Genomic DNA, 71714 nt, shown 5'->3' with positions numbered 1-71714 from the left:
CAAGTATGTTTATAACCACTTGTTATAACATAACCATTAATGATCCGTTTCGCACAAATATCATGTAAATCTGGCTCAAAAGAATTAAGTAGTTGAACGGAAAGAAAATTTTCATTTGACCCAAGACTATACTACACTACAAACATTTGTTTCAATTAAGTAAAAAGTTTCCGCCTCTAGCATCAGTTCAAACTGAACTGCATGTATTTAGCAACTTTTCGTCCTTCCTTCCACGAGTTCTGTGTTAAATTCGGCACGTAATTCTGATTTGCACCAGATTTCGTAAAAACAGCGCAAAGCTTTCCACTGTAATTATTAGTTCATTGGTAATTCAGCAATGATTTTCGTTTCATCCCCAAAAAATATTTTGAAATTTTTCTTTCAAGGTTAGCTCATTTCATTTATCGGTTTTGCGGTTCTGCGCAGGCCTGGCATAAATTGCGAGAATTTTTTGCACTTGTTTTTACGCAGCAGGCAAGCCTTCTGTTACTGCGTGATCCATACAAAAACAATCGTGTGCAGACGAGGATCATAATCAAGTCCTTATGCTTATACCTTGCCTTAATTAGGTCCTATAAAAGACCATGTAATGATTTTTCACAGTATTGTGTTCGTACAATAGTGAAAGTTTTGCACTCAATTTTCTCTAATCGGAAACTAGCACAAGGTCTAAAAAAATGCGCTCTGGAGTATATGCGGGAGTGATTTTTTTAATCTCAAGGACCAATAAATGATAAATCCCATCAAATGATTAAAGAGAATTCTGCGCCGTAAACAATTCTTTGTTATTTGTATATGGAACTTGAAAACCTATCGTAATGTTCTAGGTTAAATTTATGGCAGGAGTGAACTTGATCTTAATTTCTCTCGCTTGAACACTGAACTTGTCTCGCAGTCGGCAACCTCGAAGTCATCGCCTCCAGCCTAGCGAGCTCTGTACTCAAACAAAACATTAGCTGTGCTGTGACTAATTGCTTGTTAGAATTTCTTTTAAAGGTTAGTTTCCCTGCTCTTACCTATTTTCGCTTTTAATTGCTTGTCAGAGTAAGGCAGGAAAGCATTTTTCACTTGACCGTGATATCAGTCATGCCTCTCAACATGACCTGCAAGTGTACGTAGTGAAAAGCGTATAAGAGAAATTATTTTCCACCAATTACACGGCAATATCAAATTAGTCTGAACATACCATAACGTGTTAACGAGGTCAGCTCTATAGCTCAATAGACTTCGTTACAGCAGCAAATTCCTTTAGAGTTCATATCAGAATGGGTGTGACTCGAGCAAACGTTTCCATGAGGTCATCCATCTCTCGCCTATTGTTCCCAGTGCCGCGCGCGCTTGCACGGCGCGTAAGAGAAACCTGCTTCAGGTCTGTCCTCAAACGGCCGCCTAATTTCTTTTATCGCTGCTGTTTTTCCTGATTTATTGTGGGTCGAATTCTAAGTTCTTGAGATTGCCAGTTTGGAGATCATTGTATCGGAAATAAGTCCTTTAATTCGAATTGTGAGTTTAGTAAGAAAATTAGGACTTTTTGCAAGAATATCCAGGCAAAAAAAAATTATACAATTGTTATACGTAGGACCAATTTATTGTTGAATGCCAATTTAAATACAATTACAATACACAGCAATACAATTCATTTTTTATCCATGAGTTGTTTATTCTTTATTATTGACTAACCCTTCAAACGAGATAAACTGCCAGTTAAAGATTCGCATGAGTTTTAAAACCGTGACAGAATCTTTGCATGCGACACAATTAATAACGCCTATCAGACCTCATCACAGTACAGCTCGATCAAATAATCCTAAACTAGGTTCGTAAAATTTTTGCGTTTTAACAGGTCTATTTACAAATTTTTTAAAATTTATTTGTTCAATTGTTTTAAACGGTACGATCTTGCAACCAAACGCATGTGTTTCTTTCGATGCAAGTGCAACCAAAACCTCTAGTTATACGTGACCGAACACAATCTCATACTGTGCATGTATTTCAAAAAGTAAGATTTTTTGTTTGTGACAAAGGATCAGCGATGTTGAAGGCCGTGACATGTTTTGCAATACCGGAAAGGTCAGCAGCAGCCAAGACTTAGGAAATTCGCATTCGCGTTTTTGCACGTCCATAATTTCTGCATCATATTATTTTGCGATACTAATGACGATGAGAATTTTGTGCTGATTTCCCGGCGGACATCCGTTCTGGGGTCATAAACCTGAATTCAATATGAAAAAAATTTTAAGTGGCTATTTAGACATAATTTCTAAGGCCAAAATGAATTTGCTTTCGTTAGAGCTTTCGACGATATACACAATCAGGGTTAGTTCAAGGTACTAAAGAAAATATTTTTACGGCAGTTCGATGAACAAATTCTCCATTGCAATTGGTGTATTTGCCACCAACAGTGCAGTATTGCTTGCAAAAATAGGGTTACGTTTCCGAATTGACACTGAAGAGGTTTGATAGTCAACCTTCGTTATGTTGTTTTAACAATCAATTAAAATTTCTATAATAACTAATTAGTCATACCTGCATCGAATGCTTGTATCAAGCAAGATTTTGATCGAAAACAATTTTTCACGCAATTGTTTTCGTACTAGATTACCTTTTGTTAGTTTATTCAAAGGACAGTCCTTAGTTAGGTTTGAGAGCAAGTCTCTGATTGCACTACAATCAAACCTGTTTAATGGAACAAATTCTGCCATCATACACTAATATGCTTGCACTACAATAAACCTGAACGATGGCAGCGCGTCGAGCACTTATACTTACATTAGAAGTAAGGTGTGTCCGAAGCGCTGCCGGCCGAAGTGTCGGTGCCGGCCGTCAACGCTCCGTTAGTCGTGAAAACGAAGGGCGGCTGCTGAACGCTTGAGAGTGAAATCCGATAGCGTTCGTTCAGAGCACTTACATCGCCCACTTTACTTGCACGGTCATGCTGCTCCTACATACGCTAATGATATACGTGCTACGCCAACACCGTTGAAATTCATGTACCACCCAAGACAAAGATAAGGAATTTTTTCCTTGAATGTTTCGTCATCAACGGCCAAGCCAATTGCCCAAAATTGTTACGTTAAAAGTCATGGCAATTATAATTCCATATACCTTTCTTTCATAGAAGATAATTCAATATTTCGATAGCTACATGAAAAGATGACAGACAGACTAGCATTACAACATTATTGATCACTGTACAGTTTTTTTTCACTAATTTTAGTGAGTCAAGTTGCTTGGGCATAGACTTTCTTTCAAGGAGGTGTTTTTTCTTGATTCTTCCTGATTTTATAAAAACAAGCTAAATGTTTTCACAATCATGATTCATCTCCCGATAACTTTCTAGTTTAAGTTAAAACCTCATTTCAATTTGAAGTCGAACCTTTCCTGGCGTACTGGATCGGACAAGAAAATAGTTAATTCTCTGCCCGAATATTCAAGTTTAAGTTATACTCTCAATAGCAATGACCTGCGTCCTTTGGAAATCAACCGTCCTAAGTGGTCGCCGTACGCTTCATTAAGGATGGATAGTTGAGTGGCTGTCGGTAGTCTGAAGTCACGGTAGTCTGGTACTTCCTCAATTTAGCCTAACTAGCCTCCACTAAGCCTGAGCTAATCTAGCGTGTCTCGAGGAAATGGTTACACTTCGCTGTACCTGACACCGCTTGTTACACGATTCGTGCATCGCTCCACTGGCGCTCCATTTGTTCTAAGTGTTAACTGTCACGACACTGCAGGCCAGCTGGCTTGGCTGATTATATCTTCCATAACTCGCTGTGAAGTCAAGTGCATAATTTTACTGATGATAAATGTATATAATGAGTTTTCAAACCCTCTTATTAGTTGCCATTCAATCAGGTACTTCTAATGTCACTTTTAGAAACTGAGTGATTATTACCATCAGATTACGGTAATGTAGCGTGCTCAGGTTTTTTCATGTAATTATGTACAACTAATCCGCCCCATATATAATCTTAGAAAGTTATTTGCTTTGAAAACAGAGAAAAAGCTCAATACACGCAAATCAATAGACAAAATTTATACATTAGCGTGCAATAATTAAATGTTTACAACTGATAGCCAACACCTTCATCAGGAGCATTGCTTCGCAAAATTCTGTGCAGCAGCAGTTCATTAACTTCCTAGATTGCATGTTTAATTTTTTTCAAGTCCATTTCTTTGATGTTTCTGATCTCTACATATTTACTTGATCAATAAATGCAGCATTGAAGTTTAAATTCAATTAAACTCAGTACTAATAATTGAAGATCCCGGTCCACTGAGAGTTGTGCATATGCCAGGAGGAAGATGCGCTGTACCGTTCTAGGCGTGGCTTCTTCCAAAAGTCTGTATCACTTTACAAAAGCTTTCGCATTCGTGCCCTTCGAAATTAACTTATTGTCATACAAAAAAATTGTCATGGAAAGAATGTGAAACTCAGAAGCGGCCTTGCTTATGGCAAGAAAATAATTATTCCATCAGAATGTCTCCGTCAATGGTAGTGAAATTTAAGGCTATAGGTAAACTAATATTTGCATCAAATTACTGAGAAAGGGTTGAAAAGAAATGAAAAGAAATGATCATAAATGTTTGAAAAATGTGCTTCAGCTGTACTTTTCTTGATCTTGGGCTCAATCGGTAGTGTTGAGAAAGTTTGTCTTATTTCCACTAAAATTTTATCAGAGCGTTGAACAAATGATGGCCTCTGCTGGTTGGTTCGTTGTTAAGCGATTTTAATATCCTTGAACAATATGGTCACGGTCAGTAGCACCATTAGCTCCTTTGCGCTAAAAGGAGCTTTTCAGTAGATTATTTTTTGTATAAATTTGAGGAACTTCAAATATTTTTATTCGGAAGTCACCAAATGACAGTAAATAACGAATTAATTTCTCATTCGCACTTTGTGATGTTATCGTGACTAATTTATATCATTGATATGAAATATTAAATATGAATTCGCACTTGAGTAAATGGCCTCAAATATATGCATCAATTTAATTTAGATTATTCAGGATCGTTGATAAATAGCTAGAGAATGTTGAAATTATAATAAATAGTTTGCAATCCAGTAAATCGTTCATAACTAATTTATATTATAGGCTCTTCCCTCTTGTTCTGTACAAGAGAATGGGGATATTCCAAGTAACGGCGAGAGCAAGTTTTTACAACACTTCTCTTTAACTTCACTTCTTGTTTGTCTGTCTGTCTGTCTGTCTGTCTGCTACAAATCTTATAATCGATATTTAACACACTTGCGTAAAGTTGGAGACAATGCATGAATCAATTGGCAGAATAAATAATTTTATAAATTAAATTTTTTTCATTATTAAAAAAATTAAAAAAAATTTCGTCTGCTACAAATCTTATAATCCATATACGACACAATTTGACCTGTCCAATCGATCTGAAATTTTGCACAATTTCATAACATCAGAGACAATGCATGAATCAGTTGACAGAATAAATAATTTTGAAAATTTACAAAATTATGATATCTTAAAAAAATTTTGAACAATAATTTTTTTATATATGAAAATAAAATTAAAAATTCTTTGTACATGTGTAACATCCAAGACACTGGATTATTCAGAAGTGTTGTCTTTAAAAAGTAATTTTTTAACGCATATTATACAACACTTCTCTTTACCTTCACTTCTTGTTTGTTTGTTTGTTTGTCTGCTACAAATCTTGTAATCGATTCTACCTGTCCAATCGATCTGAAATTTAGCACACTTGCGTAAAGTTGGGGACAATGCATGAATCAATTGAGAGAAAGAGTAATTTTGAAAATTAAAAAAAAAATTATAAAAACATTTTTTACAAATTAATTTTTATTGTAAGTGAAAATAAAATTAGAAATTCATTGTACATGTGTAACATCGGAGACACTGTATTCTTTAGAAGTGTTGTCTTAATATGTAATTTTTAAACGTATATTATTTAGTTGTTTATTCACTGGTTGACCATGATTTTTATCTATTGAAAAATCCTTTGAATTGAGATATTGACCAAAACACCGCAATTATTGTTATACCTTCAATTTTTTGTGATCATGACAGTAGAAAACTTCTTTTATGTAGCCCAAACTACGTTATTTTTAATAGATGATATCTTTATCTGTTAAAAAGTGAGAAATAAATTTCAGTGAGCAACCGAAACGCGTGAAAAAAAATACCCCTCTAGTCACTAAATTATTCGAAGATAATTAAGTTGAATGATAGAAGCCGTCTTAAACACCTATACTAGTCCTTTTACAATCCTATACCTTCTCTTTTCTTGCGGGATAAAGTTGGTCGTGTGAATTAGGTGAATCTACTCACCACTTACTTGAAGTGTAATACAGAATGTATTTTTACGTCGTAACCGTTTTACTTACGATTAACTAAAGTAAAGTGAGATAATAAATTACTTGAGCAAAGTATTTTGCTCGGTACTACTTGAGTTTTGAGAGTTGTGTGTGAGGTCGACTATTTGTCGCATATCGAAGTCATCATTTGATTATAACACTTGCGCCTTCAAAATATTGTAATAACGACTGTAGGATTCAATTATGTCAGTGGTAGGGATCTCGTGTGGCAATGTCTTGATGTCTGACAGTCGCAATTGATGTCTCTTATCGCAATTGATGTCTCCTAGTAATTTGGTTCAGCAAGGACATGAGCAAGCAAGGTCATCTTCATAAGCGTGTTCTTCAAAAGACTATCGAGTCACTTGGCACTACCTGCCCATTGTCCATCTTCTCTTAAATGAGAAATGCTCACTAAATGGTTAATAATGAAGAATCACATTTTTCGTGAGCTCGTTCTTGATCCATGACGCCTAAAAACTTTACCAACGAATTTTCACTTGTTATTCTGTTATATTTCTTGACGCAACGCATACAAGGCCATACATAAAAATTCTTGTACACATCGTGAGCAACAAAGCACACAGTAAATATTGAAGAAAAACGTGGCAATATTAGGGGCTTCCTCAGTTCGTCAAGTCCTCCTGTAGTTGCTAATTATGAGTTATTTATGGTAACGACTACAACGGCAGGCTGAGTGATGTGTGATGTTACCGTTAAAATGTTGATGCTCAATATAAAATATTTTATTACACTCTATAAATTGTACCGAAATATCCAACATTCTCTACATGTGTTTAATTTTCCGCGTACATTAATTGCACAGAAATTAATACTTTTATTTAAACTCAGTTTTATATTTGAAATTTCCACCTCCGTTATGCGTACAGCTCGCGAATCCAAATGTAAGTAATTTTTCAATGTGAATGCCAGAATCTTTAAGCAGTTGGTTGTAGTATAGACTTCGTTTATAACAAGAGACATCATGTGGTCTGAACATCCTTTCTCTGCTCAATTATGCAACGTGCTTCCTGCATGCAAATCGAAACATTTCTCTTCAGTCACTTTGTTGCCGACTGATTTTATTCACAGTGTAGCCTAGATAAACCTTTTGATGTCCAACGGACCTAGAGCGTGCATCCAACGCAAGCATTAATTGGTAGGATGGAGTTTAGAAGCAGCAACAGTACCGGTATTATTCTTATACATTGTGATTCGCGGAAACTCCCTGATTTGAAAGATCAATATAAAATAATTGGTAGAGATATCAGTACAATATGAATTGTACTGAAAGATACATTACCTTAATTTTTGTATAACTTAGTTTTAAAGATGACATTGGACGAATGACGGCCTCCATTGTCATTATATTCAGTTCCGATTTTTGAAGTTCCGTTCAACTCGCTGTATCATAATGCCGGGTATGTTGACGATGGCTAGGCGTATGTTGGTCTTCAAATGAGGTAGGGTCCTAGGAAGGTCATTGTAAACAATTGATTTATGATAACCCCATAACAAATCACACGGAACCAAATTGGAGGGATCCCCTCTAACCTCATGGCGATGGGCGCTCTGCAAAATGTTGTCCCAGATGATACATTAAACATCGCGCTGTGTGGGCCGTGGCTCCATCCTGTTGGAATCAGACATCCCTGTGTTCACCATTCATGTGTTCACCCACGAAACAATCGGTTTTCGGTGTCCGATCAGGATTCAGACCTGAAGGACGAATACGGAACCGAGTACAGAATGCTCGTTGATTAGCAAGAATAGAACAGCCATTAGAGAAGTATGGGTCGACAGCAAACGCTTGCTGTTCACTTGTCCATTGCATAATGTCAACTAAATAGGCAATACAGAAAACTTCATGACCTTGCCTTTCATATGCAAAACTCATCGCTTTTTTCTTTAACATCTGGCTGCTGAGCGTGGAATACAAAACAGGAAGTTTCCGTGAATTTCTCCGAATATCACCAAAGCGATTATTTTTTCATGCTAGATCAAACAATTTTAAACCCTCCGACGGTTTTAAATTTTCAAGTTTATATTGCGTAGCTTAGTTCATGGAAGCCTGAAAGATTGTCCTGTTGTTAATTTAAGTCTTCACTCTCCAAAATCTGAACACTTGTAAGCTAATACAGCTCATCGTCTCTTCCACGTCAAACCATGACTCAGGTTAATTTGTTACAGGCACCATTTCTGACTGAAATATTCGTCTCATGCAAGCCGAAAGGACCGATTTAATTTAATTTTATATTGTTGCAAACAATGGTCCAATCATGACTAGGTAGAATTACCCGTTCTGAACCAGATGCTTTCATGAGAACTTTTCGCAAAAAGTTTTGTTCTTAGGAAGGAATCGCTTGCAAAGTCATGGCAAGGCGAGAGGGCGGCTTGCAGTCGAGAGGAAGCGGAGTAGTTCTCGTAGTGGACTAGTTCTTGTAACGGACTAGTTCTTTTCGCGAACTAGTTCTTGTGCAGCTTGCGCCACAAGACGCACTGCGGTCATGATTACGTCAGCACAACAAGCCACCACTTCGAGCCTATCAACAATAAGCCTGTAATCGCTCCATTAAATATAATATTTTCGGGAGCAATACTTTTACGAATGGAATAGCTCATGGGATTTGTCGCTTAGATTATTTGCTCCCTACTAAATTTAGCCCTATAGTAATTATCAATTATTGTTAACCCAATCGAAAATATATAAATTTATTTCCTTAAAAAATATATTTCCACATATATATTATTTTGATACTGATTGAAGTTCTTTATAATATCCATTACGACGAAATGAAGTTATCGAATCAAAAAATTTGTCTACACAACATATACACAACGCGGGAAAGTTGTACGACTTTGTGGGTCTTTTGCAGGGCTGAACGCATGACTTGAGGTTTCCTTTAGTGACTGTCATGTTCGGGCGTCCATCACTCTGCCCTTGTGGTAAATTTATTTATTTTAATTTAACGCTCGATCACGACGAAATTTCAGTTCAATTAAGCGAGTATGAATTTCACAACTTATAGTTTTTGAATTAAATGAGTTCAGTTTGCGCAAACGAACATGAGCACATCCATTGATTAATTAATTTAATTTCAATGCAACTGACGAATCCCAGCTTACAGGTCTACAATGCAATGCAAATTCTCCCTCCAATACGTCTAAATTTAACTAGGGCTATTTTAAATTAAATTAAAGTTAATAATCACTAAACATTATAATTATCTAAAGCTCTTTCGCAGGTCCATCCCAAATTTTAGGTGATTGAAAATAAAATTTTTGTAAGCAGGTGTTTCTTAATGAATAAACAATTTTGAGTTTGCAAGTTTTCAAAAAATTCGGACGGGTTGAAAACAGAACAGTCACTGGTGCGTAGATAATGAATGCCTCGCGTATCACTCCTTCCTTTTGCTAGACCAAATTCTTGTCGATTTTAGCAACGCTCAGACGCGCGCTCTCCTTGTCAAGCGGGAACAAACTTAGGTTTACGGAGGCAGTTTCATGGTCATGCAGGATGAAACTGAAATTTCATTACTGCTACACATTTTATCAAGGGCTGTTTTAATTCCACATGAAAATGTTTTACATTTCATTCATGGTTCCTGCAGGTAATGAAATTTCGATATTTTCTGTAAAATGTAAGATTTGAAGAACATTTGTGATTTTAGCATGCAAGTGCTCACTCTCATGCTTACCAAGAAACATTATATTTGCTGGTACAATTTGTTTTACATAGAGAAATATAATTATCTCTTTTGGATAGAAGAGAAATGTTGTTGAGCATTAACATAATCTACCTTTATGTCATAATACTAAGCATATTTTGAATAGCGACATTTAGCTCCATCTTTATTGCCCATGTTACATGAAAGTTTTTACTGAAACGCTAAAACTGTCATGTGCACTGGACAAACTCCCATCGATCTCTTTCGCACATTTTGACAATTTTTAGGTTTCCGTGATTGGTGATATATTGAGAAGCAAAGGACACTGCGCATGAAAATTAAAACAATATAGAGCTTTTCAATGGGCTTCCTTAAATGTTCTCGCATGATTTTCATTTCATTATATTTGTTATCTTAGTCACGAACTCGGCATCAAAGTGTGCATCGAGTGCGCGTCTTGCCATAGCGTCATTAGGAAATAACGCAATCCTCAAATGGTTTGATTATCTTTCGAGAAAGTGAAGTTCAGAGTGCAAAACATTGACCTATACCTATGCGATCGGGCGCTGTAATTCCATGCTATAAGACAAGTCATTTGTGGCTTCTATAATGTGGAATTCCAAGCATTGTGAAGGCAGCTGTGTTCCTGTGAGTTTGAAGTTTTTATGCTTCAAGAAGTTTTGGTGTGAAATTGTGTAAGCGTCCTAGTATTGTGCGTCAATGGGTCCTCGAAATTCACGTTTGTCATCACGATACACTACAGCGTTTAGTCATTTCATTGAATGTTATTTTTTTAAAGATTATGGGCATCCCAAGCGCAGATTTTATCGAACATACAGTTTTAAAGTTACAAACGAGTTCCAGCTGACCAATGACTTTCCTGCTGACTTTGATGTTATCACTGCTGAGTAGGAGAATGAGGGATCACTTTGTAGGGATTACACTGAATAGGGATCACTTTGTTTTCCAAACGAGCCACAATGAAAATCAAGCGTGGGAATTTTAATTAGGGATTATATTAATAGTATTTATTTGTGTAAAAATTGGGATACTAGCGTGAAAATGTAATTTAAGTGTTCTGACCTTATCAATGTCTGAAATAACAAAGTAATTTACTCTGTATAGGCTGCTTGGTACATATTTGCTGCTGGACAAACAACTTGAAAAAAAACGAGCAGAAGGATTCAATTATTTTGTGTGAAGTTACGCAAGTTTTTTTTACGTTTATTTTACGCGTTCGTTTTTCGTACCTTTGACCTCCTCTCTTGAGATTATACTAAACCTGAATGCTTTTGCTTCGTTCTCTATCAATCTCGATGGAGATCAATAATTCTTGCGTTCATTAGAAATCGTATTCATAATATAATGCTACCAAACCTTTTGTAATCGACTATCACTTGCAGATGTTGTGCAGTCTCGGTGTACCGCTAAGCCCATCAACGCACCATCAACTAATACTTCGAAGGAGTATATATTGGTTAATTAATGATGGGTATGGTTGTATTTTAATTTTTTCACTAATTATTTGCGAATTAAAAGAATGAACTGATTCAATTTCATTGCCCGTTGGTAGCAAGTGGGTGGCATGTGACATCTGTTGTAATATTTGCAAAAAATCTTATGTTAAGCGTTAAATATTGGAGTGAAGTTAAAAATATGAGACTGAAAGTCGTTTATGACCTGAGAAGTGTTCGTACGCTTCACTTGGTACGCATACCGCTCTTTGGGAACCACTGCTATTGGGAAACTCATCCCTCAGCTTCAGCTTCTTTCTTTGATAAATATTATCGCTTCCTCTTCAATTCCCACTTACCCAGTTCCTTTCTCCGATGAAGCCCCAGCTTTTATTTTGCATGATTCTCTCTTCATCTTCATATCCTCTAATTATTTCAATACACATTAACGCGATGCCCTCCCTCTGCCGTCAACTACTCCAGCCTCTCAGCCGATGCCTCGTCCAGTTTCCTTTCTATAATGACGGGCATCTTCTGGTTCCCCCTCACAATCGCTCCCAATTCTGAAGGTCGTGGCTCGATTGTATCATATATTTATAGAGCTCAACCTGCAGCCGAACGTCAGTTACGCTTAGGCCGTCTGCCGCAGAACATGGTCGGTGCATAGATCCATGCTTGAACTCCTTTCACTTTTTTTCACATACGAAAAATTTTTTAACAACAAAACGATGGAGAAAATAATACATGTTTTTTTTTCTACAGGGTCACTTTTTAAAAAGTGTTTGGGGGTGCGCTTTGCTGGCAGCCTTTACAGCTGCTTCAGGTAATATTTTTTTATTTCATTTTCTTCTGGAGTTTTTCTATCTTAAATTGGATGTGATCAACTTTCTTGATTTACTGATAATGTGATGACTTTTTAATAAATTTTTGAACCAAAATATCAAGGTTTATAAAAATTTTCATTTAAAAAAAATCGATTTTCCAGGAGGAGGCGCGCATAACGGCGCCTACTCCCCGCCATCAGTGTCGTCTGGAAGCGGGAGTTCGATCGGTAGCTTCGCAGTCCAAGGTCAAGGAGGCGATTTCCATTCGGAAAATTTCGGTCAAGGCGCAGTTGGTGGAAATTTTGGAGGCAGTGATTCTGATGGATCGTTAGGTGGTGGCTTTGCCAAAGGGGGTGGAGGTGGCCTTGGTGGCAAAAGAGGAGATGTAGGTGGCATAGGTGATATTGTTGGTAAAGGAGCTGCAGGTGGCTTCGGTAATGGTGTAGGTGAAGGGGGCGTAGGTGGCTTCGGTGATGGCATTGGTAAAGGGGGTGGTGGTGGCTTCGGTGATGGTGTTGGTAAAGGGGGTGTACGTGGCTTCGGTGATGGTGTTGGTAAAGGAGATATAGGTGGCTTCGGTGGTGGTGGTGTTGGTAAAGGGAGCGCAGGTGGCTTCGGTGATAGTGTTGGTAAAGGGGGTGGTGGTGGCTTCAGTAATGGTGTTGGTAAAGGGGGTATAGGGGGCTTTGGTGATGGTGTTGGTAAAGGGGGTGATGGTGGCTTCGGTGATGGTGTTGGTAATGAGAATGTAGGAGGCTTCGGTGATGGTGTTGGTAAAGGGGGTGGTGGTGGCTTCAGAAATGATGTTGGTAAAGGAGGTGTAGGAGGCTTCGGTGATGGTGTTGGTAAAGGGGGTGGTGGTGGCTTTGCTGATGGTGCTGGTAAAGGGGATGGTGGTGGCTTCAGAAATAATATTGATAAAGGAGGTGTAGGTGGCGCCGGTTATGGTGGTAAAGGAGGTGTGGGGAACTTCGGTAATAGTGTTGGTAAAGGAGGTAGTAAAGGAGTTATCAGCAAAGGAATAGGCGGTGAACTAACTGGCGCATTCGCAGGAGTAGGTAATGAGTTTGGCTCTGGAGGCTTCATTCACGGCATTGGAGACTTCAGTGTCGGTGGAGATTTCTTTGGAGGAAGCAGTTTTGGAGGCAGTGAAGTTAACGGTGGTTTTGGAGTCGGTGACACAACAGGATTTTATGGTGCAGATGGCGGATTTAGTCATGTAGATGGAGGTAGTTTCTTAGGGCAAAAGATTCATCCAGGAGTGGGTGGAACTATTCAAGGACTCGGATTTGGAGGAGGAGTCATCGGTGAAGGGTTTGGAGGAAGCTCTGGTTTAGGCTTCAATGGCGGCCAAGCATTTGTCGGTCAATCTAGTTTCTCTGGAGGACTTGGAGAAGTCGAACTAGGAGGAAGTTTTGACGATTCCGGGAGCTTTGAAAGAGGTGCGATAGGTGGATTTAGCGGACCCAGAGTTACTGGTGGATTTGAAGACATCGGCTTTTCTGGTGGATTAGGAGTGCACACAGTTTCTAGTGGCTTGAGTGGGCTTAGCGCTTCTAGTGGGCTTGGAGGAATTGGAGTAACGAGAGGATTTGGAAGACATGATATCTCCGATGGATTTGGAGGACATGGAGTTGTCGGTGGATTTGGAAGAAATGGAATTTCTGGTGGATTTAGAGGAGTTGGAGCTGCCGGAGGATTTGGAGGACTTGGAGTTTCGAGCGGATTTGGAGACCTCGTAACGACTGGTGGATTTAGTCATGGAAACTTTGGTGGGTCTTCTTTTGGACATGGAACCGGGTCAAAACGAGGCCTTGAGATCGTTCGAGGAGTTCCGATTCGTCTGAATGGAGATGGCCTTGGTCACGATGGATTTGGCTTCTCCGCGAACGTTGGAGGTACCAGAGGATTTGGAGATAATGAATTCGAGTTTGCTCAAGGTTTTGGAGGAAACTTGGGAACACTGTCGGGAGACCACTCGGGACGATTTAGTAACAACTTTGGCGGTTTCTCTGGAAACTATCGCTGTGAGTTATCAATTGATCAAAATCAATCATAGGATTTCTTTATAGTAGAAGTCCATAAATACTTTTTTAATAAACTCAGTCCAAACATTCCTTTGAATAAAGGAGAATGAATTGATACCCGGTCATTGCTTGGACACGGGTTCAAACCACTTAAAACATAGAGACGTTCAGAAGCTTCTGAAGTTTCTGCAAAATTTCCCTGGCAGGTGTTTGGTAATTGAGTTAAGAGGAGAATAATTTAATATTGAGAAACATACTTGGTGATATATTAGCAAATTAATGATACTGGAAAATGAATGATATTAACAAATGAACGTTTTTAATTCTCATATAACATATTGCTGAATTTTCATTTTTTTTTCTTTGTAGCGTGTATTGCTTGGAATTGGACGTAGATTTTTTGTCACGTCTAAACATTGAAGTTGATTTAATCTTTAGGAATTACGTGTTATGTATTTCATACTTCTACTTTCACTTTGAATTTTAACTCATGTTCAACTCAATTTGTTCGAAAAGTTAACTAATTCATGTGATATCCATATTTTCTGCTTCGATGATATGCGAACTAACGACGAAAACGTGTCATTCTTTTGTTTCAGGAAACAATGACGAGGTTGAGGTTACAAATCTACGAGTGAAGATGTGTTGAATGTTACGAGAATGGACAGCGAAATCGACGCTTCCCTATGGACCTTGATTGTTTTTGTTTTTATTTTTACTAAAACAACGGAATTAGAGAAAAAATCAAACGTTCTTTTTTGTATTTTTCTCAAGTTAACAATTCCAGTGGACATTAGGAAGAAAAGCTGAAAAGATTGTTATGCCTGGACTGCAATTTAACTAGAATTTATTTAATAATTTAATCCTGTCTTGTGAAATTATTTGAATAGATAAACGCTTCAACTTTTTTCATCTATCGCCAGTTTAGGATTTGTGAATTACCAGTGATTTTTCGGCTGAAAACAACTTATTGTAGATCCCAATAATGGTAGAAAACTTTCTAAGTAAATTGCCCTTGTAATGTCCACTGTAAAAAGTCCTAGGTCCTCTCAAGTTTCTTGTAAATGTTCATGAATGCTATTTTTTCAACACGAAACCCAACATACGTCGCATGCAGTTCAAATATGCCAAAGATATCACGGTAATCCAGTTTTTTGCTGCGTTTTTTTAACCTAAACCGAACGGCCAACTCGTACGATGTACAAAGCTTTCGACTAATTGGTAAAATATTTGTCCAACATCATAGAATATGCATTGCAGCGGATACTGTCGACACGAATGGGACGAAATGTATTTTAAAAACATTCTTGATTGAACATTGACTTGCCAGCCTAATTTCGTTCACATTGATGAGGACGAAGAACTAAAAATTTAATATTTGTAAGGATTTCATCATCTAAGTTACAAAATAGCGGGCTCCAGAATGATATGGATAGTTAGTAGGGCAGCGGATAGGAGCGTACCACGAGCGTGGTATTCCATGTCCTGGGAGTTGACCATAAGACTCCAGTCTCATCTGAAGTGTCTCTCTTCAGAGTGCCCTTCTTGACCTATGTACTGTTGGATGTAATGCTGATTTTGTTGCTCATTAAATAAATAAGTGTTGACAATACCGTGATCTACTCTCCTGAGGAATAGAAAGAAACAGCTGACTGGAAGAACCCTGTGAAGTTATGACAATATTGATCTTGAATGAACAAATTTCTTAGAAGGCTTCGTGAACTGATTTCAACACGTTGCAATAAATAATAATACCGAACAGATGTTACGCTAGAGAAGCCTAACATGTATTTTTTGATGCTGCACTCCATTAGATGAACCTCCGCGTGATAAACCTAAGTAAAATCACTGGGCATTTAATAACAATCTTACACCTCGCGGCTTCTCAGCGTAAATGATAGCAATCTCGGTGCAAGTATCAACAAATTAAACTGAATATTTATTACCCTCGGTTAACGGAATAAAATTTTGATTACCAGAATCTATTAATTGTAACTTCGCAAATAGAAATGTTTCACCAAAGGATGCTGAAAATTTTCTGGCATTTTAGGTGAGTCAGCGGAAAGTCATGTATAAGCGATTGACGACTGACGAATAATCAACTATATCATTAAACGACGTACCATCAATCTAAACTATAAACTGTGCAATAAGGTAAAAATTTATGTATGAACTCGCATCGTATAGTTTGTATACAATTAAAAGTTTGCTAATTAAACGTAGTTCCAATTATTTGCGGTTACGGATACTCTCACTGTCTTCGCAAATGCATGTAATTTTAAAAGCTGAAATCTAAATTTAAGATATTCATGAATATGTGTACGAGTAAGTACGTGCTCGTATAATTACATTATTATTCAAAATTTAACTCTCCGCTGATGAGGGTGAAAACGTGGCAAGGCAGGCGCGAAAATTTTTCATTTCTGTACCCATTCTTTTTGTTTTCAGAAACCCGTCAAAGATAAGAATGGGTATCAAATGATAATTTTGGAAGCCCGTCAACAACAATAAACGTCCCGGTGACCTGCAGATCGAAGCTGTGGTCCAAGTGCAAAAACAAATGGTGCGGCTGATAGCTTGGGAGTCGTTGTAAGATGAGTTGTGAGAGGAACTGAAGGAAAGCGTAGCTTAGACTGAAGGCGGACGGTAAACTAGAGTCTACAGATTATTCACACATGTAGTATATAATTAAAACAAACAAATCTAGACATATCTTCTCGCGAACCTTACTGAGATGTCTAACATATTATTTCAGTACTTCTGTTGTGGCCATGAAAAGGCAGGTGAAGAAAATGTGGTCTTGCTGAATTCAGGTGTCAAACGTAGTAAATGATCGAAAATTAATTATTGGAAAAATCCATGATGGTCCGACAAAAACAATATCTTTTGTTAATAAATTTAATTCGTCAATACTGTAGAATCGAGTACTTATTTATGCCAACCCCAGCATCAACTTTCAGCCCTCTAACCGTCCAATTTCACGATCTTAGAACTTTACTAGCAACAATTAGACTTAGAAAAAATGAACGAATGTAATAACAGCGATTAAGTAATTTCACCCTCAATTACTATAGCCGTCACGAAGAAAACATTTCTTTGAAATTTTCATTCATTGTGCAAAGCGATTTGAAAAGTATCGTTTACCATTCGTACAACTTTGTGATAAGTAGTAACGGAAAATATATACCTGAACGTATTCATTAAATGAAGTTATGAGGAGACGCTACTCTGACGTCATCGATTTAAAAACCTTAATTCCCACATTTCACAGATGACCTCAAACATAGTGACCGTGAAATGCTCTCATACTTACAGACATGCTCATTGGATTTCAGGAACATATACCATTACATAATTAATATCGAGGCTAAAAAAGTATTCATGTTTTGTATTCTTTCCATATAAGTGAATTTCTAACATAAATTGATATGCATTTTAAGGCAATAGAGTGACATATTATCATCTCCCTGATTAGATAGTATCACCAACACGAGTATATTGACATAAGTGCAATGACTTTCACTTCAGGTACAACTTCTTTGAGGCCTGAGATATGATACCGTGAAACATGATATTGAAATTCTTGATGTCACAAATACAAATTATGTGAGACGCTTGTTTTCAGTACTTGTGCAGTTGCTAGTTTTTCGAAGATTTTGTGAAAAGCGTTTAAAGGTAATACAAAATCATATTTGTTCTATCCAACAAATAATATGATGAGGCTAAATTATAAAATACCTAGCTCTTAAGAAAACAATGATGCATTTTTTTACGAGCAGATTCCTTCTAGAATATATAAATTACGGGTGAGCTTGAAATTCCGTTCGGAAGTTACTAGCTAGGTAGAATTAGCCGGTGGGAGGGACAATCCGCGCTCAGAGCCACGCATGCAGTACCCTATAAGTTTGTTTAGCCAGCCATTACCTGCGAGCATAGCAGCGTCAATCGACCACTTGTCGCTATCTAACTTTGTTTTGATATACGAGTGTTGCATATCTTGAATTACCGAGCTCAGGTCTGTTTTCAAGGCCTATTGCCGAGTGATTACTTCACTCTGTTCTGTGTAGACGACGTTTCGTCCGTTACCGAATCTTGAAAGTCAACATCACCTGCGCCGTCTGTCATGAACTGTTACATTTCCTTTTTCTAGAGTACGACTGCCAAGCGTTCTCGAATGAATATGGTAACGGTTATTGTTCTCTTTTAATAAAATCTTTCCTCTGATACAAAATGAAAGTAGGTACCTTCAAATAACTGTAAGAAAGGCATTGTCATATTAAATAATATCTAACGACTATTAGCAATACCTACATATCGTAAACACGGACGACAGACTGCGGCAACTTAGAACTGCTGAAGATGGTCGTAAAATTTACCGCAGAAGCTTGCGGGGGAAGAGCTATGTCTGACGGACGGAGTATCAAGTCTCCCGTGTGAACGGTATTATTTGTTTCGTAGGGCTTTTGAGACACGGCCAAGTGGTAGGCTGGAGGGAGAGTTTCCGAACTACCGTAGTGAGAAGGCACATAACTCTCGTGAGGCATAGACATCGATTGCGTAGATGAAGATTTCTCTGGGCGTGGACCGGACGGCATGAGGTATACAACGTCCATGTAAGACGGGGGATCGTCGCCAATTTTATCCCCTTGCAATGAAGAAGAAGATTCTGCGTCTGCAAGTGGAGCTTCTTGTTCCGAGTTGGTACTCGACTGGACTTCACTCTGCGGTATAGATTCGAGGATTTTCATGTCGATGTAAATTCTTAGTGGTTGAACCTGAACTAATTTTATATTCTGAAAAGTTTGAAGCTACCTTATTAAAGTTAATGCTTTGGTTATAATAGGTATAGTTTGCTCTAACGCTCGTTCACGAGAGCATGTTGAAAAGGTATTAAAGTGTTTAAAAATTGAATTACAGATTTGAGTTTGAGCAACTTCACAATTTGAATTACCTTACTTTTAAATTATTTTCAATTCCATATACAACTTTATGCAACTTTGTCAGTATATTTGTGTTCAATTGTTCTTGGATTTATTGTGATATTGTACGACTGGAAAATAGAATCACAAATGAACGATATACAAAATTTTGATTGGCCATTACAACTTATATGCCAGGTTTGAATTATCTGCTTGTTTCAATGATCTATTTTGCGCATATATACGTATATAGATAGTTCAATTGATCAGAATGGAGTTCAAGGAAGAAAATAAATAAGGAAGCGTCTGCTAGATTTGATGCGAATACAAATCAAGCAATCATCTTCACAGTAAAAAATTGTAATATTTCACTCGCAAAACTAAATAGGCAAGTTGAAACGTTACTTTAAAGCAGACGCAATCAGCAACGTTACTTTAAGCAGACACAATCAACAATTCCAATAAACCTCTCACCTGCGAATACATATCCTATCAACTCACCATTATGCGGAGACATCTCCACACTATGCTAGCCGACAGCAGCAGCAACAGGCATGTAACGACCAGCCCCTTGACTTGCAGCGAACAAGTTTGGGGCTCACGAGTGAGAGATTCAGTGAGCAAACATAGCGATGATATCGTCACACACATGCGGCAGTAAAGCTTGAGTAGGTTTGGTTTATCCTGAGAATAAGGAAGGAAGAATGAGAGACAAGATGAATTTAGGAAAGTCTAGAATACATCAAGTATGTTAAGTAACCAACACTCAAGTGAATGATATCCGACACCAATTTTAATCTTGGTATGCAACCCTCTAGATATAAGTAGACTATTGTTACGAATTTAGTCTTAACGCAAATATACGACAAGGACTCAACATTAGATTTAGAACCCTTAACTCTCATTCACGTAAAAGCTATTTAAACTCGATTTTTATTCGAGCTTTATGTTATAAAGGGGTTATAGTCCACTTACGACAATACCGCTCGTGAAAGTAAAATGATTTGAATTTTAATTCTAGATTACCGATGTGTATAATACTGTATTATAATAATGTATCGTACCTTACTGGAATACTGCAAAATGTTAGTATTTGTACACATCTTGCCCGATGCACTGAAAACATGTTAAACTGGCGATAACCTTTGACAATAATTGAGGGAATGATAAGTGCAGTAAAACAACATAAGCCACAAAAAAGTCAGTTTATTTCATTTGGGCGATGGTTGACACGCAATGAAAGGTGGAGTCCTCATCATTTTTAAACTGGGAAGCTAACATATGTTGGCAACCGTAATAAAAATGTTTAATTGTTCGTCTGTTCCCACTTCATCTTTATCGTGGTTTATGATTACCTTGTCTACTCCGTAGTAGAGCACGCCGGCTGCGCATGCTGCGCTCAGACTTATCAGCAGTAGCAGCAAAAGTCGCCTGTCATCTTAGATTAAAACAAAAATTACTTCACAGTTTATATTCTACTTTATATTGTTTTTTTACGAAGTACTTAATTATTTTCATTGCTTCATTTATTATTAAAAGATTTTGGAGACATAGAACTCAAGATTTTTAGATTACAGCTGAACGATTGTTCTAATTTTCAATTGATACTTCACAAAGCGTAAATTCTTACTTTTATCTGTGCAGTTTCCTTCGCAAGCGAACTGCACGAAGACGTAAACTGAGATTATCTGAAAAGTAACGAGTTACATCCTGAGTTTTAAATGGTAGAAGAAATACGTACTAACGAAGAAATTTGACTTATATTTATGGAGATTTTAAATTTTGGTGCTAATATATCAACTATACCGATATCCAAATTTGGTAAAAAAATCTCTAACGATTTCTCGTGAGTGTTTTGTAATTACAAGTTAACGATAGCAGAAATTTGTGTACCTTCATTAAAAAAATATTTTGAAAGAAATGAACCTCAAAAAAGTGAATGAAACCACTCACTTCGAACTCTGTTTTCAAGCTAAACCCTCTAATCATATGAGCACAGGACTGGGCTGTTATGTGTACTAAGCTGTTGTGTGTACTTAATTTTAATTAAACAATTTTTGGTAATTCGGCCCAGTCTTCTAACTCACTATCATTCACTTAAATATACACAATTTATTTCATGTTCACAATTGGCAAATCTTACCAAAAACTCACCGAGGAGAGCGCCGACACAGCTTTGCCAGCTAACGTGTAGTGGATGCAGCAGCACTCGTGATCACTCATTTCGCTTACGAGGTTAATTGCCAAATAACAGAAGATGGTTTTCGAAGCTCTGGTCAATCTTTACGAGATTCACTCTAATTTTAAATTTGTTCAAAATTATTACGTTGTCATTTTGGTTTTGATCCATTCCAGCTCATTGTACTGAGCGTCATTTGCTGTATGACGTTATATAGGTATGCTTTGTAAACCCCAGCAACCCATAAACATTTAAAGTTCACAAAATTATAACTTATCGAACGGAAATAATTATTATCAGCTTGATGGTCTTATTTTCGTCAATTACCACGATAATATATTTAGGATTTTTTATTAACGTCCATACATCAATGAAGTTATTATTCGTCAGTGAGGAGACAGTATGTAGTTCATGCTTCTATGGTCAACTTGTCACTAAAAACTGTCCCTGCATTGAAGTGCTCAGCGTCTCATAAAGTCACGCTATGTGCCCAACAAAACACTTATAATGCAATTATTCAGCAACTGCAACTACTTATCTTATCATGACCAGCAATTCTGCACTATTATCTATTTTTCAGGTTCTCTGGTGCTTAGTATCAGCGGGAGGGAATTTTTCAACGAGTGCTATGGACGAAATAATCGTAGATTAGAATTGTTGTCATTCAAAGTCCACGTTAACGTTGATGCCGTCTCAATTGATAGATGCTTTACTCTCTAAACTTTACGACAGTCATCGTTCGATCTACTAACTCGATAACGTCGACCTTGGTATGTAGAATTACTTACCTGACAAATTACTCTTCAACTGCCTGTGTTGCGCTCACCACCTCATCTAATGGAAATAAAATACAGGAATTTTACTCGAGTTATCCTGATGATTGATGCGTGGCAGGGTGATGGAGACTCGTCATTCGGAAGACTCACGACATGAACATTTTTCAGCGCATTTTTATATCACATTTAAAACAGTCAGGAAATCAAATTCGATTTCATATTAAATTTAGATTAAATAGCAAGAGATTAATATCAATAAAACATGCTGCAAAATATGTTTAGATTAATAGCAACAAAATATGTTGCAAAATATGGTCAGATTAATGGCAACAAAATATGTCGCAAAATATGTTGCATCGTACGTGACATCTAATTGTAATGAAACTGCATCCCTATTTTCTTTACTACTTTGAGGCAAAAAATAACATAAGCTCTTGAAGAGAACATTAGTAATGAAATTGGATGATTGAAAAGGCATGTGCCCACTCCTGTTGTAGTTGCAGTATGACTCGCGAAATCCTATCTAAAATGGAGTCTGGTTTTAAGCCTACAACTGATATACTTTCAAACGTTATTCAATGAATGAAGGCACACGCTTTCATTTAGCGCCGTATTTTGACGTATAATTTTCCTGGAAGTCTAATACATGGGGCTAATTACTTTATTTAAGTTCTACAGAGTTAATAACCCAATGGAGCCTGACGCCTGGCTTCACGCGGGCTATAATCAAATGTGTTGACGGAAACACACAGTCAAAGGTGCTGTTCTAAATAGTCACGCTTAGTGTCTATATTTTGATACTTCTGTTTTTGTCCTGCTAACTACAAAATATCAAACGATCTTTACTCGTAACAACATACGCAGGAGACAAGCGCAGGGAAAAATTTTAATTTACAAAACAAGTTCCATTCACACAATTCGGGGTCCCTATCTTATTAATTTTAATTAATTTTTTATTTATATCTCTGCATCATTAAAGATATCAGTATAAAAAATAACTAGGTAAATATCATTAGTGAATCACTGAAGTCGAGTGAGCATTTCCAGAAAGTTATGTCGCATCTTATCAGCCAGATGGCAAAAAGGCGTAATTATTCTCATTCTTGATTTTTGCATCTTTACCTGACAAGTGAATTTCTAGAGATCTAAAATTAGGCAAGTACCTAAAAATGCAATTAGTAAATTCTCAAGACGTGGGTCTATGGAACATCAGCCTTTATTTCATTTTTGCCTTTCCTCCCTGTTGCCCCTATCAACCCTAAAACATATTCACTATAGTTACACTGCAAATCCCTTTAACGCCTCATTTCCTATCTTTCTCCGCCAGTTGAAAGCTTTGCTTAGCGAAGCATTGATTTGATTATTAATTTTAATTTTTCCACTCAAAAGTATAAAGGTACGACGTGCAGCTCAGTAGATGCATATACGTGAATCGTTCACTTACCCACCGATCTGTTGAAATACAACCAGCAAATGTGAAATGTCGCATGACAGCTAAGGAAGGTCGGTTGAAAATTGGAAACTGATACGGAAACGGGCGTTCTTTTCTGAGGTATCGTATATTAATAATGATGATTTTTAAATTAGTTGTATATTGTAGGAGAAATTACACAGTCCTGCTAGGCTTAGGTTAAAGAGGATGAGGGAGGAGGGGGAGTACAACGGATATAAACTTTAACAAATTCCCGATTATGTGTCGTGTGAGATTGTCATCGCGTGAGATATGTTTTTTTTGCCGAATATGCTGGCCCCAGCCACTTTATATACATTTCTACCAAGACTCGCTTGGAATAAAATTTACACTATAATTTTGTGTTTATTTTTATTAATTTGTCCTGTTGAAATAATGTATTAATTTTATTATAATAATGTATGAGCATTGCACGGGCAGACCTTGAGACTACAGGAACCAATCTCCTATTGTCATAGAAACCCGTGTTTGTGCATATGGGTTCAGGTAATGAATGCTCAAGATCATTTTTATTTGTCATGGTTGAAGTAGAGTAGAGAAACATCCACTCGCATAAAAACATCTCATCACATATTAAATTCCCAGTCAGAAATCGCCGCAGTCGGGGAGGCGATCGCTGGTGAAAATGCCTCTCACTAAAGTGGTACCAGCGCCGCTTGTGGCAGTAAGCAGGCAGGCATGTCAAAGCTGTCGAAACATCCATGCATGCCTGCGAGAAGACATCCGAGGCAGCAGCCGTACCCGGTCGAATGATCCGCTAACTGCGAACGTGCGGCGTGAATTCATCATTGACGGCAAAGTTCGGCCAGTTTGCGAAGGTGCCTGCGCCGAACGGCCTTGGTGACAACAATAATATCAAACTGGATAAATTCAGTGAGCAAGCATCGATATTTTACCTACTTAATATTGTGTTTGATTGATGCATGGGAGATAAAGCGATATTTACGGGAAGGCGCCTTCTTTAGGCACTATACAGTAGACGAAGGAGAGGTACAGCCTCGCCTCCGCCATTAGGTAACCTATCTCGTGGCATCAATCGTTGTTCTGAAGTAGCCTTGAGTTGATGACAATCTACAGCTAAGAGCTTTTCGAGGAGCAACGTTAGAAAGAACTGCATAAATTACTCTCAAAAGTACCGCTTGTTAAAATTGAAAGCCTTACGATCGACGGCAGCGGAACCGTGAAGCTGGCCGGTAACTGTTTTAGGGCCCTCAATAATTTCACGATGGCCGTGTTGGCTCAGTTTTCCTGCCGTGTATGTACGGGCAACCGACGGTCGTTTCGGCACAGCCGCGTAAAGACTCAAAGCGATAACCGTACCTTCATCATCTCTGTGATCCCGCCACATATTAAATACTTTCTATAATGTGTGAAAACAATGAAATCATCTGTTGAAAAAGGTTTCAATATTTCGGGTTGCTCTAGTGATCAGTGTTTAAGTAAGTAGAAGCTACTGGAATGTCTGTACAGGTGTCTACAGGATATTTTGTTTTAGTTGGTCGGTACTCCTATTTTTTCAAACCTTTTAGTTATAATTTTTATCTCGGTAGGATTCCTGCAGAACGCCTGTAAACGCCACTCTTTATATCGTCTCGCAGACACGCTACTTAATCAATTGGTGTACTGGAAGTGAAGGGGAAATTGGAATGGAGAGATTAGGTATTAGAAAATTTCATATTTCCAATATAGGTACCGGTATTAAACTATAAACCGTGCATTCGTTCACCCATGGCAAACATTAGTAAGATGGCATTGTCAGGTTGTCACCAAATAATGTACTTATTATAGGTCACCAACAAGAGCCTCTTGTACTACTATGAAATCCGAACGATAAATTGAATCTTAATCAGTCTAATGATGAATAAATATAATTTGTTTGGAGACAATTGCAAGACAGATTGAATACGTTTCAATTAATGTATTTAAAACATGTTTCTTTAATGTTATTAACTTTTAATTGCAGGATTTTTACTTGGAATAAAGAGATACGATGATACAGGACGCGAAGTTTGAATGCTGTTATTGGCCCCTCAAACGCTGAGATCACAGCAATCGACATTGAACTTTTTCAGCAGAGGTTACTTTCCAGATTCTAATTTATATGAAAGCGTAATAGTAAATTCCGTGAAATTAAACAAATTATGTCACTATAAGCTAGCTACAAAAAACTAATTACATAACACTGTGCACTAAAATCATCAATCCTTGAACACGCTTTAATCCAAATGAGCTTTCAAACAGCAGCGCATATCGATAAGCTATAACCTATTGGGATCGTGAACATGGACGGCAGACTGCGGCGACTTTGAACTGCTGAAGAGAGTCGTGAGATTTCCGGCAGGAGCTTGCGAGGGAAGAGTGATGTCTGACGGACAGAGTATGACGTCACTCGGAAATGTATTTGTTTCGTAGGACATTTGAGACACGGCCAAGTGGTAGGGCGGGGGAAGTGAGTTCAAACTCTCGTATGAAAAACGCCTATAAATCTCGTGAGGCAGAGGCACTGTGAAGACAGAGGAAGATTCCTCCGGGGGTGGCCGGTGCACAACGTCTCTGTACGACGGGGGATCATCTCCAATTCTATCCCCGTCCATGGAAGTGGAAGATTCTGTGGCTGCCGGTAGGGATTCTGATGCTGAATTGGTAGCCGACGTGACTTTGACCTGTAGAACGAATTCATGAAAATTATGCCTGTCGGCTATTCCATTATTGAACTAAATAAAATGAATGTTTAAAAATTGGAAATCAATTTATTGAGTTTAGAATGAGAAAAGTTTTTGTGCTGCACGTACGTTTGTGCGATAACACCAATTCAGGAAGTCAGGGAAATAAACAATAGTCATTGAATTTTCATTTCTCGTTATTATTTCTTTATTCGACACCAGACGCTCCTATATTAGTGATAGCAGAAATAATAATCAAAACATTTGTCAATGGAAATCATTAAAATCATCAACAATCAAAACATTTAATATAAATCCGGAACGATTCAGACACGGGACGACATGTCCTGGGCATATATAAGAGCTGTACAATTTTCCTGAAATTCTGTTTTTAAAGGGATTCAATGAGTCACATGATTGCTTTTCCAAAAATTTTTATGCAAGAATTTGTCAGTTTTCAACATTCCAACTCCATCAAAGTAAGACATATTTAAGGTCAATCTTGCAAACGAAACAAAGCTTCTAAGCGGTTGACTTATAGACGCTGAGTCACCGACCCGCGCTGATAACGACTTTTGAAACTCGTATATACTGTTCACGTTGGGCGACATGATTCAAATTGTATCTATTATGAAACGTGACGAAAGAAGCGAAAGCTAACTACAAAATTATTCTGCCATCCATGCAACGCATTAACGTATTTGCCGAGTTGTGTGGACCGCCAAATGTCGCCAAATATTCTTAACCGCCCATTAAAATTCGAAAATTTAAATTGTAAATCCTAACTACGCGAGATCATAATGTCTTGATGTCTCGTATCGCAACGAAATATCGTCTTTACTTGAATCGTTAAGGCATATCATGTTATATAGTCAATCTTTCTCGTAACGTATCAGAGTATCCGGATAACAATTTCTAACTTGGAGCCACAACGTTTTCCCGATTTCATACTTTATGCAATAGTATTTTGAGTTTTCCCGGTATTTTCTTCTAGGGTATTTCTCGTCTCGAAGATCCGGCTCAATTGAAGAGAACAATTCATAGGCACGGGAATTTGCATAATCATTTCTTATTTAGTTGCAATCATAATGTAACGGGCCAGATATAGGCCTCGTTTTGTGTACTAGATTTGAAGCCGCCGCACTCCTCGAAAGAAGACGGCAGAGAAAAATTTACTAGCCGAACTGTCTTCGGCTGTAGTCTGTCTCTCGTATGGAGCGACTTCATCTGTACCATTGTTGTGCCCATCGATTGCTTCATGTGCGTTCTACGTCATCTGGACCTGTTGAGTGCAATTGATTTTGCAATTTTGAAGCAGTTATCTCAAGCCTCTTAAGTAAACGTCGGCCTGAACTTCATTGGTTGTTTCAAATCTTCCACGATCTTAGGGCCCGCTGGCAGAGACCTTAAAGTGTTTAGACGTAGTAGTTTCCCGCTACAGTAATTTTGAAAGATGTTCATTGATATGTTAGGTGGTCTTAGGTACTGTAGCACTTACGCGAAGTGACGCTTCTTGTCGGTATTTGGAAGCTTCTTGTTCGCACTCTAACGAGTTATTTCTGTTTTTTACATGCACATTGCTCGATCCGTCGGTTGGTATTATTTAGACCCTTAATTGTAATGTCAGTGGCGGTCCACCATTGACATCGCTAGTGGAGCTAACGCCATCACAATTGTAAGGGCATTAGCCTCACCACTGGTCGGGCTAATGGAACTGAGTACACCACATTCTAGTGCCTCTCAACGGTCAATCTGAAGTAGAAAGTTTGAGAGCACGTCACCATTGAGAAAAAGAACTCCTCTAACCACTTATCTCATTTAGGGCCGAAAATGAATACTGAAAGACTACTCATGATTGAGAGATCTTGTCAATTTACCATAATTAAACGGCATCTCCACACGATGCCGGCTGACAGCAGCAGCAGAAGACAGGAGATGATCATCCCAACGACATTCGATGAAGTTCCGGGCCCACGGGTGAAAGCTCCAGTGAGTAAACATAGCAGTGACATCGCCACGCACATGCATGAGTAAAAATTGAGCTCGTCTGGCTTACCCTGCAAATGAATGGAGCGAGTGAGATATAAAATATAGTGAGGCATCACGTCTCATGTTAAGTAACCGACACCCAATTGAATGGTATCCAACACCAACCTGAGAATTAGTATAAGGCTAGGGTCTGGAACGGCAATGCGAATAAAACACAAAATCGTAACCGAAAACCGGAGAAAACGGTCAAACACTGGGTTTTGGTAACAATTTTAATACTAAAACTGATATATGTACTACTTATCAAATTACAGCAGTTAAAAAATTATATGAATTTTAAAATATTAAAAGTTGTAAAAAATTGACGTTTTAACGTATACGTATTTGAAGTTAAATGTGGTTTTAAAGTTAAAAGCAATGAGAACTAAGTAATAAAAAGTCGTAGTAAAATTGTAAATCAGTTCATTTAATTTTGGATGAAGGTCAACACAGACGGCTAATAAACGGCGGCGAAGTGATCATGCGCTAACGCAAGGTGGCAACCGCAATTACAACGTACATTTGCTTATATATTTCTACTAGCATGGCGTGATTAGTGATTACCTTCGTTACTACGTAGTAAATTGCTTATATATTTCTACTATGCATGGCGTGATTAGTGATTACCTCCTTTATTTCATCGTAAAGCATGACGGCAGTGATTAAGGTGCCCAGACCTATGACACTTAGCAGAAATATTCGCCATCCACCTGAGTGTACAAGAATAATTACTTGTTAATAAAGAACCATTCTAATCTTGATAGTTTTCCAAGTTTCTGTTTAAATTACATGTCTTTATTTGATTAGGAAAATATTTCAACTACACAAAATTCCAGACTTGTTCTAATTGTTGTGCAGTCCGATTGTTCAGCTCAGCAATGAAAACTTTCGAAATCAATCATTCTTACTTGTTTCGTAGTTATTATATTCGATAACGGCCAGCAAGATGGCGTAAGCTGAAACTATCTGAAACGGAATCTCTTGGGACTTAATTGAATTAAGGTAGGATATATAGCATAACGAAGTATTCCTACTAATTTCTATGAAATTTTTAAAATTCATATACTATTTTAAAAAGAGCTATAGCAGAAATTCTTGTATATTCTCACGGCCTAAGGGCTGGCAGTGAAAAATGAAGTTTGAAAATGTATTGAAAACGCCCACTTCGAAATCATGAAGGTAATTCTTCATTCATTTCATTATCATTCTCTTCACTCATTATCATTCTCACTCGTCTCCTTATCATTATTCACTCATCTCATTATCATTCTCGCTCATCTCATTATCATTCTCTTCGTTCATCATCAAAAATCATTCTACTTTATGTTCACTGTTTTCGTATCTTGCAAAAACTGACCGAGGTGAGAACAACTGCGGCCTTCCCAACGGCCGTGTAGCGGATGACACAGCACGCGTTGTTTGCACTCATGGCACTTGCGGATCTGATTACCAAATAAGGACTGAAGAATTTCTATGCTATAGTCCAACTGTTAAAGTCACCCCAGTTAGAAGTCACTCTGATCTTCTAATTATCCAGAATTATATGTTATCATTGAAGGTTCTGCTATATTTTTCCTTATTATGAGTAGCGTTATGTGTTGCCAAACGACATCCAGTAATGAAATTTTTTTTTTCAAATATTTTTAAATTATTGCTTTAAATAATTAAAAGCAACAATCAAAACATTATTGTAGACAAAATCTTGAATTAAGGTCATAGAATAGTGAACATTTGGGTCAGTGAGGAGAAATGATGTATTTCATACCACGGTCTTCCAATTAGCACTGACACGTTCCTGTGGTGAAGTGTCCGGCGGCTCACCTCGTCATGTTAAGTGAAAATCAAAAAAACATTTATGATGCAATTATTGAGTATCCAAAACTATTTATCTTATCACGATTATCTTTTCGTTTTTATCATCTCTGACTCAGATCTCGTGGTATCAGTGGGAGGGAAATTTTCAAAACGTTCTGCATGTAAACGAAAATTTACTTTCTTTGGTTTAATTTTCCGTTAATGTTTGTAGTCTCAATAGCTAGAAATATTCCATGCTAATTTCTGTGATAGTCATCCTCCCTCTACAAACCCAATAAAACCGAATATTAAGGCACTAAATCATAAGCCGCACAAATTACGCGTTTGCTTGCGTTTTCCGCGTATTGCTGTGCTGATAACGACCGCTGAACACACGCCCCATCTCATCTAATAGATATCAAATGCAAGAATTTCACACAACTCGTCATGATGATTGATGCGGACAAGCTTATTGTGACTCGCCAGACAGACGAAACATGACGTGAACATTTTTTTTATTACTTTTCACTCACTCGGCTGAGGCTGAGTTTTCAGTTTCTAAACGACACTGTCAGGAAATCAATTTCCTTTTCATATTAAACTTGGCTGAATTGAAGAAAAAAATACTTCGAAAATTGGATTTATAGTGTAATCAAAAGATGTAGATTAACAGGGGCCAAGATAATTTTGTGAAATGCAAAAGTTGAACCCACGGCATAAAAATTGCGAACCACAATTTTGTCACAAGATCGGGATTTTATACAACTATATTTGAATATGAAATGAATGCAAATTGCACGTCGCTCTTTAGAATTTCTTCAGTTTAAACGTGGTCAACGGAGAATAGCAATGAAGTAGTAAAGAAATTTACGCCAAAAGCTACCGAGGTTCAACTTCAAATTGTTCATCGAATTTAACCTCTTAGCAGATTCTTACCTGGCAACCGCAGAAAAGCTGTTTAGAAATCCTGTCCCATATTAGACCACCTGATGAAAAATAAATTGCAACATTAATAGAAATCTTACAACTGTAAGGAATTTACACTATTGAATTTGGATTCTACAAATTCATTTAATCAATTATCTCTAAAAAGATTTGGCCTGCACAGGCAACGACGCATCCACAGTTTGCTACATCTGTCGAAAAAGAAAGCAAGCTGCCCTTCTTCTGGTGACAGTAGCAGAGAATTGAAGATAGCTTTCAATTAGGTTTACTTGTTCTGAGCGCGGTCCTGCGCGGAGAAGCTCAAGTGCGCCAGACACTTGAGTAGTCTCTTGGTAGTGCTGTAACGTAATTAAGCGTGCTGCAATGAAACGTGGACGTAACGCAATGAAATGTGACGTGACGCAAAAAACCGTGGACGTAACGCAATGAAACGTGGCGTGACGCAAAAAACCGTGGACGTGACGCGGTGAAACGTAGACGTGAGGCAAAGTTTGACGTCACAAGAGGGAAAAGGAGCAACGGCAGCAGGACCACAAAATTGCAAATGCTATAGAGAGAAAGCAAAATTTTAACTAGGCTCTTATCATGAATTAAAGTGGCAAAATTGATGAAGCGGTAATATCAAAGATATTTGACTAATCTATTTAACACCTATTTAACAAACCTAAGGTTCTTAATGCCCGTGTTGAGACTAAATGATGAAACAATGAATGAAATTGAATTTTAGTAGTCAGGAATTTAAAAGCAAAGAAAATACCACAAAAATTCACCATATCTTTATAAGAGAAAACGTTTCGGAGTCCAGCTCCATCGTCAGTTCAAAACACAAAATTCTGTTCAGAAAAAGTTTGTTTTCTCTTATAAAGATATGGTGAATTTTTGTGGTATTTTCTTTGCTTTTAAATTCCTGGTTAACTTGCGATTCAAGCAAACGAGTGATTTTAAGTTTAGTAATTTAGAGGAAAACAGTAATAAGAGTAGAAAGTTGTACGGAAGAAGACAGCAAGAATACGTGGAGGTTTAATAGCGTATTGAAAGAGGATCACGGATTTTAATTATTAATGGCACAATATCTATTAGCATAACAAACTATCAACGCGAATTACACAAACCCTACTTTGGGCCAGAATATATATTTGATATAATCCGATGATTAACTCATATAATTTTGTTCAGATGTTTTTTTGATATAACATAGTAATGATTCGATATAAATTTAACACAGATTTAACAAATTTTAATGCAGATATGAAATTAAATCTGATATAAATTGGATTTAAAATATTGTAAATTGTGAAAATAACAGAACTGACGGCGACTCTGAACTGTTGAAGAGAGTCGTAAGATTACCGGCAGGAGCTTGCGAGGGAAGAGTGATGTCTGACGGACGGAGTATGACGTCACACGGAAATGTATTTGTTTCGTAGGACATTTGAGACACGGCCAAGTGGTAGGCCGGGGGAAGTGTGTTCAAACTCTCGTATGAAAAACGCCTATAACTCTCTTGAGGCAGAGGCACTGTGAAGACAGAGGAAGATTCCTCCGGGGATGAACGGCGCTCAATGTCTCTGTACGACGGGGGATCATCTCCAATTCTATCCCCGTCCGTGGAAGTGGAAGATTCTGTGGCTGCCGGTGGGGATTCTGGTGCCGAATTGGTAGCCGACGCGACTTTGACCTGTAGAACGGACTACTGAAAAATATGAACGGATTCATGAAACAAATTTATCGAGTTTAGAATGGGAAAGTTTTTGTGCAGCAAACTCGTTTGTACGAAAAAAAAAATTCAAGAAGTCAGCGAAATAAACATAACTCATGAATTATCATTTCTCGTTATTATTTCTTTATTCGAGACAGGACGCTCCTAAATTTGTGATAGAGGAAATAACAATCAAAACATTTTTCAATGGAAATCATTGAAATCTACCATGAAAACATTAAATGGAAATTCGGAAAGATACAGATACGGGAGGAGATATCCTGGGCATACATAGGAGCTTTACAAGTTTTCTGAAATTCTATTTTTAATGGTATTTAACGAGTTATATGATAACTTTTCCAAAAATTTTCATGTAAGATTTTGTCTGTTGTCAACATTCCAAAAGTATCAAACTTAAACATTGTTAAGGTCAATCCTGTAGATGAAACAAAGCTTCCAAAGCGGTAGACGTCTAGACTTAGCGTCACCGACCCGCGCTGATACCGACTCTTGAAACTCGTACGGTCCACTCTGGGAACCATGATTTAAGTTGTATCTATTATGATACGTGATGAGAGGAAAGCTGTAAAATTGTTCTGCCATCCATGCAACGCATTAGCGTAACTGCCGACTTGCGTGGAGTGCCTAATGTCACCAAATTGACTCAACTGCCCATTAAAAATCGAATATTTAATTTGTCAATCCTAAATACGCGCGATCGTAATGTCTCGGTCTCGTTTCGCAATGAAATATTTCGTCTTTCCTCGAATCGTTAGGGAATGTCAATTTATATATAAATTGTCTCGTAACGTGTCAGAGTATCCGGGAAACAACATCTAGCTTTGGGAACGTTTTGCCGATATCTAACTTTATGCCAAATAGTATTTTGAGTTTTCCCGGTATTTTCTTCCAGGGCGTTTCTCGTCTCGCTGTCCGGGCTCAATTGAAAAGAACAATTAAGAGGCACATGAATCTGCGTAATCATTTCTTATTTACTCACAATCATAAGATTAAAAGATGTTCATTGATATGTTATGTGGTCTTAGGTTCTGTAGCACTTTAGGAAATGAATCTTCTCGTCGGTATTGGGAGGCTTCTTGTTCGTATTATGACAAGTCATTTCTGTTTTATAAATGCACATTGCTCGATCCATTGATGGTATTATTTAGACATTTAATTGTAATGTCTGTGTTGGTCCATCATTGACATCACTAGTGGAGCTAATGCCATCACAAGTAAAGGTATTAGCCTCACTACTGGTCTGGCTAATGGAACTGAGTACACCACATTCTAGTGCTTCTGAACAGTCAAATCAGAAATAGAAAGTGTGAGAGCTCGTCACCATCACGAAAAAGAACCCCTCTAATCACTTATTTCATTTAGGGCCAAGAAACGAATACTGAAAGACTACTCATGATTGAGAAATCGCGTCCATTGACCATAATTAAACGGCATCTCCACACGATGCCGGCTGACGGCAGCAGCAGAAGACAGGAGGTGATCATCCCAACGAATTTCGTTGAACAAGATTCGGACTGACGGGTGAAAGCTTCGATGAGCAAACACAGCGGTGATATCGTCACGGACATGCAGGAGTGTACCGTGAGCAGGTTCGGCCTCTCCTGCAAATAAATAGAGTGAGTGAGATATGAAATGAATTGGAGTTTGTTTAGGAGTCATCACGTCTCATGTTAAGTAACCGACAACCCAATTGAATCCAACACCAACCTGAGAATTAACGCCTCGGTCTGGAACGACAATGCAAATAAAACACAAAATCGTAACGGACGTAACCGAAAACCAAAGCAAGTGATCAAAAACCGGAATTCTGGTAGCAATTTTAACGTTAAAATATATGTATACTAGTTATTAAGAAACAGCAGTTATAAATCATTTGTATTTTAAAGTTAAAAGTTTTTAAGAGTTATGCGTTTTTAAAGTTAAATGCAATGAAAAGTAAGAAGTAAAAAATCACGGTGGCAACCGCAATTACAACGAATATGTGCTTACATATTTCTACTAGCATGGCCTGATTAGTGATTACCTTTGTTGGGGGTGTGCACGCCGGCTGCACACCCTGAGCTCAGACTTAATTTTAATAATGCAATTTTATATTGTTGCAAAGAATTGCCTAATCATGACTAGGAAGAATTACCCGTTCTGAACCAAAGGCTCTCATGAAAACTTTTCGCAAAAAAATTTGTTTTTAGGAAGGAATCGCTTGCAAAGTTATGGCAAGGCGAGAGGGCGGCTTGCAGTCGAGAGGAAGCGGAGTAGTTCTCGTAGTGGACTAGTTCTTGCAACGGACTAGTTCTTTTCGCGAACTAGTTCTTGTGCAGCTTGCGCCACAAGACGCACTGCGGTCATGATTACGTCAGCACAACAGGCCACCGCTTCGAGCCTATCAACAATAAGCCTGAAATCGCTCCATTAAATATAATATTTTCGGTAGTAATATACTTTTACGAAAGGAATAGCTCATGGGATTTGTCGCTTAGATTATTTGCTACTAAATTTTGCCCTATAGTATTCATCTATTGTTAGCCCAACCGAAAATATATAAATTTGTTTCCGTAAAAATGTGTATTTTCACATTTTATACTGATTGAAGTTTTGCATAATATCCAAACGATGAAATGAAGTTATAACATCCAAAAATTTGTCTACAAAACATATACACAACGCGGGAAAGTTGTACGACTTTGTGGGTCTTTTGCAGGGCTGAAAGCATGACTTGAGGTTTCCTTTAGTGACTGTCATGTTCGGGCGTCCATCACTCTGCCTTTGTGGTAAATTTATTTATTTTATGAAACGCTCGATCACGACAAAATTTCATTTGAATTAAGCGAGTGTGAATTGCGCAACTATTAGTTTTGAATTAAATGAGTTCAGTTTGCGCCAATTAACAAAAGCACATCATTTTATTAATTTGCTTGATACGTTTAATTTCAATGCAACTGAAGAATACCAGTTTACAGTGGTAAAATGCAATGCAAATTTTCCCTCCAATACGTCTAAATTTAATTAGGGCTATTTTAAATTAAATAAAGTTAATAATCACTAAACATTATTATTATCTAAAGCTATTTCGCAGGCCCATACAAAATTTTAGGCGATTTATTAGAATGAACAGCCGAGTGATGAATATATCCAAATTAATAAGCTTGATAAAAGTAAAATAAAATGTCAAATTTATGAAACAAAAATTAAATTCTGAAGCATGTAAAAAACAGATATGTGCAAAAATGTTCCAGACTTTAATCAGGTCGCAGACGTGAACAATTCATGATCTTGTAACATGTTTAATGAGAGCTTGATGAGAATTCTTTATACACGAGATTATTTGCCTAAACGATAATCTCAACAAGGCTGTTAAGCTGCAGGCATCGGCATGCTGCTGTTTTGCAAAATTGTTGCCGACACACCCGAAGTTTATAAACGAAGCTGCGACAATATGCAGCACTCTGCGGCGCTAGGCTCGCTGGTCTGTCACTATACTCTGCCGGGCAATCGCTGCATTGAACACAAGACAAGAGCATTGACTTGTAGCGTCAGTCGTGATCTTTATTTGCACGGCAATTAGTCTAGTTTACACAAATTAATTAGGCGGGTTGGTTATCGTGTTTGCTCATGAATAGAATGTTGTTATAACTTGAATTCAAGGAAAAAGACCTAGCACCCCTGTGAATTTTTCAGCAAATATCATACAAAAACAGCAAAAAAGTACACACATTTAAGGCTGACCAACATGCATTTGGTAAGTATATTTATGCGGAAATATTAAACTCAGCTTCATAATCAACTTTGAGCTTGCATGAGCTTTTTAACACAAAAAGCAGTTTAGTAATCTAAGTAAAAAATTTCATGATGATTTGGATGGTCTCATAACATAACAATATCAGTACAGCGATGAAATGCTAGTCAGCTGACGGGTCAGTGAGTCGGGTTACGTATAATAAGTAACCCCAATTATAGGGGCCATGTTGCAACATGAGATTTTACCCAATCGACTCACAATATAGCTTATACAGGTTCAATATATCACGTTAAATTGTTAATTAGTGAATTAAAGCAGATACGAAACTGTACGCTATATCCTCATGATGTGATGCGAATGTACGAGTTCACGTGCATTTTTTCGAAAGTAATTTCTAACATCATTTCATCTTCCTATTTCAAAATTTTCAAATTAAACAGAAACCAAAGCGAAAATATAGTTAAAATAATAATGATAATATTCCGAAAATAATCGTTACTATTGTCTACCTTATATATGCAGATTATACAGTTAATTAAATGTGTTTATTAATGCACAAATCGACTCAATAATCGACACATCTCATGTCTATAAATCTTTCCATTAGAATAAATCCATTCAAAATTAAACTAGAGTAAATAAAAAATTAAGTTGTATTATCAATTTTAACTAAGATAAATATTACTATTTAACAAGATTCGATACATTTCAGAATTGTTGGCTTGTCGTCTGCTGCCTGTTGTTCACCGCGGACTCGCCTGCGCAAGGTGAGAGCTTCCATCGAAACTGACTGATAATCCTGACCGAAACTAATCAAAACAGGAATCTATCACTGATTCGACAATCGAAATTATCATCCAATCTTTGAATTAAATTGAGGAACAAATACATAAACTTGCAAACTTCCATATATTTCTAATTGCGATTACATGGACGTTTGGTGATAGTTTTTCTGTGATATTCAGATTGACTGTTAAATCTTCCATTTTGCAGGTTTTTTCAGCATTGGCATTGACCTATCAAAGTGTGGCATCTTTGGTGGATTGTTTAGACAACCTGCTCCTCCACCTCCCCCTCCTCCTCCTCCCCCTCCCCCTCCTCCTCCTCCCCCGCCTCCACCACCAACAACCACAACTACATCTACTACCACCACAACTACACCAACGACCACCACCACTTTACTTACGGCCGCTCAGCCTGCGGCCAGGGCCCTTCTACCTATGGTGGACGGTTCTGCACAAAATCCGAATGGGAATTTACTGTGGAAACCAATGTTCGGTAATATAGCACCATCCGCCTATGGGTCGTGGCCATTCGTCAATCAGTACTACATTCCACGATACGTCCCAGGCCAGTTTATTAATATGCCTGGGAATAACTTTGTTGGAATTAGGCCACCAACATACGGCATGGAACAGAACAATCAAGGAGGTGGTAGTGGAATCTATGGCCCTTATGGTTACAATGGCCTGTACGGCACTTACCCAAATGACCCTCGTTTGTATGGAGCACCAAGCATGTATCCCCAAAGCGCCAACCCCGGGGGCAGTGGAACTTCAGTTGGACAACCTAATTCAGGAGATAACACCGCTTATAATTTCAATGCCGGTCGAAGCAAAGCAACTGAAGTGCCACCCAGTGAAAACTCCTTGGGTTTGGGTTCACTTGCTGGTTTTAACAAACCAGTGACACCAAATGAAGGGTTAGGAGATCCTCTAGACAGTTTAAAATATCAATCCATCTTAGACGGATGGAATAAGAGACTCAACTACACTACGTTCGCTTTGTCTGAAGCAGGAGCAAGTGGACCAGGAAACCCAGAGAATACTGCAGGAGCTTTGCGCTCCCTTGGAGATGCTATAGAACAGACTAAAACGAAAGATAGTTTTGTCGCTCCCAACTTCAAACAAAATCCGAATTGGTACCAAATGAATTCATTGGATGGTAACGTTAGGGATGAAAAAATTCAGCCGGAAGTTAACTTGGCTCGGAGAACTGAATCTTACGTAGTGCGTAAGAGCGGCAGCCAAATCTATACCGCCATCCTCTAGACCTAGCTAGAGAGTCAAGCTGGATCCAATAATTCAAGCTAATTATTAATGAACATTGTGCGCAACAGCTTGTTCTCATATGACGAAAACTTCTGGATTTATTTTCAGATTAATGATCGTCTTTAATTAATTTTAATTTTAATGATTAATTTTTTCGTTCAAGGCTAAAATTTTCGGGTGATTGACTCATGAATATTTATGTGCATTGGTGTTAAGTTGCCTCATATGCTTCTTTAAAATCGAGAAAAAAAATACATTAAAAATTGATTTGCTAAAATCAGTGAAAAATAAGATGTATTTGTTTGTATTGATCATAAGCATATTTGTACAATATGCTTATGAGTGAATATGAGATTTTATTAATGAACGACGAAATAAAACCAAGATGTTCAATTTGTAATATGTGCATTACTTGTAACCTTAGTTCAACTCGCGAGCAGTCCTGTGTAATGTACCGACGAATAGCATTGACGACTCTTCGTGTACTGAAGACACGACGTAGTTTTGTGAGTGTGACGCCCGCATCACTGGTAAGGGTAAGGTTAATGACGAGTGGGGCGCGGGAATACTTTAATAAAAGTAAAAAAATACTTCATCTCTAGTGTAAACAGTTTTCTATAAAGATCATTCGGATAATCGTTTCAACCTGGAAACAAAGAAGGGGGAAGAGTGCACGAGTTGAGGCGCACTGTATATAACACACCTGTGGTCAAGTCGTGAAGCTCAGTGTGGTGTTCTCGGAATAAGATGTTTATGTTCGTAGCCGCAAGCATTACATCTGCCCAAATTGCGTTTGTGGCGCTTTAAGAAGGAAACAGGGAGCTTACTACATATAATTTCTGGTAATTCATTCCCAGTCACAAATACCAACGCCTTAGCGATGATTGTAATAAATGCAATGGTCAATGCAATTAGAGAATGCAAAAATATTTTCTTAATTAGGCAGTAATACTACCGATAAAGCTGCACTATTTAGGTACGGTTGTGCGGAGTCAAGTTTTAACGTGTATGAAATCGTAAATTGTTCTTAATGGAGAATAATAAATTAAGGAAATTAAGGAACCACATGTGTTCACAAAGAGATATCCTCTGACATCTTTGTTTTATTAGTCTCATTGAAATTAGGAGCTCCTGTAGAATAGTGCATAACCCATATAGCAAATCAAAACAATCGTCCAAGTTTGTCTTCGTTTAGCATTTATGTGTGATTTCATTATTCTGAGTTCATTACAATTTAGATTTTTGCGAGACGGTACAAACATTGAGGTCGGAATCTTGTGCTAGTCCACTTGAAGCCTCGCTATCGATAGGCGCGGCGAGATGCATGAGCGGCAAATCGATACGATCTCATCATGCAAGGACCAGAATTTTTTGAAGACATTAAACCAGCTATTTTAGTAATGATCGCGTTAACTGTTAAACCTTACTGAGAGAAATCAACAGCAACGGGTAAACATTAATTTTACTAGGAACGTTTTATTCAAGACGGGGAATCGTGGATCTGGAAAAAGAAATAGGTTTCTAAGAGAAGTGTTGCATTATTTTACAGGCTAATTAAAACATGAAGTTGATAGAGATGAATTTCATATTGCGTGTCTCGTAATTTTGAATGTCGACATCACAGCAGCATTATTTTGGTCCGTCATCCGAGAAGCATCAGGTGTCGCTTATCAGTACGTGCACTTTGTTATCTTTCAGACGAGGTCATGTGTACCAGAGCAATTATTTAGTAGGCGTTATCAGCACTAACGTACAAGGAAAACATTACAAAAATTCCAATTTACATTTGGTTTAGTTACAGCTACAAACAATAATAAATTGCGGCCTAATTTGTATTAAACATATGACAATTGTGAAAACTTGCTAATTTGAAATTTCACCGCCTTCTCTGCTAGAGGAACTGAAAAAAGGATAAAGCCTTGAACATGATCAAGATAAGATAAAAGGTATTCTTGGTCATTGCATCAGAACTTACCGCGTGCATATTCGGTGTGATCCAGAGAAGCTCTACAGTCTACACTTCTGTGATGCGCTGGTGATTGTGCACCAGTAGTTCCTAGGCTATCGAAGTGTGTATATAGAGCCTTTCATACTGTACTTGATGCGTATAAAATTGTTATCGATAAAATTTTATCTTGACATTCACCATCAAGTTTTTCATCACATTTGTTGTACAATCCAGTTAAAATAAAATATTTAAATGAATTTTTAAGGAAGCCTGTGTAGATTTTTGCCCAGTATTTATAATGCGATTTTAGAGATCTTCCGAAGAAGCTTAAAAGCGTGAAAACATATAAAAACAACATTTACTGTGCATCGAGAAATCATTCTCAATTTGGGCGACAGGGAGAGAATATTGAGGAAAACTTTTATCTCAACCTTACTGAGCTTAAAATTTAGAACTAAAAGCGAAATGAGCGATCAAAACGCGTGTTGTTGCATTCACTACAGAACAGCTGGGATCACCGCATCCCTGCTCTCGCTTGTGAGTTTTTACAAGTTACCCCTAGTTATGAATTACTAAGTTACAATTATTAATGGCTTAATTTGTTACATATGGATATATGAATATAGCTTAGTAAGTTAAACTTCCATTTGAATTAGTAAGTAACACTTGATAATGGCTTAGAAAGAAACCCTTAGTTATGAATTAGTGAGTTACAGTAAGTAATGGCGTAGTAAGTTATTAGCAATGGCTTGTTTCGAATTGATTTTTACATTAGGATGATTGTGGTAACTTGACTATAATAAAGCATCAAGCCATTACTCGGTGTGAATTGCTATAAATGTAAATGAAACTTCTGACCAATTCTCCGTATAAGAAAATTACTAAATTATGTTGGAACCGTATACTTCTTATTATTAGAAATATCAGCCGTTAGATTTTCCCTTCTATTTTCCTCCATCTGCTCCCAGATGGTTTTATGAATAACCATTATTACTGTACACTAGAAATTGAAAATGAATATCATGCAACAGCCAAGGAAAGTAATTTACTATATACTGTAGGTGCAAAAATTTTCGTTGCTGCTGAAGGATGAGGTACGTAGAAGTACCGTTCATGAGGTACGTAGACCGTAGGTACCGTTCGTAGGTACGTAGAAGTACCGTTCATACATTAATAGACTCTAATAATAGTTTAGACTGGACTGTTATAATCTATGTTGATGTAAAATATTTTAAAATTCATTTTGATTTTCAGATAGTCACACTTTGCTGTTTTCTGCAGTTGGGGATAGAAGAAAACTGCACGAACGGTGAGAATTGGTGCCGATATTTTTCTCGGTGTTGACGTATTTATAACAGAGTATTCATGTTAACATTCAAACATAAATGACGACGACTAGTTTGGAGTATCTTTTATCATTATCTTTGATGATTATTGATGATGTTTCAATAAACTCATATATGTACAAGAAAATATGAAGTATTTTCTTGTAAATTTGTTCTCTTTTTAGATGCATGGCGAATCATGCTGCTTGTGATGACAAGTTTGTGCATGCCGAACGCAACATGCATGCTCTACTATGGAGTCATGAAGGTATTTACACATGCATCGAACAAATTTATTAATTCAATGCTTTACTATAGAATCGTGAAGGTAATGACGCACGCTCAATGCGACCTGCATGCCATACTTTGGAGTCATGAAAGCATATTGTCATCTCTGACGATAATCGGCAACTGATGTCACATATGTACATAGTATATATAGTCGGCATTCATTACATCATCCATCTCAAATGAAAGTGTACTCTGCAAATAATCAGGAACAATTATCATTTATCGTTCACGATAGCTCTCAGCACAGAAAATACCTAGACTGAAAAGTGATTGGTGCCATAATGTCCCCTCCCTGCCTCCCGTATATGCGGCCGTGCCTGCCAAGGCAAGTAGCAGGTGCCTGATACGTGCCTTCCTCGGTCGCCCAACGACCATTAGGGAATTTATCTGATTCTTTTCAGGCTCTAATTTCGTCTAGAAAAACGTAGCGAAAAACGGATGCAGAGCCGCTAATTTACACGCTGGGTTGGCCTATCCTGTACATACGGCGGCAGCTGATAATAAAGACAATTTTGAATTAGCCTATCTTAAAAATTAAAAAGGCTTTTGATTGCGAAGGCTCGATAATTCCGTTGATTAACAGTGCTGTTTTCGTGTTGCATATTTGTCATTAAAATTTTGTTACTATTAAGCATTCTCAATTAAAGTAAGGGTATACTAGTATTAGATATTATTTCTAATCAATATTTACTATTATGCAGGATAAGCCACATCTGCTCAAGTTCTACTTCGGTGTTGCCGTGATGATAGCATTGCTGTATTTGCTCGCGGCAGCTCTCACCCGCGAGGATCAAACGTGCACAATGATAATCTATGGCCCCATCATCGCTGTCCTGCTGCTGGTGTCAGCAGGCATCGTGTGGAGGTGCTTCTTCATCATGGTCAGTAGCCGCAACTTCTGATCGATCAGGAGCTGTCTTTCAGAATTTTTTTACTTGACTCTCCCTTACAATTGATTAGAGAGGGACGCGTTCTTTTATTTTCTACTTATTATGTGACTGGTCGTATATTACAAATGAACGAATGATAGCGACATGTTGCGCATCTATAACCTGGAAATAACGCATTTAAAATGTGATCAAGAACCACACTTGACTGATGCGTCGATCGGCATAATTAATTGGCCATGTAACACTGATAGAGTAATTTTGCTGTTGTCATCCTCTAATCATGTATACATCATACATGTCAAATATTTGCGTCTCTAGAGTTTCGCATGCATTCAATCAGACGCGTCAAGTGTCATAACGTTCACAAGTAAGTCGTTGTCAACGTTTACGAGTCAGTCATTGAGAGTGTTGCATATATTTCTTTGGCTTTACAAATTGGCATATATTTCTCTGGCTTTCAAAATTCTCTGGCCCTTCTTTCAATGACAGGATAGACATTAATGATGATATTATTTTGCATAATATAATACTTGAAATGTTGAAGGCTGATAAAATTTCATTTCAACGATTTGAAACAAATACACTAATTTAATTTCACATAAGGGATTGGCTGTATGGATAGGAATATGTCCTATTAAAAATATGTAAATTATGGGAAGTTATCAAGCTCCTATTATGTCCAGGACGTCTCGTCTCGTTTCTATATCGTCCCTGATTTCAACTGAAACTTGAAAATTGTTTCGATTGTTATAACTAATGTAAATAAATTGTAATCCTTTAATTTGTTATGTTTTGTAGGTGATGTATGTGGACATAAATCTGGAAAAACCCTATGATTCAATGAGTTAAGTTAATTTTATTGACTTGAAATTTAATGCTGAACGTTTCGTTGCCTGCTCGATCTCACGAAAGTATTTTGCGACTTAAAACATTATTTCAATTTAGTCATTCGGCTCTTTAAATTTGTTTGACATTTGATTGATATATGTATTAATCAATAAATTCCACAGGTCAAAGTCACATCGAATACCAATTCTGCACCAGAATCTCCACCGGCAGTCCCTGATTCGTCCGGTTCATTGGGTGGAGATAAAGTTGGAGACGATCCCCCGTCTTACCGGGACGTTGTGTACCTCAGGTCGTTTAGTTCACCGCCAGAGAAGTCTTCCTCTGTCTTCACAGTGCCTATGCCTCACGAGAGTTATATGCCTTATTCCTACGGGAGTTTGAACACACTTCCCCCGGCCTACCACTTGGCCGTGTCTCAAATGTCCAACGAAACAAATACATCTCCCCCGAGTGACGTCATACTCCGTCCGTCAGACATCACTCTTCCCTCGCAAGTTCCTGCCGGAAATCTTACGACTCTCTTCAACAGTTCAGAGTCGCCGCAGTCTGCCATACATGTTCAAAACACATAGCTTTAGCATATCGATATTCCTTGCTGTTTGACAGTGATATTAGTTATGCATTGGGATGCAGGCTTGTTAAAAAATTTTATCTTTTGTTTATCATTATAACTGTAATAAGTTTGGTATGGCCTATTAATTAAGAACTAAGACACAATTTGTATATGGTTAAAAATGTATTGTTCCTATTGTTGCACGTCCATTGGCATCTTCATAAAAAGAAGCTGCAAATTTATGCTTAGAAAGTTCAACGCCACGGTTGCATTGATATCATAATAATATATATAGAAGCCAATGCTACTACTTAAACTTCATGCCTCATATTATCATATTGTCATATGTTATCTCATATTTTTATAATATTTGGTGTAGGATAATTCCATCTGTCAAGCGCTTGCCGCCAACGAATATAATTTTTTACTGCATTAGACTGAGCGAGATTTAATTTCTCATTCGAATCTCATTGTTGTATTAGACTAATTAGAGACTGTTAAAATGTTAATTCTGTCTATGTCAGTATGAGAAGGGAAATTTTCTATATTATTTTGTAAAATTGTGAAATTAGTAAATAGAATATTAATTGGAGATGCCATGACAATGCTATTTCATGAGAGTGACTGCAACGTTTCAAGTATAATATGTATTTGCGATAGAAATATTAAGATTTATAATATATAATTTCTCAATTTTAAATTTCTTTACAGTCCAGGGGCACCAATTGATTAGGTCACGTTTCAAGAGTTTCAATTAGGTTCTGTGGGAATTTTTCATAACAAATCAAAGGCATGCGAGTCAAAATGAAACAGATTTCAACTGAAATACATTGCGAAGGAAGTATCATTACCTAACTTCAACAAAATATCCGCTATCCGTGATCCCATGGGCCATATCATGTACGTTGTACGTTTACCGTACAGCGTCACCACGTGGCTGTGCTACGAAACGGCCGTAGGCTGCCCGTACGCACGACAATACCACAGACTATAAGCACGACCGACATATGTTGAATTGTTGATTATCCTTTAACAGCAGCCGGCAGTCTTCGCCGCATCGTTGTCATTGTATTCTCACTTCAACAGCAATCGCATGTTCATCAATTTCATTCGTAGTTCTCTTTTCATTGGCTTCTCCAAACGTCCCAAACTCGCCTCATTGTCCTCAGCTCCAGACAATAACACTGAGCCAACTCGTTTATCACAAATTTGTCGATGGCCCTAATACAGTAAATGGCTGTCTTCAGGTCTCCGATAGGCTTCTAATTTCAGCAGAAACGGTACTTCTAACAATAACTTTTTTTGGTTTTCTCGGCACTTGCTTCTAGGAAAATACCTTGCTGTAGATTGTCCTCAGGGCTACTTCAATACGACGCTTGACGCCAAGATCGGAGCAATTTTATACCCCGTCCCTGTCTACTGTATAGTGCAGCCTACTGCCTAAAGAAGACGCCTCAATGTTAAATATCCCTCTATCTCTTGGCTATATTACAGTACACAATTATTATGCAGATACAAAACTTGACGCTTGTTGATTTATTGCGTGATATGTTGCATTGTTGTGAGTGGATGTTTTTCTACTTCACCTAACAACTATAATTAATTTTGAGCATTCACTGCCCTAGCTAGTACGAGTAAACACTTGGGTAATTTAAGCCATAGAAGACTGGGCACTTTGTCTCAAATTCTATTCGTCCAGTGCCTTGTAAAGGATGAATGTAAAATTATATACGAAATGTTTTTGGGTTACCGATTTTCTCTTGACTCGACGTGTTATTTGTGAGAATGAAGAGATCAGTGACGAAGCATGCACTAGCGCCATGTGTTGTCCCTCCTCCTATAAATGATTTGACCCGCTGGGTTTGGTGAACCCGATCACTGGAAGGGGAAGAATCTGATGAGAGAAGGTAAAGCTGACATAGAATGATAGCTTACCATGCAGAGGAGCTTCATATGACTTGGGTTCGTTGATTGGCAAGATTTGAGCCAGGTCTCGAAATATCATTTTGAGCGCAGTGCTCTTGATTCTAACAACGATGTTCCTTCGATCATCTTTACAGAAGCAGGGAAGATAAATCCACGGATTTAACATGTACACCGTCTGCGGAAGTGGCAATGGTAAGATACCTAGATTTGATAAGGATAGAAATTCATAAAATTGGGAATATATGTAGAACCGTTGAAGATTTCATAAGCCGACGGTTTGAAAACAAGCGGGTATACGACGCCCCGCGCGGGTAGCGAATGGGGCTATAAAAGGAGGGAGGTAGTAGGAGAAGCAGCGCAGAGTGAAACGGCCAGCGTGCCGAGTAACATCGTTTCCTAATTTGTATCAGATGATAGAAAATCGATAAATTAACGTAATCATTTTAATACGGAAGTTGAAATTCTGATTTAACCTCGTGGCAACGTTAGAAGTGATTAAAGATCTCGAACAGAGTTAAAGATTAGCGAGAATTAGGAAGTCTTAGACTTTATAACAAACCTACAAACCAAAGTTTTATTCAGATTGTTATGCGGTAAAAAGGCGCAAAATAAAGTTCAAAGTAAAAACTCTCAATACCTCAGAGTTGTAGGCAATATTTCACACTTATAAATGTTTGATGTATTCAATTGTTTCTCTAGAATGTTTATTTTGCAGTGGTAAAAAATTGTATTTATAATGTATTTCTAAATACAAATTGTATTTCTAAATTGTATTTATAATTGTTTATTTTGCAATGGTTTCCCAAAAAGCAATTTCCTAGATATCAAGTAAAAAGATATAATACAAAAATATTTTCACTAATAATAGAGTCAAAGGTATATTTGATTTTCAGCAGGCCCTGAAGGATGAAATTGATTTGGAATGCTCGTTCAAGTTCGTAAATTCTAATTTAAATCTAGCAGACATGCTATACCAAGGGGAGCTACCAATCAAGATTTTGATAAGAAATTCGATAGACTTATTTACGTGACAGACTCTTGTTGACGCGGCGCATGCCGGAGGCCAGCTTTGCCATACTTCACACTTCGTTCATATTTCTTTCTATATGTAAGAACGCTAGAGCGCATAACGGCCTATGAAGTCAAGTGCTCGAAGCCATAGCGCCGGATGTCCACAGCCACAAAATAGGCTTGCCAAAGGTAAACATGGCCATACTGCATCTGGCCAAACCTCATCTGGCCTAACCTCTTCAGGCCTAACCTATACGAGCTGCAACCTTTCTCCACCCAAAACAAACCTTAGGCCTGCCTAACCTAACCTCATTGGCTGCAAGAAGTTAGAATGGTGGTCCAAGTGTGCTGGTAGAGCCAGTCATTGGCTGCAGGAAGGTCGTGAGCCGGGACAGCGTGAATAGGTTAGGCCGGAGTAGGTACAGCCGGATGGGGAACTGCCTGCTTATGAGCGAGCATGCTTAAGCATTGGCTGAAGACCTACGACGCTATTATCTTTCAGCAGTGTGTCACTTGTCTGAATTACGGAGTTCAAGCGTGGTCTGCGGCTTCTAGTTCTGAGGCTGAGTAAAGTTAATGCATGGTGAAGCTAGGCGTTGGCTCCAGGGCTTATTTAGGAGTAAAATTTGTGGCCTACGGCTGCGCCCCCTGGTCGACTACCGAAGCTGACCAGCAGTTTTAATTGTCATGCTAAGACGAGACGTTTCCGCATTTAGGCAGATCAAAAAGTTCACGTTAAGGAAGAAATCAAATTTTTTGTAGTACCGTTAAATCAAAGTTTGTCCTCAGCCTTGCCAGAGATTTAAATTTATTATTGCATGAATTTGGCGTGGTTTCCTCCCGAGGCAGACTTAGCCGATGTTAGCATTTGTAATGACGTAATGATTAGAATTTGAATTTATAGCAAGAGTCATGCCACAAAATGCTAACTGTCAAATATAATCTAGAATGTAAACATTTGAACATTGGGGCGTGATCTCAACTTTGAAAGCTCGGAAGAATCAATGCTTTGGTTGCCTCGAGTCGAGGGCGCCCACTATCAAAAGAGTGCTCAAAGTGTGTGTACTCATTAATAAGTGCAAATAAGGTACATTTTGCGTGCATTCAAATATCATACTGAAAGCCGGAAGACATTCGTAGCGACAAAGTGAACATGATCAGGCCATTTGACAATGTGGTAGTGGATTTTACTGACCATTTCTGATCCATGATCAGTAATCTTGCATGACATGATCCTGCATTAAAATTTGCCTGATAACGTTCACATGCCTTAAGAGTCATTCTTCTTGAATAAGTTTTGACATGTCGACCCGTTCTTGTCTAACTTCCTCCATCCATTCCACTAACGGGTTGAGATTCCCCACATAATGATGATGATAAACAGTTATAATTCCCTAACTATGAATAAAGCTGCAAAATTACTAAACAGTAGAATAGCGTTTTGGAGCATTTTAGAGTCAAAAAGTGTCAGCCCTTACGAAAAATAAACAAACTCGCTATCACGGTTCTCTACTCCGACTCTGCGAACAAGTCACATATCCTGTCTATTATTGCCTAACATAGCTCAGTTCTTCACAAATGTATATGAGGCATCTTTGATATTAAAATATAAACTGAAGTCAGAATTGCCTCTGCTTTATTCATTCCGAGTGGTGGTCGACTCATCAGTGATAAATTCGATTCATAGCTTTGTGCCACCTGAAAATCAGTGTTTTCCGTACATCCATACTCATCAGTCACTAAGTTTATCTCAAAAACATTGTGTGAACCTGATTATCTATCCTCTATTTTGTGCGAATGAAATCGTTTTCGTTTTGTTTGGTTCGTAATAACCAGGGTTTATTTTCTTCATGTAGATAGTTGGACACAGTATTAGATTATTACCAGAATTTACACTATTTTAATCCGATTTATACCAGATTTAATTTCATATTGCATTAAACTTATATTAAATCTGTATTAAAATTTGTTAAGTCTGTGTTAAATTTATATCGAATCATTACCAAGTTTCTCATATAAAAATCCGTACAAATTATAAGAGAACATCATCGGCTTATATCAAATATACATATTCTAGCCTAAAATAGGGGTTGTTAAATTCGCGCTGGCAGTTTGTTATGCTAATATATATTGTGCCATTAATAATTTAAGTCCGTAATCCTCTTCCAATACGCAGTTAAGCTTCCACATATTCATGCTGTCCTCTCCCGTCCAACTTTCTACTCCTATTGCTGATTTTCTCTAAATTTATAAAACTATTATTTCATACATTGTATCATCATTTAGTCTAAACACGGGAATTAAAAACCTCAGGTTAGGTAAATAGGTGATGAATCAATTAGTTAAATATCACTGAAATTACCGCTTCATAAATTTTGCCAATAAAAATCATGATACTACTGCTGAAAATTTTGCTTTCTCTCTCTAGATATCTGCATTTTTGTGGTCCTGCTGTCGTCGCTCCTTTTCCCTCCTTGTGACGTCATTCTTTTCGTCACGTCCTCGTTTCATTGCGCCACGTCCTCTGGGTCAGAGATAATAAAAACGACACGATAATCTTGATAAGATAGATAGTTTTGGATGCTCAATAGTTGCAGCATGAATGTTTTTTGATTCGCGCAGTACATGACGAGGTGAGCCGCCGGACACTTCAGCACAGGGACGTATCAGTGCTAATTGGAAGACCGTGGTATGAAATACATCATTTCTTTCAACACACAATTTAAAAATATTTGCGCTACGCATAATAAGGAAGAATATACCCGAACCTGAATGACAACATATATTTAATCGTGGATAACTAGAAGATCAAAGTGATTTGTACAGTTGGACTCTAGTATAGAAATTCTTCTGTCGTTATTTGGTAATCAGATCCGCAAGTGCCATGAGTGCAAACAACGCGTGCTGTGTCATCCGCTACACGGCCGTTGGGAAGGCCGCAGTTGTCCTCACCTCGGTCAGTTTTTGCAAGATACAAAAACTGTGAGCATTAAGTAGAATGATTTTTGATAATGAGCGAAGAGAATGATAATGAGATGAGCGAGAATGATAATGAGATGAGTGAGAATGACAATGAGACGAGTGAAATGATAATGAGATGAGTGAGAATGATAATGAGATGAGTGAGAATGATAATGAGATGAGTGAGAATGATAATGAGATGAGTGAGAATGATAATGAGATTAGTGAAGAATTACGTTCATGAGTTTGGAGTGGGCGTTTAAACAAAAATTTCAAAGTTTAATTTTCACAGTCGGTTCTTGGCCCGTGAGATAATACTGGAATTTCCGCTGTAGGTTTTTTCAAACAAATGTTTTGAATTTTGAAAATTCCTTTAAAATTAGTAGGAATATTTCGTTATGCTATACAATATCCTTCCTCAATTCAATTAAATTCTATCCTTTTCAGATAGTCTCAGTTTACGCCTTCCTGCAGGTCCCTATGGAACAAAATTGGTGCAAAAGAAGTAAGAATTATTAATTTCGAAACTTTTCATTGATAATTTGAACAATCAAGCTGCACAATAATTAAAACAAATCTTGAATTTTGCGTCATTGAGATATTTTCCCATCAAATAAAGATATGTAATTTAACCAGACACTAGGAAAACGATCGAGATAAGAATGGTTCTACATTGACAAATAATTCTTGTTGTACACTCAGGTGAATGGCCAACATTTCTGCTACTGGTCATAAGTCTGAGCTCAGGGTACGCGGCCGGCGTGCTTTACTACGGAGTAAGAAAGGTAATCACTAGTCAGGCTATGCTAGTAGAAATATATAAGAAATTTACTACGGGTAACGAAGGTAATCACTAATCAAGCAACGCTAGTAGCAATATATAAGCAGTTTACTACTGAGTAACGTAGGTACTAACTAATCAGGCCATGCTAGTAGAAATATATGAGCAATTTACCATGGGGTAACGAAGGTAATCACTAATCAAGCAATGCTATTAGAAATATATAAGCAATTTAATACGGGGTAACGAGGATAATCACTAATGAGGCACTGCTAGTAGAGATATATAAGCAATTTACTACGGGGTAACGGAGGTAATCACTGATCAGGCACTGGTAGTATAAATATATAAGCAATTATTCGTTGTAATTGCGGTTGCCACCGTGACTTTTTACTTCTTAGTTTTCATTACATTTATCTTTGAACCCACATTTGACTTTAAAAACGTATAACTCTTAAAAACTTTTTAACTTTAAAATTCATACGATTTTTTAACTGCTGTTTCTTGATAAGTAGTATATAGATATATTTTAACGTTAAAATTGCTACCAGAATTCCGGTTTTTGATCACTTGCTCCGGTTTTCGGTTACGATTTTGTGTTTTATTTGCATTGTCGTTCCAGACCGAGGCATTATTTCTCAGGTTGGTGTTGGATTCAATTGGGAGTCGGTTACTTAACATGAGACGTTATGACTCCTAAACAAACTCCAATTCATTTCATATCTAACTCCCTCTATATATTTGCAGGAGAGACCGAACCTGCTCAAGGTACACTCCTGCATGTGCGTGGCGATATCACCGCTGTGTTTGCTCACTGAAGTTTACAGCCGTCACTCTGAAACTTGTTCTCCGAATGTCGTAGGGATGACCATCTCCTTCCTTCTGCTGCTGCTGTTAGCCGGCATCGTGTGGAGATGCCATTTAATTATGGTCAATTGACGCTATTTCTCAATCATGAGTAGTCTTTCTGTATTCGATTATTGGCCCTAAATGAAATAAGTGATTAGAGGGGTTCTTTTTCGTGATGGTGACGAGCTCTCACACTTTCTACTCCAGATTTGACCGTTCAGAAGCACTAGAATGATGTGGTGTACTCAGTTCCATTAGCCAGACCAGTAGTGAGGCTAATACCTTTACTTGTGATGGCATTAGCTCCACTAGTGATGTCAATGGTGGACCAACACAGACATTACAATTAAATGTCTAAATAATACCATCAATGGATCGAGCAATGTGCATTTATAAAACAGAAATGACTTGTCATAATACGAACAAGAAGCCTCCCAATACCGACGAGAAGATTCATTTCCTAAAGTGCTACAGAACCTAAGACCACATAACATATCAATGAACATCTTTTAATCTTATGATTGTGACTAAATAAGAAATGATTATGCAGATTCATGTGCCTCTTAATTGTTCTTTTCAATTGAGCCCGGACAGCGAGACGAGAAACGCCCTGGAAGAAAATACCGGGAAAACTCAAAATACTATTTGGCATAAAGTTAGATATCGGCAAAACGTTCCCAAAGCTAGATGTTGTTTCCCGGATACTCTGACACGTTACGAGACAATTTATATATAAATTGANGCTCCAAGTATGAACGCGTTCAAGAACAGACTAGATAAAGCTATGGAAAAATATATGTTCAGATTTGAAATGCCTAGCTCCTTATCGAACCCGGTGGAAGTCTAGTAGCTACTTCAAACTATCGCCAGTCATGAAGAGATCCTGTCAAATGACACGAGTTTAGATCTATGAACAAGGCACGAAATGGAAAAGAATCGGCGACAGGCCACATCAGGCCTACACTTCAGAGCCGACATCACTATGTTATGTTATGTTATGTTATTAAGAGTTAAGACATAATTTGTATCATGGTTAAGAGTTTATTGTTACTGACTGTTGCACGTCCATTGGCATCTCCGCAAACAGAAGCTACAAACAAACTTGTGCTTAGAAAGTTCAACGACGCTGTTGCGTTGATTTCAGAATAATATACAGTGGCCCGGTGGGTTCAAAAATTTCTCGACACAAAGGAAAAACTTCATTTAATTAAAGCTTATTTGCAATTTTTTTAATGTAAGGTTCAAAATAATAAAGTTTTCCACCCACTGTATATATATGCCAATGATACTATTCAAACATCGTGCCACATATTATCATATATCTTTATTTTAAGCATCGACGGTGAAATTGAAAGTTTCTAATATTAGGTAAAGATGTTTATATAGTATTTAGTTGGAGATAATCCAATCTGTCAAGCGCTGGTCGCCAAACAAATATCATCTTTTACTGCATTAGACTGAACGAGACTTAATTTCTCATTAGAATCTCATTGTTGTATAAGCGGTTGTTAAAATGTTAATTCTGTATACTGTATGTTAGTATGAGTTAGAAGGTAAGTTCTCCGTATTATTTTGTAAAATTGTAGAATACTAATTAATTTATTAATTAATAATTTAAATAGTAGAATAATATTAAATAGAATATTAATTGGAGATATCCTGACATTGACATTTCATGCGAGCGACTGCAGCGTTTCATGTATAATGTCTTTATGATAAAAATATTAAGGTTTTTAAAACCAAATATCTCAATTTTAAATTTCCCTCCAGTCCGAGAACACCAATTGATTAAGTCTCATTTCAAGAGTTTAAATTAGGTTCTGTGGAAATTTTTCATAGCAAATCAAAGGCATGCGAGTCAAAATGAAACAGATTTCAAGTGAAATACACAGCGAAGGCAGGATCATTGCCTAACTTCAACAAAATATTCGCCACAAACGTGGCAAATAGCACCAACATAACATTGATCACTTCACCCATTGCACTTCATTGTTCCCCGAAATAGTGAAACCAAAGATTTCATTGTTTTCTAACATTACAGAAGGCATTTAATCTGTGGTGAGATTCCATAGGCGACGTACGTACGTTGTACGTTGAACGGTTACCGTACATCGTCTTCACGTGGCTGTGCTACGAAACGGCCGTAGGCTGCCCGTACCCACGACAATACCACAGACTAAGCACGACCGTCATATGTTGAATTGATGATTATCCTACATATAACAGCAGCCGGTAGTCTTCGCTGCATCGCTGTCATTGTATTCTCACTTCAACAGCAACCGCACTTTCCTCATCAATTTCTTTCGTACCTCTCGTGGCAGTGTCTTTTTCAAACGCCCCATACTCGAATCATTAGTTGTCCTCAGCTACAGGCAATAACACGGAGCCATCACGTTTATCATAAATCTGTTTATGGCCCTATTACAGCAGCGGGCTATCTTCACGTCTCCGATAGGCTTTTAATTGACATAAGCGGTTCTTCTAACAATAGCTTTCTTGGTTTTCTCAGCCGTTGCTTCTCGGAAAGTCCCTTGCTGTAGATTGTCCTCAGGGCTACTTCAGGCTACGACGCTGAACGCCAAGATCGGTGCAATTTTATACTCCGTCCTCGTCAACTGTTTAGTGCAGCCTAAAGATGACGCCTTCATATTAAATATTCCTCTATCTCTTAGCTATATTACGGTACAGAATTATTATGTAACTACAAAATTTGACGCGTGTTGATTGGTTGCGTGATGTGTTGTATTGTTGTGAGTGAAAATTTTCTACTTCACCGTAACAACTACAATGAATTTTGAGCATTCATTGCCCTAATTAACTTATACGGGTAAATACGTGATTTATTTAAGCAATAGAAGATTGGGCACTTGTTCACAAATTATATTCCTTCAGTGCCTTAAAAATAATGATTGTAAAATTATATGAAAAAGTTTTGGGTTACCCATTTTTCTTGACTCAGAAGTGTTATTTGTGAGAACGAAGAGTTCGGTGACGAGGCATGCACTAGCGCCATGTGTTGTCCCGCCTCGCATAAATGATTTGACCCGCTGGGTTTGGTGAACCCGATCACTGCAGAAGGGAAGAATCTGATGAGAGAAGTTAAAGCTGGGATGGAATGATAGCTTACCATGAGGAGCTTCATATGACTTAGGATCGTTGATTAGCAAGATTTGAACCAGGTCTCGAAATATTATTTTGAGGGCAGAGCTTTAGAATGTTACTTTGCTCATCTTTACAGGTGCAGGAACGACAAATCACGGATTTAACACGTACACCTTCTGCGGAAGTGACGATGATAATATATTTAGATTATTATCCAGTAAAAAGGTGTAAAATAAATTTAAAATTAAGAACTCGCCAAACCTCAGAGTTGTCTACAATATTTCACGCTAATAAATGGTTGATAAATTCAATTGTTTATTTTGCAGTGGTTTCTCATAAAGCTATTTGCAGGATTTCTAATAAAGAGATAAAAACCAAAAATGTGTTTACTAATAATAGAGTTAAAGATATTTTTGATTTTCTTCAGGCCCTTAAGGATGAACATGATTTGGATTGCTAGTTTAAGTTCGTAAATTCAGATTTAACTCTAGCAGACATGCTACCGCGGGGAGCTACCAATGAAGATTTTGATAGTAAATTCGATAGACTAATTTATGCGGCAGGCTTGTGTCTACTGGCGAAGCTGACAAGGTTTAATTATTGCCATGCGAAGACGAGACGTTTCTGTATCTAGGCAGAGCAAAATGTTCACTTTGAGGAAGAAATCATATTTTTTGCAGTGCCATTAATCAAAGTTTATTCTCATTCTTGTCAAATATTTAAATATATTCTTGAATGAATTCGGTGTGGTTCGTTCTCGAGGCAGACTCCCGATGTAAGCATTTGCGGTGTGACGTAATGAGCAGAATTTTAATTTATAGGAATAGCCATTTTACAAAATATTAACCATCAAATGCCACCTAAAATGTTAACATTTGGGTGCGAGCTCAACTTTGAATGCTCTGAAGAATCATGACTTTTGGTTGCCTCGAGGGCGCCCACTTATCAAAAGCGTGCTCAAAGTGTGTGTACTCATTAATAGGTACAAATAACTACATTTCGCATGCAGTCAAATATCAGAAGCCGGTAGAACTTCATAGCGACAAAGTGAACATGATCAGGCCATTTGACAACGTGGGATTGGATTTTGCTGGCCATTTTTTCGTTCAGTTCAGAGAATACTGCATTAAAATTTGCCTGATAACGTTCACATGCCTCAATTTAAGAGCCATTCATTATGGATAATTTTTGACATGACGACCCGTTCATGTCTATCTTCCTTCATCCGTTCCACAAATGGGCTGGGATACCCTAGATAATGATGATCATAGACTGTGATAAAGACTCAACTATCAATCATGTTGCAAAATTATTAAACTCTCCTTTTCCAGATGATTATGTATCATAATTTCTTGCCTGTCACAGCATTAAACATGTTCGCGTTCTCCTCTATAGCGCGTGATACGGCATGGGTGTGGCTTACTAAATTTGTTAAAGATTGTGGTATGAAGTGCGCCTTTTGTTTTTAATTACGTGATGCCACATACATTGGTTATGAAACTTCATGGAAAACTGAATTAAAAATAACGATTCAGTACTTGAATGTCGAAATTGTTTAGCGGACGGGACGGCTGATGCCGTTATACATTCAGGTGGTGAGATTTGACCACTCCACCTGAGAAGACGCCATTATATAGTCTGTTATTTTCATTAGAACTGGGCCTCTTTCCAGTTCCGTTGAATGAACCTGTTGAATCTGATGCAAATTTTACTCCCATAGCTCAATGTATAGGCAGAGTAGAAGGGCAACGGCCGTAAGTTTTCGTGCACGACTACGTGGCGATATTGATACGTGAGCTTCTACGTGAGCGGTCAAGTCACGTTCTATCACTTATTGCTCAACATAGCTCAGTTCTTCACAATTTTACGTAAGCCATGTTTGATATTAAAATATAAATTAAAGTCAGGATTACCTATGCTCTATTCATTACGAGTGGTGGTCGGCTCCATCAGTGATAAATTCGATCTACAGCTTAAAGTACCAACTGAAAATCAGTGTCTTCAGAATATCCATACTCATCAGTCACTAGGTATATCTCAAAATCTTTCTGCGAACCTGGTTCTCCGTCCTGTATGTTGTACGAATGCCCAATCATTTTTATTTCGTTTGGTTTGTAATAACTATAGATTTAATTTTTTCATGTAGATCGTTGGACACAGTATTAGATTTTTACCAGAATTTACACCATTTTATTCCAATTTATATCAGATTAAATTTCAATTTCATATTAAACAAATATTAAATATATGTTGCAATTTGTTAGGTCTGTGTTATATTTATATCGAATCATTATCAAGTTGTAACAATAAAAATTCATATAAAATTATATGAGAACATCATCGGATTATATCAAAAGCTGTAAAAGTAGGGTTTGCGAAGTTGTTAAAATTCTAGCCTAAAGTTGTGTTTGCGCAATTCGCGTTGGCAGTTGGTTATCCTAATATAACCTATTCTTGCTTTCTTCTCCCGTTCAACTTTCTACTCCTATTATATATTAATTTACTCTAAATTTCTAAACTTCAATTTCATTCATAGTAACATCATATAATCTCAACACGGGCATTTTAAAACCTCAGGTTAGTTAAATGGGAGTTGAAAATTTTGGTTAAATATCACTGAAATTACCGCTTCATAAATTTTGCCAATAAAATTTATGATACTACTATTGAAAATTTTGCTTTCTCTTCAGTATATGCAATTTTGTGGCCCTGCTGTCGTCGCTCTTTTTATAACACTTCTCTTTAACTTCACATCTTGTTTGTCTGTCTGTCTGCTACAAATCTTATAATCGAAATTTAACACACTTCTACTTATCCTATCGATCTGAATTGTTGCACACTTGCGTAAAGTTGGAGATAATGCATGAATCAAATGACAAAATAAATAATTTTAAAAATATTTTCTTTTTCAATATTAAAAAACTGAAAAAATAATTTTGTCTGCTACAAATCTTATAATCGATATTTAACACACTTCTAGTTGGCCAATATATCTGAAATTTTGCAGACTTGCGTAAAGTCGGAGACAATGCATGAATAAATTGGCAGAATAAATAATTTTGATAATTTAATTTCTTTTGTGTATTTAAATGATTAAAATTCATTTTTTTAATATTCGAATTTAAAATTAAAAATTCATTGTACATGTTTTACATTGGAGACACTGGATTTTTTAGAGATGTTGTCTTTAAAAATTAGTTTTTAAACGTATATTTTAATGGCTCATAATTTATCAGTTTATTATTCTAAACCAAAAATAGCAAGTAAAATTTCTCCAGTATCAAAGTTGCTTTGCAATTTATCAAGGCAACTTTGATACTGGAGACATTTTACTTGCTATTTTTGGTTTGGTAAATTCGTTAATTTGAAACCCCTATATATATTATTTACAAAATTCTTCTTCGGTCTGTACAAGAGGAGCGCTCCACTTAGGTAGATCCGCTCCACCGTGCCACAAACGCTGTGACATCGTCGATTGCTGGTTGATTACGTCGTAATGTCTTTAATGACGTTGAGTCGACGTCTGATGATTGCTGGGACTCAATTTTAATGAATAATGATTGGCAATGTTGTTCGAAGGAATGCATTTTAACAGCGGTAAAATCAAAAGAACGGAAACACTTCTGCCATAATTTTCCCGTAAAAACTTCACGCTAACAAATAATAGGCAGGCAATGGTGATGTTATTCGCTGTTTTCCTGCAAGATTTTATCCCATGAACACTTGACACGTATGACACGTATAGTAAACTATTGTCTAACACTTTATGATTAAAAATATTTAGCTATTTTCTTGTTTCTAACAAATTTTGATACCCATTAATACTATTGCTGGATGTGCACTTCCACGCTTTATAAATCGCATAACGTGGAAACGGAAAGCCTAAAATATTGACGTCGTTAAAAATTATAAAATATTCATCGATATTGTGGTGGGAAGTGAGGTGCTATAGACATTTAATTAAATGTAAAATGAGAGTTCAATTCAAATTAATGCCCTTTCAAGGTATTAATTGAAGTTATCGTGACCAAAAATGAAATCAGTGTAAAAAGTCACCCTTTCAGAAATAAAAACAATTTTCAGATTTTTTTCAGACCTGTGTAATCAAAGCTAAACTTGTAAGAAAAGCAGACTGGGTTACCAGTTTTTCCTGGTGCATTTTTGCGGTCGTTCCTGAGTGGCGGATAAATGATCGTTATACGTGTACGTTGGTATGTGGCGAATAGTTGATTGATTGGCGAATAGTTGACGAATAATTGATCGATTACGGCGAATAATTGATCGTTTGCAGGAGGCGAATAGTCGATCGTATATATTTGGCGAGTCATGTGCACGTGACGAATAAGTAATCACTCGCACGTGGCGAATAATTGATCGTATGTGTATGGCGAATAACTAATCGTGTGCATGTGGCGAATAGGTGATCGCTCACACATGGCGAATAAATGATCGGTTACCCGTGGCGATTAATTATTAGTATGTGTATGGCAAATAATTATTCGTGTGCATGTGGCGAATAAGTGATCGTTTTCTTGTGACGAAAAAATGACCTGTATGGTTGATATAGCCTGCATGTGACTGATCGTTTGCATCTGGTGAATGTCGTATGTATGTCGTGTATGTGAGTCTCCGCTAATTTTGTTTATAGAGACACAATCTACATACGGAGGACGACGTCTGAGTTGCTTATTCTTTGGTGCGGAATTAAGATTCGAAGTCACCATCAAATTGAGGGCGCCATCACATGAGGGCAAAAGTGCTCTTTTCTTTACATGAATTTAGAACACATTTCAAAAATCAGTATAGCACACCCAATCATTTTAATCAACGTGGAAACTATTTAGCCCTCTTTTCGATCAATATTTAGGTAATACCTTTAGATGAAAATTTATTGTCTATCCGAAAATCAGTCTACGGCCTTCTACAAAAAAATCCGATCTGATAATTAGCCTTTCCTCAGTCGGACTCACAGAGCATTAATTCTTGTTAGAAGAAATGCAGTAATGAAGGTTTGGTCAATGCATTTATACTCGTTCGATGTTTTATGAAAATTTGTGACAAATTTTGCAGATACGAAACACATAACGGTATATTTTGTGTCAGAAACTGGCGATAATTTTCTGGATTAATAACAACAGGTTTGCCTCAAATGTCAATTTTTTTTCAATTGAAAAGATGTGATTAAGTCGACGTAAAAACATTAGAAAAATTCTATTTTCACCAGAAAATACGTCAATTAAGCTTATGTTGATTGATTCACATCTGCAAATGGACACGATCGCGTTCGATGCCAGTTTTTATTACAACACTTCTCTTTAACTTCACTTCTTGTCTGTTTGTCTGTCTGTCTGTCTGCTACAAATCTTGTAATCGAAATTTAATACATTTCTACGTATCCTATCGATCTGAAATTTTGCACACTTGGATAAAGTTGGAGACAATGCATGAATCAAATGTCAAAATAAATGATTTTAAAAAGTAATTTTTTTTTTTCAATATTAAAAAAATGTAAAAATAAATTTGTTAGCTACAAATCTTATAACTGATATTTGACACACTTTTACCTGTCTAATTGATCTGAAATTTTGCACACTTGTGTGAAGTCAGAGGCAATGCATGAATCAATTGATAGAATAAATAATTTTGAAAAAAATTTATATATTAAAAAATTTAAAAATTAATTTTTTTAATATTCGAAAATTAAATGAGAATATCATTGTACATCTGTAATATTGGAGATACTGGATTCTTTGGAAGTGTTGTCTTTAAAAAGTAATTTTTAAACGTTTATTATTATTACAACACTCCTCTTCAACTTCATTCTTGTCTGTTTGCCTGTCTGCTACAAATCTTATAATCGAAATTTAATACACTTCTACTTATCCTATCGATCTGAAATTTTGCACACTTGCGTAAAGTTGGAGATAATGCTTGAATCAAATGATAAAATGAATGATTTTAGAAATTAATATTTTTCAATATAAAAAAATAATTTTGTCAGCTACAATCTTATAATTGATATTTGACAAACTTTTACCTGTACAATCGATCTGAAATTTTGCACACTTGTGTGAAGTCGTAGGCAATGCATGAATCGATTGACAGAATAAATAATTTTGAAACAAAATTGTACATATTAAAAAATTGAATTTTTTAATGCGCGAAAATAAATTGAAAAATTCTTTGTACATCTGTAACATTGGAGACGCTGGATTCTTTAGAAGTGTTGTCTTTAAAAAGTAATTTTTAAACATATATTATTCCCTCTGCCTCACGTCCTCGTTTCATTGCGTCACATCCTCTGAGTCAGTGATAATAAAAACGACAAGATAATCGTGATAAGATAAATAGTTTTGGATTTTCAATAGTTGCAGAATGAATGTTTTTTTATTCGCGCAGTACATGACAAAGTGAGCTGCTGGACACTTCAATACAGGAACGTGTCAGTGTTTATTAGAAGACCGTGGTATGAAATACATCATTTCTTCTCACTGACAAAAATGTTCACTAATCTATGACCTTAATTCATGATTTAAACATTAATGTTTTGATTGTTGCGTTTAATTATATTCAATCAATAATTTAAAAATATTTGAACCATATTTTGTTCATTACTGGATGTCGTTTGGCAGCACATGACGGTACTCATTATAGGGAAGAATATACCAGAACCTTCAATGATAACATAATTGTGGATAATTAGAAAATCAGAGTGATTTCTTGTACAGTTGAACTCTAGTTTACAGATTCTTCTGTCGTTATTTGGTAATCAGATCCGCAAGTGCCATGAGTGCAAACAACGCGTGCTGCTGTGTCATCCGCTACACGGCCGTTGGGAAGGCCGCAGTTGTCCTCACCTCGGTCAGTTTTTGCAAGATACGAGAACAGTGAACATAAAGTAGAATAATTTTTGATGATGAGCGAAGAGAATGATAATGAGATGAGTGAGAATGATAATGAGATGAGTGAGAATGATAATGAGATGAGTTAGAATGCAAATGAGATGAGTGAGAATGATAGTGAGATGAGTGAGAATGATAATGAGATTAGTGAAGAATTACGTTCATGAGTTTGAAGTGGGCGTCTAAAAAAAATTTCAAAGTTTAATTTTCACAGTCAGTTCTTGGCCCGTGAGATATAACAGGAATTTCCGCTGTAGTTATTTTTAACTACAAATGTTTTTAATTTTGAAAATTCCTTTGAAATTAGAAGGAATATTTCGTTATGCTATACAATATCCTTCCTTAATTCAATTAAATCCTATCCTTTTCAGATAGTCTCAGTTTACGCCTTCCTGCAGGTCCCTATGGAACAAAATTGGTGCAAAAGAAGTAAGAATTATTAATTTCGAAAGTTCTCATTGTTAATTTGAGCAATCGAGCTGCACAATAATACAAAAAAATCTTGAATTTTGTGTCACTGAGATATTTTCCCAATCAAATAAAGATATGTAATTTAAACAGACACTAGGAAAACGATCGAGATAAGAATGGTTCTATATTGACAAATAATTCTTGTTGTACTCTCAGGTGAATGGCGAATATTTCTGCTTCTGGTCATAAGTCTGGGCTCAGGGTGCGCAGCCGGCGTGCTTTACTACGGAGTAAGAAAGGTAATCACTAATCAGGCTATGCTAGTAGAAATATATAAGAAATTTATTCCGGAGTAACACAGGTAATTACTAATCAGGCCCTGCTAGTAGAAATATATAAGCAATTTACTACGGGTAACGAAGGTAATCACTAATCAAGCAATGCTAGAAGAAATACATAAGCAATTTAATACGGGGTAACGAAGGTAATCACTAATGAGGCACTGCTAGTAGAAATACATAAGCAATTTACTACGGGGTAACGAAGGTAATCACTAATCAGGCACTGGTAGTAGAAATATATAAGCAATTATTCGTTGTAATTGCGGTTGCCACCGTGACTTTTTACTTCTTAGTTTTCATTGCATTTAACTTTGAACCCACATTTGATTTTAAAAACGCATAACTCTTAAAAACTTTTAACTTTAAAAAACAAATGATTTTTCAACTGCTGTTTCTTAATAAGTAGTATACATATATTTTAATGTTAAAATTGCTACCAGAATTCCGGTTTTTGATCACTTGCTTTGGTTTTCGGTTACGATTTTGTGTTTTATTCGCATTGTCGTTCCAGACCGAGGCGTTATTTCTCAGGTTGGTGTTGGATTCAATTGGGTGTCGGTTACTTAACATGAGACGTGATGACTCCTAAACAAACTCTAATTCGTCTCACATCTAACTCCCTCTATTTATTTGCAGGAGAGGCCGAACCTGCTCACGGTACACTCCTGCATGTGCGTGACGATATCACCGGTGTGTTTGCTCATCGAAGCTTTCACCCGTCAGTCCGAATCTTGTTCACCGAAATTTGTTGGGATGATCACCTCCTGTCTTCTGCTGCTGCTGTCAGCCGGCATCGTGTGGAGATGCCGTTTAATTATGGTCAATGAACGCGATTTCTCAACCATGAGTAATCTTTCTGTATTCGTTTCTTGGTCCTAAATGAAATAAGTGATTAGAGGGGTTCTTTTCCTCAATGGTGACGAGCTTTCATACTTTCTATTTCTGATTTGACTGTTCAGAAGCATTGGAATGTGATTTACTCAGTTCCATTAGCCAGACCAGTGGTGAGGCTTTTGTGATGGCCTCACTTTTACTTGTGATGGCATTAGCTCCACTAGTGATGTCAATGGTGGACCAACACAGACATTACAATTAAATGTCTAAATAATACCATCAATGGATCGAGCAATGTGCATTTATAAAACAGAAATGACTTGTCATAATACGAACAATAAGCCTCCCAATACCGACGAGAAGATTCATTTCCTAAAAGTGCTACAGAACCTAAGACCACATAACATAACAATGAACATCTTTTAATCTTATGATTGTGACTAAATAAGAAATGATTATGCAGATTCCTGTGCCTCTAAATTGTTCTTTTCAATTGAGCCGGGACATCGAGACGAGAAACGCCCTGGAAGAAAATACCGGGAAAACTCAAAATACTATTTGGCACAAAGTTAGATATCGGCAAAACGTTGTGTCTCCATAGCTAGATGTTGTTTCCCGGATACTGTGACACGTTACGAGACAATTTATATATAAATTGACATACCCTAACGATTCGAGGGAATATGAAGTATTTCATTGCGATACGAGACCGAGACATTACGATCGCGCGTATTTAGGATTGACAAATTGAATATTCGCTTTTTAATGGGCAGTTGAGACAATTTGGCGACATTATAGGCGCCCCACGCAAGTCGGCAGTTACGCTAATGCGTTGCATGGATGACAGAATAATTTTGCAGTTAGCTTTTCTCTCATTACGTATCATAATATATACAATTTTAGTCATGGCGCCCAACGAGGACCGTACGAGTTTCAAAAGTCGGTATCAGCGCGGGTCGGTGATGCTAAGTCTAGAAGTCTACCGCTTTGGAAGCTTTGTTTCGTTTACAAGATTGACCTTAACTGTGTTTTAGTTTGATACTTTTGGAATGTTGGATACAGACAAAATCTTACATGACGATTTTTGGAAAATTTATCATATAACTCGTTAAATACTATTAAAAAATAGAATTTCAGAAAACTTGTAAAGCTCCTATATATATGCCCAGGATATCTCCTCCCGTGTCTGTATCTTTCCAAATTTCCATTGTATTTTTTTATTGTAGATTTCAATGATTTCCATATAAAAATGTTTTGATTGTTATTTCCTCTATCACAAATTTAGGAGCGTCTCGTCTCGAATAAAGAAATAAAAACGAGAAATGATAATTCAATGAGTTATGTTTATTTCGCTGACTTCTAGACATTTTTTTTGTACAAACGAACTTGCTGCACAACAACTTTCCCACTCTAAACTCAAAAAATTTGTTTCATGAATCCGTTCATATTTTTCGTTCGTCCGTTCTACAGGTCAAAGTCGCGTCGACTACCAATTCGGCACCAGAATCCCCACCGGCAGTCACAGAATCTTCCACTTCCACGGACGGGGATAGAATTGGAGATGATCCCCCGTCGTACAGAGACGTTGTGCACCGGTCACCCCCGGAGGAATCTTCCTCTGTCTTCACAGTTCCTCTGCCTCACGAGAGTTATAAGCCTTTTTCATACGGGAGTTTGAACACACTTCCCCCGGCCTATCACTTGGCCGTGTCTCAAATGTCATACGAAACAAATGCATCTCCCCCGAGTGACGTCATACTCCGTCCGTCAGACATCACTCTTCCCTCGCAAGTTCCTGCCGGAAATCTCACGACTCTCTTCAACAGTTCAGAGTCGCCGCAGTCTGCAATGCATGTTCAAAACACATGGCTTTAGCATATCGACATTCGTTGCTGTTTGACAGTGCTTTTAATTTTGCATTTGGATGCAGGCGTATTAAAGAAGGAATCTTTTTATCATAATAACTATAATAAGTTTGCAATCGCCTATTAAGAGTTAAGAAATAATTTGTATCTGGTATAAGAATTTGTTGTTACGGTTGCACCTCCATTGGCATTTTCATAAACAGAATCTACAAACTAACGTATGCTTAGAAATTTCAACGCCGCGGTTGCGTTGAATTCAGAATAATGTATGTAGAAGCCAATAATACTTCTTAAACTTACCTAATATTTAATGCCTTACATTATCATATCTCGTCCTTATTTGAAGCATCGACGGTGCAATTAAAAGTTTTTATATTAAGTAGAGATGCTGGGATAAATTCAATGCGTCAAGCGTTTGCCGCCAAAAAAATATCATATATTACTGAATTAGACTGAACGAGATTTAATTTCTCATTCGAATCTCATTAATTGTTGTGTAAGAGACTGTTAAAATGTTAATTCTGTATGTCAGTATGAGTTAGAATGCAAGTTTTACATATAATTTAAGAACAAATTGTAAAAGTAGCAAATAGAATATTAATTGGAGATGTCCTGACAATGTCATTCATGTGAGCGACTGCAACATTTCAATTTAATGTCTTTACGATAAAAAATTAAGGTTTTTAATACCTTATCTTTCAAAATTCAGTTTCCTTCCAGTCCCTGAACACCAATTGATTAGGACGCGTTTCAAGAGTTTAAATTAGGTTCTGTGGGAATTTTTCATAGCAAATCAAAGGCATGCGAGTCATAATGAAACAAATTTCAATTGAAATACATAGCGAAAGCAGGATCAGTGCCTAACTTCAACAAAATTTCCGCTACAAACATGGCAAATAGCACCAACAAAACATTGATCACATCACCCATCGCGCTTCATTTTTTCCCGGAATAGTGAAACCTAGGATTTTATTATTTTCTAACATTACATAAAGCATTTAATCTATTCATTGCGATATCCCATAGGCTATATGTACGTTGTACGTTTACCGTACAGCATCACCACGTGGCTGTGCTGCGTGCGAAACGGCCGTAGGTTGCCCGTACCGGCCGTACGCACGACAATACAACAGACATAAGCACGACCGTCATATGTTGAATTGTTGATTATCCTATAACAGCAGCCGGTAGTCTTCGCTGTATCGCTGCCATTGTATTCTCACTTCAACAGCAACCTCAACAGCAACCGCACTTTCATCAATTGCTTGCGTAGTTCTCTTTGCAGTGGCTTCTCCAAACCTCCCAAACTCGCCTCATTGTCTGTCCTCAGCTACAGACAATAACACTGAGCCAACTCGTTTATCATAAATTTGTCGATGGCCCTAATACAGCAAATGGCCGTCTTTAGGTCTCCGATAGGCTTCTAATTTTACCAGAAACGGTATTTCTATCACATAAATTTTCTGGTTTTCTCGGCACTTGCTTCTCGGAAAGTCCCTTGCTGTATATAGATTGCTCTCAACTTGGGGCTACTTCAGGACGACGCTTGACGCCAAGATCGGTGCAATTTTATAGTCCGTCCTCGTCTACTGTTTAGTGCAGCCTAAAGTAGACGCCTTTTTGTTAAATATCCCTCTATCTCTTGGCTATATTACAATGCCCAATTATTATGTAGCTAGAAAATTTGACCCTTGTTGATTTATTGCGTGATGTGTTGTATTGCTGTGAGTGGATGTTTTTCTACTTCATCGTAACAACTACAATGTATTTTGAGCATTCATTGCCCTAACTAGTACGAGTAAACACTTATAGGGTTATTTAAACCATAGAAGATTAGGCACTTGGTCTCAAATTCTATTCATCCAGTGCCTTGTAAAGGCTGAATGTAAAATTATATAAAAAAGTTTTTGGGTTACTGATTTTCTCTTGACTCAGAAGTGTTATTTGTGAGAATGAAGAGATCAGTGACGAGGCATGCACTAGCGCCATGTGTTGTCCCGCCTCGCATGAATGATTTGACCCGCTGGGTTTGGTAAATCCGATCACTGCAGAGGGGAAGAATGTGATGAGGGAGGCCTGGAAGTTAAAGCTGGGAAAAGTTGATCGCTTACCGGAGAAGATTGAAAAGTCTTAGGTTCATTGATTGGCAAGATTTGAACCAGGTCTTGAAATATTATTTTGAGCGCAGTGCACCTGATTCTAACAACGATGTTACTTCGATCATCTTTATAGAAGCAGGAAAGATAAATCACGGAATTAAGGGGGTATGGAGAACCGTCCGAACTCCAGAGCGAGCAGGCCGGAGTTCGCTGCCGCGACTACTATCTTACGTCTGGCCGTCGTTGTGGCATAGGAATGTCGTGCTAGAGCAGGCCCGTGTTGCTGAACCACACTACACTATAGCCCCACAACAGTGCACATGGCATCAATGAACTTTGACTGCTACCAGCAAACTCTTTGTTATTTATAGCACGACCTCAAATAAATAATGATAATACATTATGTTGTGCTGTCAATTTCAACGTTTTTATTTTTCCTTTTTATTAATTTTATTTATCCGGTTAAAGGACGTAATTATGATGATTTTTTCGTTTAAAAAAGTAGTGTAGGCTTTGATACAAATTTTCTCAAATAAACAGCATATATTATTTAAATTTGTACAAAAAATGATCTAATTATATTAATGTAACTTAACTTTGGAAGAGACGCTACGGAACAGCGGGCAGCCTTACACCTCACAGTGCTCACACTACTCGTGTCTGACACCCCTCCTCTTTCCCCCTCGTCTAAAAAGATTTTTACGTCGAAGAGCCACCTACCACTTAATTGTTGTAACGCATTTTGGAACACGTGTAGAATATCACTGTTATAATTAGGCACGTCACTACTATTGGGTGACTCGGCATTCTGCACGCTCGATTCTTCACTGCTATTAGGTGGCTCAGCGTTCTGCACGCTCGACTCTACAATGTTATCAGGTGGCACAGCGTTCTGCACGCTCGATTCTTCACTGCTATTAGGTGGCACAGCGTTCTGCAGGCTTGACTCTTCAATGTTATCAGGTGGCTCAGCGTTCTGCTGCTACCAGCAAACTCTTTGTTATTTATAGCACGACCTCAAATAAATAATGATAATACATTATGTTGTGCTGTCAATTTCAACGTTTTTATTTTTCTTTTTTATTAATTTTATTTATCCGGTTAAAGGACGTAATTATGATGATTTTTCCGTTTAAAAAAGTAGTGTAGGCTTTGATACAAATTTTTTCAAATAAACAGCATATATTATTTAAATTTTTACAAAAAATGATCTAATTATATTAATGTAACTTAACTTTGGAAGAGACGCTACGGAACAGCGGGCAGCATTACACCTCACAGTGCTCACACTACTCGTGTCTGACACCCCTCCTCTCTCCCCCTCGTCTAAAAAGATTTTTACATCGAAGAGCCACCTACCACTTAATTGTTGTAACGCATTTTGGAACACGTGCAGAATATCACTGTTATAAATAGGCACGTCACTACTATTGGGTGACTCGGCATTCTGCACGCTCGATTCTTCACTGCTATTAGGTCGCTCAGCGTTCTGCACGCTCGACTCTACAATGTTATCAGGTGGCACAGCATTCTGCACGCTCGGTTCTTCACTGCTATAAGGTGGCACAGCGTTCTGCACGCTCGATTCTTCACTGTTATTAGGTGGCTCAGCGTCCTGCACGCTCGATTCTTCATTGTTATTAGGTGGCTCAGCGTTCTGCACGCTCGATTCTTCACTGTTATTTGGTGGCTCAGAATTTTGCAACAACATCGATATAGCAGTGAAGTAATATATAAACATAGGCTGTACTTCATCGCAATCATTGGCATTCACCATTGACATTATTAAAATTTACTATAATAAATAAAAGAATTTTCAACTTCTATTTTAGAGACCTCTTACTGATGAGATTCAAATCTTGTTATATCCATGATAAGTAACGACTGTAATAAATCTTACCTCCATCTTTTCAACTGGAGACCTTTATTGATTCGTGGTGATGAAATGCACAGTTTTTTTCGATTTCTTGTGAGAGAAACGCATGTTGTCGCCAGCGTTCTAGTACACGAACAATGGAAGGTTGTAATCTAAACGTGCTAGCATTTTAACACCAGCAAGCCAGGAGGTAAGGGGGTAAGGAGGCTGTCCCTCTACCCCCAAGGGAGAGGGTAGACGAGAACTATGCACGCGACCCTGATTTATGACCGTCGAGGAAGGTATGACTGATTTATGACGACAACTTTTACATGTTCAGGGCCAGCTTTCAAAGAAAATGGGAAATCTACGATTCAGGAGTGATGAAAAAGTATTTTGTTCGAATATTTCTACGAAATAGAGGGTGTTCCAAACGTGACTTTAATTCCGATCAATAGAGAATAAATAGTACTACTTCCTCATGTCTCTAAAATTTAGGTAAGTCGCATCACTCGCATGTACTATAATGAACATCGATGTGCAACATTTTACTCTATCATAACTGATGTTATGAAAAATATACATATATTTTGTAACTGTCGGGAATTTGTAAATAAATAGCTGAATAAGCATGAAAAAAATCAGATTGATAGTTCATTTACGAGCGGAGTTATAACGACTATCCGTAGTGATAGATTCTCACAGGGATTCAGCCAAGCCTGCCTGATAGGGCTCACGGTTCTCAATTGCAACCTTAACATGTACACCGTCTGCGGAAGTGGCAATGTTAAAATACCTGGATTGTTATTCGATAAAAAAACGCAAAATAAAGTTCAAAGTAAAAACTCTCCAAACCTCAGAGTTGTAGGCAATATTTCACGCTTATAAATGTTTGATGAATTCAATTGTTTCTCTAGAAAGAGTGCGTATTCCTAATGTTTATTTTGCAGTGGTTTCCCAAAACGCAATTTCCTGGATATCAAGTAAAGAGATAAAAAACAAAAATATGTTCACTAATAATAGAGTCAAAGATATATATGATTTTCAGCAGGCCATGAAGGATGAACTTGATTTGGAATGCTCGTTCAAGTTCGTAAATTCTAATTTAAATCTATCAGACATGCTACCGCGGGGAGCTACTGATGAAGACTTTGATAAGAAATTCGATAGACTTATTTACGTGACAGACTTATGTCGACGGGGTGCATGCCGGAGGCCAGCTTTGCCATACCTCACACTTCGTTCATATTTCTTTCCATATGTAAGAACGCTTGAGTGCATAACGGCCTATGAAGTCAAGTGATCGAAGCCATAGCGCCGGATGTCCATAGCCACAAAATAAGCTTGCCAAAGGTAAACATGGCCATACTGCATCTGGCCAAACCTCATCTGGCCTAACCTCTTCAGGCCTAACCTATACGAGCTGCAACCTTTCTCCACCCAAAGCAAACCTGATCGGACCTAACCTAACATCATTGGCTGCAAGAAGTTGGAAAGGCGGTCCAAGTGTGCTGGTAGAGCCAGTCATTGGCTGCAAGAAGGTTGTGAGCCGGGACAGCGTGAATAGGTTAAGCCAGAAGAAGTTAGGCCGGATTAGGTCCATCAGATGGGGAACTGCCTGCTTAAAAGCGAGCATGCTTAAGCATTGGCTGAAGACCTACGGCGCTATTGTCTTTCGGCAGTGTAGCGCCTGTCTGGATTACGGAGTTCAAGCGTAGTCTGCGGCTTCTAGTTCTGAGGCTTAGTAAAGTTAATGCATGGTGAAGCTAGGCGTTGGCTCCAGGGCCTATTTAAAGAGTAAAATTTGTGGCCTACGGCTGCGCCCCCTTGTCGACTACCGAAGCTGACCAGGTTTAATTGTCATGCTAAGACCAGACGTTTCCGCATTTAGGTAGACCAAAAAGTTCACGTTAAGGAAGAAACCAAAATATTTTGCAGTACCATTAAATCAAAGTTTGTCCTCAGCCATGTCAGAGATTTAAATTTATTATTGTATGAATTCGGCGTGGTTAGCTCCCGAGGCAGACTCCCGATGTTAGCATTTGCCGTATGACGTAATGATTAAAATTTGAATATATAGCAAGAGTCAGGCCACAAAATGCTAACTGTCAAATGGCATCTAGAATGTAAACATTTGAACATTGGGGGCGTGATCTCAATTTTGAAAGCTCGGAAGAATCAATGCTTTTGGTTGCCTCGAGTCGAGGACGCCCACTATCAAAAGAGTGCTCAAAGTGTGTGTATATATATTGAAATAGGTGCAAATAAGGTGCATTTCGCGTGCATTCAAGTATCAGACGCCGGAAGACGTTCATACTTCATAGCG

At 37.5% G+C, this 71714-nt stretch overlaps 6 protein-coding genes across 7 annotated transcripts; 4 read left to right on the top strand and 2 right to left on the bottom strand.

Annotated features, from left to right (window-relative positions):
* The first annotated feature begins 11982 nt into the window (after positions 1–11982).
* Positions 11983–15629, top strand: LOC108681144 (glycine-rich cell wall structural protein 1). The gene is made up of 4 exons (XM_018170139.1): positions 11983–12117; positions 12225–12285; positions 12448–14313; positions 14913–15629. Coding segments are annotated over exons 1-4 (2064 nt in total). The 3' UTR covers positions 14915–15629.
* Positions 15630–17064: 1435 nt separating this feature from the next.
* On the bottom strand, positions 17065–21855 carry LOC108681182. Its single transcript, XM_018170187.2, has 5 exons — positions 21387–21855; positions 20863–20920; positions 20588–20670; positions 19734–19916; positions 17065–19034 (listed from the first exon to the last, which is right to left on the bottom strand). The coding sequence occupies exons 1-5, from the start codon at positions 21453–21455 to the stop codon at positions 18621–18623; spliced, it is 807 nt and encodes a 268-aa protein (XP_018025676.1). The 5' UTR covers positions 21456–21855; the 3' UTR covers positions 17065–18620.
* Positions 21856–25356: 3501 nt separating this feature from the next.
* Positions 25357–29919, bottom strand: LOC108681157. Of its 2 annotated transcripts, XM_018170155.2 has the most exons (5): positions 29707–29919; positions 29258–29315; positions 28977–29059; positions 28199–28378; positions 25357–26321 (listed from the first exon to the last, which is right to left on the bottom strand). In XM_018170155.2, exons 1-5 carry the CDS (start codon positions 29776–29778, stop codon positions 25917–25919), a joined length of 798 nt encoding a protein of 265 aa, XP_018025644.1. In that variant the 5' UTR covers positions 29779–29919; the 3' UTR covers positions 25357–25916. The 2 variants fall into 2 exon arrangements, with proteins under 2 accessions (XP_018025644.1, XP_018025643.1); XM_018170154.2 differs by lacking the exon at positions 29707–29919 and having other exon boundaries at positions 29258–29533.
* A 6392-nt stretch (positions 29920–36311) lies between these two features.
* LOC125177864 (formin-like protein 14) lies at positions 36312–40311 on the top strand. The gene is made up of 3 exons (XM_047880392.1): positions 36312–36544; positions 37257–37311; positions 37538–40311. The coding sequence occupies exons 1-3, from the start codon at positions 36536–36538 to the stop codon at positions 38593–38595; spliced, it is 1122 nt and encodes a 373-aa protein (XP_047736348.1). The 5' UTR covers positions 36312–36535; the 3' UTR covers positions 38596–40311.
* A 297-nt stretch (positions 40312–40608) lies between these two features.
* On the top strand, positions 40609–46766 carry LOC108681166. The gene is made up of 5 exons (XM_018170168.2): positions 40609–41080; positions 41798–41852; positions 42054–42136; positions 42861–43040; positions 44060–46766. The coding sequence occupies exons 1-5, from the start codon at positions 41009–41011 to the stop codon at positions 44468–44470; spliced, it is 801 nt and encodes a 266-aa protein (XP_018025657.1). The 5' UTR covers positions 40609–41008; the 3' UTR covers positions 44471–46766.
* A 3266-nt stretch (positions 46767–50032) lies between these two features.
* LOC125177863 lies at positions 50033–52521 on the top strand. Its single transcript, XM_047880391.1, has 4 exons — positions 50033–50344; positions 50797–50854; positions 51052–51134; positions 51878–52521. The coding sequence occupies exons 1-4, from the start codon at positions 50273–50275 to the stop codon at positions 52067–52069; spliced, it is 405 nt and encodes a 134-aa protein (XP_047736347.1). The 5' UTR covers positions 50033–50272; the 3' UTR covers positions 52070–52521.
* Positions 52522–71714: the final 19193 nt, after the last annotated feature.

The sequence above is a fragment of the Hyalella azteca genome, unplaced genomic scaffold (assembly GCF_000764305.2).
Source record: "Hyalella azteca isolate HAZT.00-mixed unplaced genomic scaffold, Hazt_2.0.2 contig5366, whole genome shotgun sequence".
Lineage (NCBI taxonomy): Eukaryota > Metazoa > Arthropoda > Malacostraca > Amphipoda > Hyalellidae > Hyalella > Hyalella azteca.
Note: the sequence above shows the minus strand (reverse complement) of the source record. Positions and strands in the feature narration are given on the sequence as shown.

What these genes read in the sequence shown, in the direction of transcription:
- LOC108681144 (XM_018170139.1), top strand. Translation starts at nt 11,983, where the DNA reads ATGACGGGCATCTTCTGGTTCCCCCTCACAATCGCTCCCAATTCTGAA. An exon ending in GCCGTCTGCCGCAGAACATG is followed by an intron (nt 12,118 to 12,224) that starts GTCGGTGCATAG and finishes TTTTTTCTACAG; the next exon opens with GGTCACTTTTTAAAAAGTGT. An exon ending in AGCCTTTACAGCTGCTTCAG is followed by an intron (nt 12,286 to 12,447) that starts GTAATATTTTTT and finishes TCGATTTTCCAG; the next exon opens with GAGGAGGCGCGCATAACGGC.
- LOC108681182 (XM_018170187.2), bottom strand. Translation starts at nt 21,455, where the DNA reads ATGAGTGATCACGAGTGCTGCTGCATCCACTACACGTTAGCTGGCAAA. An exon ending in CTGTGTCGGCGCTCTCCTCG is followed by an intron (nt 20,921 to 21,386) that starts GTGAGTTTTTGG and finishes GTTACTTTTCAG; the next exon opens with ATAATCTCAGTTTACGTCTT. An exon ending in GGAGATGTCTCCGCATAATG is followed by an intron (nt 19,035 to 19,733) that starts GTGAGTTGATAG and finishes TCTATACCGCAG; the next exon opens with AGTGAAGTCCAGTCGAGTAC.
- LOC108681157 (XM_018170154.2), bottom strand. Translation starts at nt 29,411, where the DNA reads ATGAATTTTAAAAATTTCATAGAAATTAGTAGGAATACTTCGTTATGC. An exon ending in TTTACGATGAAATAAAGGAG is followed by an intron (nt 28,379 to 28,976) that starts GTAATCACTAAT and finishes ATTCATTTGCAG; the next exon opens with GGTAAGCCAGACGAGCTCAA. An exon ending in GGAGATGCCGTTTAATTATG is followed by an intron (nt 26,322 to 28,198) that starts GTAAATTGACAA and finishes TTCGTTCTACAG; the next exon opens with GTCAAAGTCACGTCGGCTAC.
- LOC125177864 (XM_047880392.1), top strand. An exon ending in CGCGGACTCGCCTGCGCAAG is followed by an intron (nt 37,312 to 37,537) that starts GTGAGAGCTTCC and finishes TCCATTTTGCAG; the next exon opens with GTTTTTTCAGCATTGGCATT.
- LOC108681166 (XM_018170168.2), top strand. Translation starts at nt 41,009, where the DNA reads ATGAGCGATCAAAACGCGTGTTGTTGCATTCACTACAGAACAGCTGGG. An exon ending in AGAAGAAAACTGCACGAACG is followed by an intron (nt 41,853 to 42,053) that starts GTGAGAATTGGT and finishes TTCTCTTTTTAG; the next exon opens with ATGCATGGCGAATCATGCTG. An exon ending in TCTACTATGGAGTCATGAAG is followed by an intron (nt 42,137 to 42,860) that starts GTATTTACACAT and finishes ACTATTATGCAG; the next exon opens with GATAAGCCACATCTGCTCAA.
- LOC125177863 (XM_047880391.1), top strand. Translation starts at nt 50,273, where the DNA reads ATGAGTGCAAACAACGCGTGCTGTGTCATCCGCTACACGGCCGTTGGG. An exon ending in CCGCAGTTGTCCTCACCTCG is followed by an intron (nt 50,345 to 50,796) that starts GTCAGTTTTTGC and finishes TATCCTTTTCAG; the next exon opens with ATAGTCTCAGTTTACGCCTT. An exon ending in ACAAAATTGGTGCAAAAGAA is followed by an intron (nt 50,855 to 51,051) that starts GTAAGAATTATT and finishes TTGTACACTCAG; the next exon opens with GTGAATGGCCAACATTTCTG.